Source organism: Lissotriton helveticus, chromosome 9 (genome assembly GCF_964261635.1).
Source record: "Lissotriton helveticus chromosome 9, aLisHel1.1, whole genome shotgun sequence".
Taxonomy (NCBI): Eukaryota; Metazoa; Chordata; class Amphibia; order Caudata; family Salamandridae; genus Lissotriton; species Lissotriton helveticus.
Window position 1 is genome coordinate 533,372,661 of NC_136070.1, and position 72,089 is coordinate 533,444,749.

A 72,089-nucleotide genomic window follows, 5' to 3' on the forward strand; every position below is an offset into this window, starting at 1 on the left:
CAGTATGGCACAGAAGGGTGCTGATTATACAATCCTGAGCATTGAGAAACTCGAGAGATTACCAGTGACAATGTCAGAACGACCTGTCAGTGAATGGATAATACATGGGATAATTAATATTCCAATATCTACTTTCAGGTTTCAATACTGCCAAAAATATATACAGGCTGACATGTACGAAAAATTGGGTAAAGGGTACATTAAGTCAACATGGAACTTGCCCTATTCACATGCATGTGTCAGTAATAAAGGCCAGAAAGTGTTTCTTAGTGGCAATAATTGTGCGATGTCACTAAGCGGTACACTTCTGTGTAATGGAATTAGTTTACACGGAGCCTGTGAAGGGTCCTCAAATAACCTTTCATGCCACCAGCTAGGCACACCTGCAACACAAATAGAACCATTCTTTAGGAGACTATCGAACGGGAGTTACATTGTAATTGTAGACCGCAGATGTTGTAGTTTGGTGCCCGGAATACCTTATCTCATAACTACGACTGCGAAGGTCATGTGCTGTGAACGTGTATTGTTCCCCAGCGCAATGCCAGACAGGGAGGCAGGGTTATGGCCGAACTTGAAAATTGCTTCTATTCGAATTGATACTTTAAGCAGAATGAAAACAGTGCTCCTTCAGACGCCGACCAGGCTCACGTCATCAAAAGAAACGTATGATATCCAAGTTGCAAGGACAACGGCAGAGATTCATTCATTGTTATCAACTAATTCCCCAATAAATTTCGCAGAAATCCTGAACGAAATCTTAAATATTTCTGATACCAGTGGAGTCTCAAATGTATTTAAGACAGTGTTTTCGGGGGCTTTAACACCATTTAAAGCCATTCTGGGTATTTTTCCGGACTTCGTCCATTCCATCTTTGGTGGACTTCCTCTCCTTTTGGGACTAGTGGCAGGAATCCTATTTTTGATCCTGTTATTTCGCTATGGCAGACCGTGCCACAGACAAAACACCTGCGACAAGGGAAGAAACAATCCTAGCCATTGGATACCGGGACCGGATATCTAAGATCCTTGGACTATCCCGGCTTAGAGACCTGAACATGACTTGGTTTCTTTCATTTAGACCAATGTGGCAAAGATGTGTTTTACCTGTATTAAGGTGCTTGCTATGCGGAGAAGAATGCGTGTTGGACACCTGTCTGACGCTACAATCGGATGCGCCAATGGATGCAGAAACTTTGTTGGGTCCGGTCACGGCTCATGCATTGTGCTGTCCCCAGCGGCTACCAATCCTGATGACGGCATTCGTGGAAACTTCACCACTACGATTGAGGGGTAGTGAGGTTCAAGATGAAAGCAGCATCGATCAGGTACGACCTTCTGTCAGCTATGCTGATCAAAACATCAATGGAGGCAATCATGCTCATGAATGCATGGTGACCACTTTTTCCGAGTTAGTGGAACTTTCACAGGAAGCTGTTGACAGCTTTTTCGACAGTCTAAATGATATGATGTTCTCACCAGAGCAGAAATAATGACTTTTGAGCAAGCTAGCACGCGGCGTTCCAACCATCGTGAATTTGGCCTTCAACTTTAATGATAAAGTAACGTGAACAATTTTTCTCCAGTCTACGAACAGCAGATTTTTTCACAACCCCCAAAATATTTTTATGTTTTTTTCAGGACACTTATCTTCTGCTTAAAGTAGAAACTATTCTTAGAGAACTAAATTTCTATTTTAGGAACTTTAGAGACATTAGCTGTCTTCTGGCATGTTCATGGATATTTTATTTTGTGATGAAATGGTCTCGCACTTTTTCTTCTGTATTAAGAGCCATTTCATGTGTTATTTTCATATCTTATTAATAATGATGTATACATATGCGTGATTAATTTAGCATTACTCTACTGCTTATGTGCATATAGTGCATATGATTATATTTTTCTCGTATATTACATACTTTCATAATTTCGAAATGCATATGGATGTATTTTGGGGTGGTACGGTATACACATACGTCACTGTATATTTACTATGCCTAGATTTGTAAACATGGACATAGTCTGCGTGGAGTGGGTGTGATGTATTCCTATAGGTTCTGTATTGATCCCCCTATTCCTGACCCTGTTCTGGTTAACAATTAACTAGCAGCCATCCCACGGTGCAAAAACCGTTATCTGATTAAGCCACACCACGGCACAGGAACGCGTTATCTGATTAGGTCATAACGCTTGCCATCTAATTAGGCAAGCATTATTCCTACAGCCCCTGATAAGGCATACGGAGTTCTCAAAACAAATCAAACCTATGACAACCTGGGAAAATCCCTGCGGCCATTGTTTTGATTTCACCAAGAACTTCAGTGAAGAATGTGCTAACGACTAGTTCGTATGACATCCTTATTGACGTATCTATGTCCATCCTTACGTCAATCTTGGCACCTTACAGGTATAAATATTACCGACATTGCCTTAAGCAAACACACGCGGTGGTGACGAGATCGGAGCAGCAAGACTTGCCGAAGAGGCCAGCACAGAGCGGACCCCGCTGGCGCTGCCCCGCCTTCCTGACGCGCTGAGAACGAGACGCTGCTTTCTCCTGCCGAGAAATCCAGCTCCGGCGCTTCCAAGCAGCCCTTGCAGGCAGCCTGGAATATCGAGACCAAAGACGAGAGATACCAGCCCTCAACCATTCTAGATCTCAGGTACAGAACTGAATAACCCCTTACAGAGAATTCTTGAGTCAGTCACTTGGCAAAACAAACTTAACTTAAACTGCTACTTATCTACTCCCGCCCACGTATTAGGCTTAGGTCAGGTACACTGGGGTAGGCGTAGTTAGAAGCACCAGTTGAGTACGATTAGTCAAATGTATATATATATGTATCTATTTTATCCATTTTAAATACCATATGGCTTAGAAACCATATCAATGTTTTTACAGTATTATTTTATACTTCTGCTTTTATTGTATGCACTTTACTTAACCATAAGTATTGCAATAATATCGATTCATTTCTCTTGTACGAGAAAAGAGACTGATCAATAAATAACATCTTTTATTGAACACGCCCGTCTCTTCCTTTTCTCTACAATCTGGTGAAACTAAGAATGCACTGAACTGACTGAGTAAAATAAGTTGTCTTTTGTTTTCACACGACTCTAGAGATACACTCTTGATTAGGGGAGAGCAAAGTTGTCATGTTCTATGGTTGTCAGAAACTAAATCCCTTCTTGTCTATCCAGGGAGGTTCAACTCCTCCTTGCCTATTCGAGAAAGTTTCTAGTGAACTCTGAGCTAGCTGGCAAACACAAAACTTTAAGTCTAATATCGTCAGTAGAAGACCTAGTTAACCTCCGTCCTAGGTCTATACTATTGAAGGTATTATTCCAATGCGCAGAGCCTATTGGGATAATAGGAACCACACTACAGGAGTTGACACGGACAGGTTATTAGATATATGACTCTGTCACTATTGAAATTGGTGTGCCTTGTTTGTATCCATGGTCTTGCAGTGCCTATATCTACTGTAGATGCATGTGCGGTTTGGGGACAGGCTGCACAAGAACCACGCGGATAATGCCCTTGAACTGCAGGCATATCCCACAGCGTATGAGGTCTGTTTTGTGGTTTAACTTTAGGTCTAGTGTGAACTAAGTTGTCACGTAGATTGGAACTCCTTTTGAAGGAGAATAATGGTAAAGGAATATTCTCATTTCCCACATTGAGAAACCGCCAGGGTTTACGCACACTCTTTTGTATGCCATTTGAGAGTGTGCTAAACATGTTGACACACGTAAGTCTTGTCATTGATGATTTAGGTACTGGTGGTTCTAGTAGGGCTTCCCGGTTGTTGTTGGAAGCCCGCTTGTATGCACGTCGTACAAGATTCTTGGGATAGTTTCTGTGCTGTAGTTGTTGAGACAGTTGCTTGGCTTGATGTTTGAATTTCTCTTTCTCAGAACATTTCCTACGAATACGGAGGAATTGTCCATAAGGTAAATTTTCGCGATGCGACTTGGGATGATAACTATTAAATGCCAGCAAATAATTCCTTGCCATTGGTTTTCTATATAGTTCACTTTCCAGTCCAGATATAGCCATAGCAATAGCCCCGGTATATACAATTGTGACTAAGGATAGAACAGAAGGTAGTGGTGTTGGGGCAGCCAGTATATATTTCAAGACAGGTTTCAATTGTAGCTCCTTTGATATGGACTCCCTCAAAGGAGCAGGAAGTCTAGGCTTCTGCCCAATGATATATTAAACAAAACAACTGCCAGTACTGCCTAATCTATTCGAACACCTGGATGGCATTCGGCTGTCCGGGTGGGACCCCGATGATGAAGCATGTCACCAACTAGGTTGGTGAGTGAGGGGTCTTCTTAAGGACAAAGGATGTCCTCATTTTGGATTGTGGCTAACACACAGACTCGCCTCTACTGAGGCTGAGTATACCTTCCCAGGTGTAACTCCCTTTTTGTTGTTTATTGATATATCTAAGGGGACAGGGAGTCCCTCTCCTGCCTTTTAGGCGAATACCCTTTCTCTCCTTACTGATTACCCTGTTTTGTTTGTTGGCCAATCATATTGCTATTTGTTGTATAATAATAATTTATGATGGCTTTGTTATATAGTAAAAGATAATTGTATTAGATCAACTATTTATTAGGTGTCCCCGTCCTACACATTGTTTCCCTTTTCATTCTTCCTTCCTTTTCTTTTTGATTTCATTCTACCACTATGTTGGGTATATATGAGACGCAGATTGTGAATGAATGTGAAACGAATGTCTGAGATTTTACTAAACAAATCTTCTTCTTATTCATTCAACTTCTCTTCACACTTCCTTGTATATAGTAGTACACTTAAATAGGAGCTCCCCTTGTAAATAAACTAAAACATGTTTCATAATTCAATGTGAAATCTATCCAAAAAAAATTGAAAAAGAAAAAGATTTCGACTTAATCTGAAGAACTAGTGCAGACTGAACGGCTAGTCTTTGCAGGACAGTATTTTGTTTATTGTCTGTTTGCCCTATGTTCGAATAGATTAGGCAGTACTGGCAGTTGTTTTGTTTAATATATGAGTGGCGCAGCCTTACTGCGCAAAAGCCAAACCCTCCTTGTTGGATAGTTCTGCCCCATGATAAGCACTTCTGAATCCTTTGCCAGCAGTCTACTTTATTGCCCTCCAGACCCCGCACTAGTTTTTTGTCCACAGTACTGGAAGCACTTACCCTTGTTGTAGTTTGCTATGCATATTTCACCATGTTAAGAGATTTCAATCTCCATTTTGATGATCTTGACGGCTCTGAGGCCAACTCCCTCCATGATATCTTAAAAATACTAGGCCTCCCCTAATCAAAATGCGCCGTGTCCCACTTATTTCCCAGTTTCTGTGACTTAAATTCCCTTGTAAACTTACATTTATAAATGAATTTACCTTGGTAAATAGGTTATGGTCAATATCAATACATTCAGGTTAACATAACAGCTATTGGTTTTTTTTAATTTCGCATCTCCCTATGATTTATCAATACATTTCGTATTGAGGGACGCACATCCAGTACCATTACATGCTGACTTTTTGTGATTTAAATATTTTAAAATCCCAGTGTTGTTCTGAGTATTGTGCCACTGCATCTACTTCAAACGAACAAATATTTTTTCATGTAAGATAAAAGGAAATTGGTTATGCTGCTTTGCATATTACGTCAGCAATCTAATGAAAATATAGATGCAAGCTAAAACAGACATTTATCTGTGTAGCTTTGTTATATTGATCATGCAATTATAATGGATGTTTAGCAAAGTTAGATACAGAGGTATTAGGGTTTGTTGAAGTCATGTGACATCACTTCCTGGGAAGATACAGGGTCCGAGGTCAAATGATCACACTTCCTGTGATGCCACTTTTTGCTAATCCTAGTATTTGGATAAATCAACGTTTAAGGACGTCCTTCTGTCACAGACTCACACCCACTCATCTTGTGTGTCTGGCAAACAGACAGTGACATTTTTGTCCCAGGCGAGATGCTGTCATAGGCGAGGGGATACTAATCTTTCACAGAAACTGACATTTGAGCACCTGGATGTGACCAACAGCAGAGCAGACAAGCGTGACTGGTTCATAAATGTCACTGAAGGTTGTGTTTTTTATCATCAGTGAGTTGTGCTCTTTCATCTGCAGAGCTGAGATATATAATTATGTAGTATTCTTCTGAGCCCCTCCCTCCTCCCTGTCATGGAAAGGCTCGTGCTGAGACTTATGGTCAAGATGCCCAAGCTGTAGTTTAGAAACACGGGCATTATGGACGAGAAGGTTTATTTTGGATTATTTATACAAAATTGTTTCATATATTTCCATTTCTGTCATTTATTTTTTACTAATCAGCTTTAATTCGCCTGCAAAATATCTCAGTGGGTAGTTCATCTTTTGCACAGATGTCGAAACTGAGAAGCCGTGTAAATGTTTACTGTGCCTGACTGTATTTAGCATAGTATTTTGATAGTTGTATCAGGCTTCATACCTTTGGCATGGCGGTGAAGCTGTTTGATTTGCATTACAATCTCGGCCCCCTTTAAGTCTCGATGGCTGATATGGAGTTGTATAGAGTACAGCAAAATTGTAGATGTTGGGGGAGGCGGGTGTGGTTCAAAGATCTATGAGTTTAAAACATGGTGTGGCCGTCACTGCGCATAGCCGAAAATGTGACACTAGACACATCACGCACACCTCCCATTTTTTATTTGATCATCTTTAGCATGTACTCATACGGATGAGCTACATTTCATTGTATTCCAATATTAGAGGTGAATTTCACTTCCTATTCTTGCGGCAATGAGTTCTTTAGCTTAGCTGTCAGAATAGACACTTGGGGCCACATGAACGTAGGTTTTATTTTGCAAGTTCCTAATATCAAATTTTTGCGATTTACTATTAGGAAATCGCAAACACCTATGTATGAATGATTCCTTGACACATTTAGCAATTCCTAACGGGGTTGCAATTGACCTTCCACATTATTGGCCAGATGTATGATTGTTATTTGCGGTTGCATATGGGAAATCAGCCTGTTTGTGACTGCAAAAAATGGTGGTGGTAGGTACAAATGCTATTTTGCAAGTTGGTGACTCTCAAAATAGTGTTTGCAGGTCGCTATTAAGAAGGGGCGTGCCAAGGGCGTCCCTTCCTGATAGTGAGTCACAATGGGATGTATTATTGTTTTTCCACTGCATTTGCAGTTGCAAAACACTTGCAGTTTACGGCTTACTTGAAGTAGGTGGTAAGACACTCGCAAACAGGAAGGGGTCCCCAGGAGCAGACAGTGGTCCCAGGAACGACTGCCTTCCCTTAAAAAATGAAAATATATTTTTTACTTTTTCTCTCTAAAAGCATCCCGTTTTCCTTTAAGGAAAATGGGCTGCATTTGAAATAAAAGTAGCTTCATTGAAAAATCAAACAAAGACATGGGGGTCTGCTGTCCCCAGCAGGCCACCATCCCTGTGTCTGTAGGCCATTTCCATTGAGTGCAAATTTCGACCTGCCTCATGAATATTAATGAGGCAGGTCCTTCGCAACCCATTGGAGAATCGCAAACAGTGTCTCAGACACAGTTGTACATTCCAGTTTGCTAGCCCCAAATTGCGAGGTGCAAAACATTGCAATTTGAGACTCACAAAATGGAATGGTGAGAAATCTGGCCCTAATTTTCATGAGGTAGGTCGCAATTTGTGACCCATTGGGAATCACTGAAAACACAGGGATGGTGGTGTGCTGGAGGCCGCAAACCACGACGTCTGTGTATGCTGTTAAATAAAGCAGCATTTTTGTTCTTTAAATGCAGCTCATTGTCCTTTAAGGCAAACAGGCTGCATTAAAAAAAAATTAAACGTTTCATGTTCATTTCTTAAAGAGATGGTAGTGGTTCCTGGGACCACTGCCTGCTTTTAAAAAAACGTTTTTGCAACCATTCACATAGGGGAAAAGGCCCTGGGGATCCCTTCCTATTTGCAAGTGGGTAAAATGCGAATGTTTTGTGACCTTATTTCAGTTGCAAAATGTTTGCACATGGCCCTGTGAGTTGCTATAAGGAAGGGACGCCCTTTCCATGCCCCTTCCGAATACAGAATCCCAAAACCCAAATTGCTACTAAGTAAAAAGTTACCGCTGTTTTGGCTTGGTACATGTCAAAAAGCCTTTTTGCGTTCGCAAATGGTCCGATTCTACTCATTGGCCCGTTTGCGAGTGGCAAAAAGGTTTGTACATGTGGCCCACAGCTTTTGTCGGTTTGTGACTTTTTGAAAGGAGTGATGGTCAAAAGAGGAGAATCTTAGAGTGCATAGTTTTATTTGGCAATAGGGAGTTTGTTTGTTTTGAAGGAAGAGTGCTCAGATTCCATGAGTTACACCACATGGGATGTTCTTTGTTTTAAAGGTGAGGTCCATAAGCAGCCAGTGCACAACTGCTTATGAACGGCTGCTGTGAGGCATCAAGCACTTTGCTTTCAAGGTGATGTGCGCGGCAAATGGCAGTTAGTGCAAGGAGATAAGTGCTGGTATGATGTGAATCCAAATGAACCAAGCATTTGCAATGCAGTAGGTCTCGAATTTGTGAAAGTTTCAGCTATTGGTATGTAAATGACAATGCCTTTTGTTTGTCTGTTCGATAATTGAGACATAAATATAAGGCAATGTCACTTACAATGCCGATAGCTCAAACTCCTGTAAGTGCAAGGCATATTTCATTTCAAAGAAGGGCTGCCATTTCCCCAGGCCTCTTGGAAAGGGAAAGTGCGCATGGCGCACTGAATGTTGCAGGAAAGGATCTCATGCCTGCAGGAGGAGAGACTAGTTAAAGAAAGTGGTACCTACAGACTAAATAAGACATACCGATTAACAAAAGAAGTAGAAGGGCCAGTCCTCATGGAAGGTTACAAATGAAGACAAGGTGGTACTATGAAGGACTAACAAGCTTATTAACGAATCAGATGCCAGCATTTACAAAGGACAATGACACAAGCCAAACTATGGGCGGAGAGTGGGCGGAGCTTCAAGTCCTTACACGAATACAGCATGTTTCTCAGAGCAGCGCATGTGCTGCCCAGGTTCGACCTAAAAATTAGGGAAATGTCTGGCAGCTGAAATCTAAATTTCCTGTAGTTTGCAAAGTGAGAAGAGAGGAGGTTCGAGGCATATTCCTTTTTTGAGACAACATGATCTCCAAAGTGTCTTAAACTTTTTAAGGGAAGCCTGGGTGTTGGAAAATTGGGCACAGAAATCAAAGATCAAGGAAGCCTTAAATCTAACCCTTTCAGTAAGAGGATAGGAGAGAAAACTTTGCATCAGGCCTAAAACGTATTTGAAATATGGGATGAAGGGATACATTTTAAGGCAGTTTTGTTTCTAAAAGTATTTGGTGAAAATCCCTAAGTTTCAGAGGATGTTTTGAAATGGAGTCCATGAAATTTTTGGACAGTTTAAGATCTGCCACAGTACCCGGAATAATTATTCCTTTGTTCTACAGGAAGAACAGTGCCTCGCAGCAAGCTTTTATTTGTGCAGTTTTGTAATTGTCTCATTTGTTTCCTAAAACAAAATGATGCACACAGTTTCCAATGTTTTAGATCTCGCCTACCAGACACAGCAACTTCAAATGGGCTTACAAAAAAATTGCAGTGGGCATACAGCCCACTCACTGCTTAGCATAGGTTGGCTTTATTTTCACTCTTCTTTGTGTGCATCTTGTTTGATGGCTTGCCTTTGTTTTCTTGCGTTTGTCCCTCAGCATACATCTTTAGTATTCTTTTGATTAGCTGATTTGTATCCTTCCACTGATCACTTTTAAGGAACTACTTGTTTGTTTAGGTTAAACAGAATTAAAGAATTTAAAACAAAAAAGTCTTTAAAAAAATTAAAGACTTTTTTGTTTTAAATTCTTTAATTCTGTTTTTATTTTTCAGCCACTGCTTGTTTTCTTCTCTAGTCTGTCCCTGGCGCCGGGAAACCCATTGCGGGTAGCTGTGCGCAATATAAGTTCAATAAAATAAATAAAATAAATAAAATAAACACACCACAAGGGTGCATGTGTTTTCCAGCTCTCTCCCTCATCTACTTCACCTCCTGCCAAAAATCCACCTTATGTTGCTCTCTCCCTTGTGTGCTGCTCTCTCTCATATGCTTGTACCTCATCAAACTCAGATGGCCTCGTGTGCTCTGTGTTGCTCTCTACCTCATGTGCTTCTCCCCTAACCTTCATGTTGCACTCTCTCCTGTGTGCTGCTATCCCCCTCCTCTCCACACTCATTTCTCATTTCTTCCCTCCCACTTGGTTCCACTACCCACTCCTTTGTTGCCCCCCATCCTTGCAGTCCTACTTATCTTTCATTTTAGCACCACCTTTAAAACGCTTACGCTCACTTAGCTATTTAAATTGTACCAATCTAAGTGGTGTTTGCCATTGTGTTTGTCAATGTAGATTGGTCAATTAAAAAAAGAAAATGTCGCCTGCGCCGCCCTGTAGGCGCGTTCATGCGCGACAACCCATGCACACACATACGTAGTAATAAAAGCACAGTCCTACAAAATGACATGACCAGCAACAGTGACACATCATCATGCCTTTTTTTGCAGATGGTGGCTTCTGGGAATAGAGAACTGAGAATAAGCATGGTTTGGTCAAAGTGAAGTAAGAGCCTGCTGTGCAGAGGGAAAACAGCCATTACATCGCATGCGAAAGAAAGCATGCGATTACAACACGTCATTACAACGACCACGTTGTTACATCGCAGGACCATTACAACTCAAGTCGTTACAACGACTTGCTGTAGGGGGCGCTCTAAGCTAAGGAATAGTATAATTTACTATTCCAACACCTTCCCTACTGTTGCACAAACTGGAGTTGGACTAGTAAATTATACTATTCCAACATCCAGCGCCCCCTACAGCAAGTCGTTGTAACAACTTGCGTTGTAATGTTACTGCGCTGTAATCGCATGCATTGTAAACGCATGTGATGTAAAGGTATATATTCATGCAGAGGGAGGAAAGTTGCCACTGCAGCAAAGTTCCCTATTTATTTATTATTTTTTTCCTCACTCCCAAAAAATTGCACAAGCTTCACCAATCTTGCAAACCTTTTCTGAACTGCACTATGTTGCAAGCTCTTCGGCTTTACTACTCTGCACATCCCTAGATCATATGAGGACGTCTCTAATTGTGCCGTGTGGCCTCGTGTTGTACCTCACTAAAGAGGTGCTAAACGTCTGTAACATGTCTGCTCGTGTTTGACTTCACAGAAGGGACAGTATAAAAGTTTGGGTTGTATAGTCTCCATTTTCACTAGACCAGTGCTAATTTGCATGTGGTTGATTAATGTCTGTAATGGTGCAGAGAGCTAAAATGATAGAATGGAGTGCTATCTAGGGAGAAATCCAAATGGCTAAGATTAATTCAAACATTCAAGTTCTTGTTTTTCTTGTTAAATGGAGCTGTTCAAAGTGGCTGAAGGTTGCACAATGGTGGGTCCTAATCTGTAGTCATAGACAGTTTTAGGGCCAGAAGCTGCTCGGGTGTCAGGGTGTTGTGATCTTTCTTGGCCTGGGCCCCTCAAAAGGGAGAGTCTATTTTATCACCACGGCTTGCTTCAGCTATTCAGTTCTAGATCCACCACTGGGCACCACATGAGCATGGTGCAGCTGATCACTAATGGAGAGACTAATGTGAATTACCCCATTTTTTTCACCAAATGGGATTTACTTCTTGTCAGGGCTCAATTTGTGCCGGTGTTCACCAGTGCTCTGCACCAGCACTTATTTCTGAAAACTGAGATTTATTTCTGACAGGCTACACATGGTACAGCAGTATATGTTTGAGAAGAGAACTCAACAATTATGAGAGAGATACCCTTCTAACAAAAATGGACAGGGCTTAATATGCATCAACAATAAAAATCCCTTTTGTGAGACACACCCATATTAATCCATCGCTATACTCATCTTGTTATGGGAGAACACTCATCCATCTATCATGCACACCATTATCCACACACTGAGTCCTGCATGATGCAAAAATGTCTCCTTTTATTACCAAAAATAGATCCTCAATTCATAAAAGTACAAGTGTTAAGAAGCCATTTTGTTTTAACACAATTAGAGAGGATTGTGTTTTTAATGTATTGTGATAATATACTGACTATGAATAATATTTTTTCTTAATGAGACTGTGGATTCTTTTGGATCATTATACCAAGTATTCTTTTATGATTGAGGATCTATTTTTATATTAACCCCTTGGCCGCGGGGGTAATTCCTCCGCAGTGCTGGGGGGCGCGCACTGTGCCCCGGTGCTCGTGACGAGCTCAGCTCAGCTCAGCTGTTAGGACGCTCAGCACAGCGGGGGAATTTGCCCCACGTGCGAGCATTGGAGCCGTTATGACGAGTTCAGCTCGTCATGAGCACACGGCAACCGTGGCTCATGGCGAGCTGAGCTCATCATGAGCATGGGAGGGGTTAAAAGGAGACATTTTTGCACCATACAGGACTCAGCGTGTAGATAATGGTGTGGATAATCGATGGATGAGTATTTTCCCCTAACGAAATGAGTATAGTGATGGATTAATACGGGTGTGTCTCACAAAAGGGATCTTTTATTGTTGACGTTTATTTTTAAAAAGAGCACATCAGCATTATTCAAACATTCAACACACACTGAAATTAAATAACAATAGGATGGTAGGGACTGCTGTCTTCTCTCTTTGGCTGACTTTTGGTCAGCCAATGAGGGGAGGTAGCAGTCTCTACCTCGTCAAAGAGTGGGATGGGGTCAGAGAGAGTTGCTGACCCCACCCCACTCTGTGACAAAGGTGGCAGTGATTGACACTCGGTCCTGAGCACTTCAGGGCTTAAAACTGAAGCACTCAAGTACGAGTCAATCAGTGATACTCCCCCTGGTCACGAGGCGTATGGCCTCGAGGTGCTTTGCCTGGCTGGAGAGGTCACGCCCACGAGAGTTGTGACATCTTCAGCAAGGCAAAGTGCAGCTCAGTCAGCCAGGAGCCTGCGCATTTAGCGCATGTCTACCTCTTTGCTGCCTGATCTGAAACTAAATAGTGTATGTCAGGCTGACCTTTCCCCAGCCTGACAGACACTCTTCTTGTTGGTTAAAAGGTGATGCCCCATTAGGAAGAACCCCGGCTCCCATCAAGGGTCGTAGGGCTATATAAATACATTGCATTGTGAAATAAAATGTTTGCCTGGAATCACACAATTTGTATAAGAAGGAAACCTGGTAATAATTCCAGGATATCTGGTTTCACATTTTGAAAATACAGCTACCAGATGTGTATCTCTAACTCTTGCTCTCTCTCATGTTTTACATCAGGGTTCAATGATTTATCTCTCGTTTTTGGCAGAAAACCAACATGACATAGTAGACCCGACTCAGGGACCCCAGATCCAACTACCAAGCCAAGAATGCATTTATTTGGGGGGTGTCACTCCCCTCCAAACCCCCTATCCCCGAAGATACGACCCAGGCCTTGTTCATCTGTTTCTGTGGGAATTCGATTATTTTACATATTTTTTTTAACATTTAGAGCCAAGTTAATGTGTTTTCAGGAAAGTTGATATAATTATTCTCATTGCAGAGAAATGTACAGTCTAAATCGTCTTCTGGGTGATTGTTACCCAGTGCCTCGATTCGAGGTTGTGGAAAGTGAGCAACTCAATATTTACTCATCAAATGTCCTGATTGTAACTAAGGCCGCGTGTTTTCTGTGATAGTTACCTCATGCTGCTGGCAACAAGGCCTGTTTGCAGCTCGGTTTTCACTGCCCCATCTCCCAGAGCACCGTATCCAAAGCTTACCTCGCGCATCTTCGGTTTTGAGGTGTCCCGGGCTGACTCACAGAGGCCTCAGACAATAGGCGGGATTCCCTCCCTGAGTGACTCACCACAGCGTGAATCAGACGAGGAGGGCAAACTTACCGCCCCACGGTCGTTCATCTTATGCATGAGCTGGGAAGACAGGTAGGTATGTGGCCTCATAAACCTACCTGTATTTACAAGTCTAGACTGAGCGATCCCGCCTGTGGCTGCACAAAATGCAACATGACAAAACATTTACTTTCTTTCATGGGTGGTGTTATTATATGCAGCTTAGATAGCTCAGTGAGTTTATCTCTGGCTGCTGAGATCAGTATGTGAACTGCATAGTCGCGGGTCCGATGGTCGGCAAGGTTGCCTCAGCCTTTCATTTAGGTCGATAAAATGAATACCAATTTTGAAGGTTAACAATAATTGTGTATAAAATGTTTTATGTAAGGTTCGTATAGAAGTAAGATTTTTTTCATCGCTTAGGGGATTTCTAAAATTAATTCCTATACACGTCTGAGGCATATGGGCCACATTGTGAGTAGCTTGTGATAAACACTTCACTCAGCCAACCACTGCTTGGGGTACTATAAAACTATAGACAACTAATGCAATAAAAAGTTAGCTGTAATCCTTAATGTGTTCCATGAAAATAATCTATTCATCATGGTACAAGGGTATACCAGCCTTTCATCTTTTCAGCGTCAATAAAAGGAGTACCAATCAGTAGGGCAATAGTTACACTTGTTTTTAATTTCATATCATTTAGCTTTATTTCGATTTGAGTCAAATCATAAAAGCATTACATTTAAATCTCCCCCATATGCTTTACAAAACACAATATCAAGTACATTACAGTAATTTAAGAAAAAGCTACCCCTCTAGTTTTACGTAGTCTCAATGCGGACTTTAGGAAACTTAAAGTACAACAAAGTGTAAAATTGTCAGAGGACATTTTTAAAAACAGCAGTGCGACCCTAGCGTGTTTGAACTTGAGTTTCCTAAGCAGATCTTTCAAATACAGTCTCCTAGGTCCCGCATATAATGAACATAGAAATATAAAATGTAGGGTGTCCTGCGGAGACTTATTGTCGCAGCCGCAGGGCCCTTTATCTCTAAGATTCAAAGTAAAACCTTCTGGCACTGATAATAAAAAATGAAAAAGATCAAATCTAAAACGGGTCATTAAAAACCTTTCATGTGAATTCACTACATATACCAAGTAGGGTTCTATGCCAACAGTGGTTTTCACCAAGATGTGTTCTCTTACAGTACCTTAGTGAACTCCGCCTCCTCACGCAGGACCATCATAGACTTGTGATGGAGGTTCTTTATAATCATCTTGTCACTGTTCCTGATTGTTTCTGGGTTGCTGGTTGCTGTATAAATCCTCGCGGCCTAATTTCAAATAGGAGGATTTAACGTACCGTAGCCATGGTATTTTGTGGCTATAATCCAATTTTAGCCAGTCCAGTAATACGGTTTTTGTCAGTCCCGACTCTTCATTTTACCAAATTTTTAACCAGCAAAGGAGAGGTCTCACAGCCACCAGATCTGAAATATAGCTAGACCCCAGCTCCTCATGCGTACAAAAGGGCGGTGAGCTGCGTGGCATTTTTCGTAGACCCTTCAAATAATTGTTCTCCTCCACTTGGAGTTTGCTTGTTTCCGAGAAACCCCATAGTTCACTGCCATATAGGACAGCTGAGCAACAAATAGAATTGTACAATTTTAAGATAAGACCAGGTGTCCAGTACCCCAGCTTCTTGATCGACCCTATGGCTCTTGACATTATGGTACACTTTTCATCAATTAAACTTTTAAAATTCAGCTCACCGTCAAAGGTTATGCCTAAATATGTAAACATTTGTACTTCTCCTAACACATGTGGACCTATTGTAAAATCAAACTGTCTTCATGCTTTTTTCCCTACAGTCATCACGTAGGATTTGGACAGATTGGTAGACATATCCAGAATAGCCATAAAGATTGTAAACCCGTTGATTAAAATTTGCATTGCAGAGGGAGTACGGGCCAGAAGTACCGCGTCGTCCGCGTATAACAACACCGGTACTTTACGTGTGCCAATCCTTGGAACGTCTGTTGCAATGTTACTTAAAATAGAATCCAAACCATTTATATATAAAACAAATAAAAAGGGTGCTAAAATACAGCCCTGCCGCACGCCACTGGTACATTGAAAACTTTTAGTTATGTTCCCAGTTGGGGTGTATCTTACTGCGGCTGTAGTATCAGTGTGAAGGGTATGAAGAATACCAATAAGAACAGGATCAACCCCCATGTCACCGAGCTAAGCCCACAATTTGCTGCGATTCACACGATCGAACGCGGCCGAGAGGTCCATAAAGGCCAGAAACAACGACCCCTTTTTAGCAATTGTATACTTAGCGCTAATTAGGTGTAGGTTTGAGGCACTGATCGACCGTGGACTTTCTCCACTGTTCACGTCATGTATATGGGTTTCCAGGTTAGTTAGTTAGTTATGGATCGTCACGTCTATTAATAATGTTAGACTATCCCCGGGTAGGAGTCCCCCACCAGATACTCTGTGGCACACTTTTAAGAACTGGGACGTGCTTTGTAACAGCATTATCAATCCGCAGTTTTTCTCCACGAAAATAAGTTTAGAAATCAGGATCGTTACGTTTTTTAATTAGTGGCACACAATTATTTTTAATGATATCCATTTCCCTTAACTGTAGTTTACTGGTGTTTATTACTGTCAGTTATATCTGGTTCTGAGACTTCAGTTCCCAGAGTCCTTTCTTCCTGCACGGGGCCCAAGGAACTCTTTATATTCTTGTATGGTATCCTTGCGCGGTAACACGGTTTCACCTTACGAGCACACACCTAGCCTGGGCACTGCTTCGAGCTTACAGGTAAACTATATTTGTAACGAGCAAGAATATTCATTTCTTGCAGGTTTCATTTTCGTTTGGATTATATTATTTGTCCGTTATTCACGCTATTCTGAAAAATTTTGAGACAAGTATACGTTTATGTCTCCATCAGATTTGGCGACGAAACTAATATACAACCACACACCGCAAGTGTCCTTAAACGTGCATTCACGCTGTGGGTTGACTGCTAGCAATTACTAAGGTACATTTCCTCTTTATTCATATAATTCACACAATTATTGAACCGTATTTCTGATATGTTTGGGCGCCCATGCTCAGCTCTTGAGTGATACACTTATATTTATCATTTTACAGACTAGTAGTCTGGACGAGACATTTCTTATGCCAACTGGCATTAACAGATCGTGATTGGTGAAACCTAGAGACTCACGAAGGTACGCAGTATTTCGTAAACTCTAAGCACAGGGTAGGGAATAGGGTTCACTAAACAAGCGCGACTTTTATCCTAATTATGATATTGTTTTCATTTCTTTAGTTTTTTCCTGAAAGGCTTCACCACTTTTCGCAGTGGACCATTTTGGGCACTCTCCAATAACCTACCATTATCTGTAGGTTTATTATGATTCAGGTGAACTATATATTATCAATACCTAATTGTGTATTACTCTTATGATAAACACTTCAACTACAATAGCACTGCTCATGTTTATTTTATATCTTTAGATTTGCAGTTAGCACGCTTCTAGATAAACTCAGGTTTATACTCCAGAGCATAGGATATCATTCCACAGCAACATAACACCATAGAGGTATGTGATGTTAGAATTTACATAACGAGCTAACATGAGAGGGACACCAACTGCATTGTGTTCTGTATTGGGTACAGTGACACCTATTCCTTTAATTTAATTTTGATTCTATGGTATTTTTTTCGTATGTTAAAGATGTTTTTGTACCGATAGCAATGTATCAGAAGTAGTCGCATATTGATGAGTACTTGATAAATATGTCTATTCATAGCGTCGGTATGTTCAAGTAACATTGGGTCCATCACACGCATTGATGAATGTCATGTTTTTTTCTTGTATTATCTCCTGCTTCATTCCATGTATTATAAGATAGACAGGGACCATCACATGCATTGATGAAATTCTAGGTTATTCCTCTGTTCCCCCTGAAGTGTCTGTAAATAATTGTTTGATTGTTAACTCTTGTGATATTATTCTGAACTTTAATATTTCATTGATCGATTGTTTGTATATATTTTAGGATTTGCCCCTGACAAAGGGTACCTTCAGGTCCCGAAATGCATTGGGCACCATGTCGTGAGAAAATTGAACCAACAATTCTATGAGTGATTATTAATCTTGTTTCCATATCTGATTAAGAGACGAGTCAGCAAAACATATGGTCCTCAACTCATGAACTGTGAAAACACTAATTTACATTTATTTCCTCAAATACTCAATTTGATGTACAAAAAGATTAACAGTAATGATGTATTCTGAGAAAAAATAGATATGTCATACATATATGTTAGAATAAAACACTAAATATGTACGTGAACATTGTTTTATAGTATTGATTACTTGTAATTTGTTGTTGAAATATTGGAAAAGGGTTTCTTTTCCCTACAAGAACAGTGCACTCTACAAGCAGGTTTTCCAGCTTCTCTGTCTTTAGTATAGCCTTAGATTGTGTCAGCCAAACACAACTCCATAGAGTAGCACCTTTGGATTAAATCAGATTACCTTCTGTTCATATAGATGAGTGCTCCTCAATTCTTGTTTTCTAGATTTTCACTTTTTGGCCTCTTGAGGTAGCACCACTTATAATATTTCCAAGTTTGATTAGTATAATGGCCTCTTTTGACAGTATAACTCACATCACAGAAAACAGAGCTAGTACTCTTGCATATACAGCAGATGAAGCAACAGATATATATGCACTGATCAATGAAATTAAATTGGTAGACACCAAAGGGGGTTCAACCATACAACGCCTAAAACAACTAGAATATGTAACCAGAAGACAACTTAATCAGCGTCTTCATGCATCAACGCTTGTTCAATACCATCGAGCCAAAAGAATTCCGAGGGGACTGAGAATAGCACTGAGAGCTATGCTATTTAGATTCCATTTAAATCCACAATTTATGGACAAATGGTTCTCTATCCTCAATAAATGCTCTTTAGATCTGATTCTTTTAATTATAGAAGAATTATCGCGTACCATCAAAGATTTAGATGAAGAAATCTTCAATTTGAAACAGGACTTATCAGTAGTTATTGACCCAACTATCTGGCAGACAACATTGGAAGAACTTAATGCAAAATTAGATCGTTATAATCTCGAATTGCAGGAAGGCAAGATCAGGAAATACCGTAGAGACACCATTGATTATAAATTAAATGAGGTCTACACATGGGCAGAGATATACGCCAAGAGACGCTTTATTCCGCGCAAAAACATGACTTCCAGGGAAGAGAGTATCACGACCGATCAGGATGTCTCAGCATCACGACAACCACTGGCAAAAACTGGTATACCGTCCACATCAGTAACTAGTTCTGCACAAGCAGGACCTGCCATGATGACACAGTGACTTGACAAAACCACACCGGCTCCTTTTTTAGTACAGGCCATGACGGAAGGGCAACCACCTCCACCGAATGTAGGAGTCTCGTCAGGACCAGTAAGCGTCCCACCAGGAGAGGCAGAGGGAAAAACACTATGCAGTGGGAAAAATCTACCCTCGTCATAAACATTTCTTCTTGTGAACTATCCAAAAAACAAATGATGATTCTGAACAAAGGAATGTCCTTTGTTCCAACCACTGACACCACATCATTGGAAACTAATGTAGCATTTTTCAAATTTATGCGCAAACTTAGATTGTGTCACTATTTCAAGAATGTATCCCCAGAGTAATGTAGCCTAGGTAACAGATGCATGGATAGGTCTCAGCGCCACGATACCCTTTGGGTGACAGCCGCGCTCAACAAGAAATAAATACATACATACATACAATGTTATGGAATGCCAGTCTCAAACAGATCAATCACTGGAAGAGTCCAAATTTAAACCCAAAAGCAAATACATGGCTCCTACATCCCACAAGATCCTTGATTATTTTGAGGACACAGTCAAGAAAGACCTGTCTAAAATCAGGTATAAATCAATGAGACAAAAATTTTTCACAGTTCATGATTACCATACGGTTCAATCTATTACGCAACAGTCTCATCTTACCCTTAAACCAGCCGATAAGGGAGGCGCACTGGTGATCATGGATACTGAATATTACAATAAAAAAGTCAACGAGCATGTACAAGATCTGCAAACCTATCTACCAATTGCAAGTGATCCCACCATTTTGCTTCAAAATGCTTTATCTGAACTACTAAATGAAGCTTGTCAAGAAGGGATCATCACTGAGGCACAAAAAATGTTTCTCACCACACAAAATCCACGAAGACCATCCCTTTACATGACACCCAAGATACATAAACACCCCACAGATCCACCATTCCGCCCAATTGTATCTGGGTGTAGCTCCATTTTCGACCCTATTGGAAAATATTTGGATTATTTTTTGCAACAATTTGTCCAATCGTGGTGTTCGTACATTAAGGATACGACACATTTTCTGACTAAACTAGAATCTATCCAAGAATATTGGCACAAGGATTGGATATTATGCACGATAGACGTGACAGCATTATACACATCTATCAATCATCATCAAGGGATGGAAGCAGCTGAATGGGCCTTATTGCAAATGAATCTTCCTCAAGCCAAAAGTGTATTCATTTTAAAATTGTTATCCTTTTGTCTGCATAACAGCTACTTTCGATGGCAAGAGCAATTTTTTGGGCAGATGACAGGGACAAGCATGGGATTCTCAGGGGCCCCATCGTATGCTAATATCTTCAGGTCGCAGTTTGAGCATGAGCATATTTTTATGAAACATCAATGGAATGAAGGATTAGTCATCTATGGGCGATATATTGATGACATCTTCCTGGTATGGTCCAAGACTCAGTCAGAACTTGTAGACCTTATTGATGATCTCAACACTAAGAACCCAAGAATCCAGTTCACTCATTCTATCAGTTCATCATCAGTACATTACTTGGATGTCCTTGTTACCAATGACCAAACTAACAAGAAACTCATAACTGATATCTATACTACACCTACTGATAGGAACAACACTTTGATGTTCACAAGCTTTCATCCCAGAAGTTTGATTACGAATCTGCCATATTCTCATCTCCTGAGAATCAAAAGAATCTGTACCACACAGTCTTTATTTGAGAATCAGATTCAGAAGCAATGTAAGAAATTTGAACAACGAGGATATCCCACTGATATCCTAAACCAAAGTATAGACAGACTTACAATAATTGATCGTCAAACATTGTTGAACCCCAAAACTAGATCCAGCAAAAATAAATTTACATTTGTGTCGAAATACTCTACAGCGACCAGACAAATTAAACAAAGCATTTTAAGGAGATGGGAACTTCTCCAAAATGAGAGTGAATTCAATGGTATATTTCAAGAAAAACCTATATTTGCCCATACTAGGGAACGTAATCTGATGGATTTATTATGCTCACCCCAAGGTTCGCAAATCTCACCTGAATATAAAGGCACCATGAAATGTAAAAACTGTATACATTGTTATAACATTATTGCTGGCAATAGTATTACCCACCCTATGACAGGTAAAAAGATCAATCTTGAGCATACATCAGACTGTAATAGCACTAATCTAGTTTATTGTTTCAAATGCCCTTGCGGCAAACTTTACGTGGGAAAAACAGAACGTAAACTAAAAATCAGACTTACAGAGCACAAGAGCAACATCAGGACCAAAAAAAAAAGTTCCCCTTCAGCTACGCATTGGGATGAAAATCATCACAATATATCGCAATTACGTGCACAGATTTTAGAAATAGTACCCAAGAAAGAAGGCCAAGACAACTCAGCTAGATTATTGCAGCGAGAAACATACTGGATAGATTTTTTATGCACAGGAATCCCCAACGGTCTGAATGATAGGCTAAATCTAGGGTGCTTCTTATGAACATACAGTAACACCTAACAGTACAAATGATCTATCTATGTCTAGGAAGCCCTACTCTTTGCCCTACTTATGATGCATTGTTAAATAATGTGCTCATTTTTTCTGTTTTCATTTCATTAAGAGGTTGTTATCACCACTGTTTATGTCATCACCACTGTTCACGTCATGTATATGGGTTTCCAGGTTAGTTACTTAGTTATGGATCATCACGTCTATTAATAATGTTAGACTATCCCCGGGTAGGAGTCCCCCACCAGATACTCTGTGGCACACTTTTAAGAACTGGGACGTACTTTGTAACAGCATTATCAATCCGCAGTTTTTCTCCACGAAAATAAGTTTAGAAATCAGGATCGTTACGTTTTTTAATTAGTGGCACACAATTATTTTTAATGATATCCATTTCCCTTAACTGTAGTTTACTGGTGTTTATTACTGTCAGTTATATCTGGTTCTGAGACTTCAGTTCCCAGAGTCCTTTCTTCCTGCACGGGGCCCAAGGAACTCTTTATATTCTTGTATGGTATCCTTGCGCGGTAACACGGTTTCACCTTACGAGCACACACCTAGCCTGGGCACTGCTTCGAGCTTACAGGTAAACTATATTTGTAACGAGCAAGAATATTCATTTCTTGCAGGTTTCATTTTCGTTTGGATTATATTATTTGTCCGTTATTCACGCTATTCTGAAAAATTTTGAGACAAGTATACGTTTATGTCTCCATCAGATTTGGCGACGAAACTAATATACAACCACACACCGCAAGTGTCCTTAAACGTGCATTCACGCTGTGGGTTGACTGCTAGCAATTACTAAGGTACATTTCCTCTTTATTCATATAATTCACACAATTATTGACCCGTATTTCTGATATGTTTGGGCGCCCATGCTCAGCTCTTGAGTGATACACTTATATTTATCATTTTACAGACTAGTAGTCTGGACGAGACATTTCTTATGCCAACTGGCATTAACAGATCGTGATTGGTGAAACCTAGAGACTCACGAAGGTACGCAGTATTTCGTAAACTCTAAGCACAGGGTAGGGAATAGGGTTCACTAAACAAGCGCGACTTTTATCCTAATTATGATATTGTTTTCATTTCTTTAGTTTTTTCCTGAAAGGCTTCACCACTTTTCGCAGTGGACCATTTTGGGCACTCTCCAATAACCTACCATTATCTGTAGGTTTATTATGATTCAGGTGAACTATATATTATCAATACCTAATTGTGTATTACTCTTATGATAAACACTTCAACTACAATAGCACTGCTCATGTTTATTTTATATCTTTAGATTTGCAGTTAGCACGCTTCTAGATAAACTCAGGTTTATACTCCAGAGCATAGGATATCATTCCACAGCAACATAACACCATAGAGGTATGTGATGTTAGAATTTACATAACGAGCTAACATGAGAGGGACACCAACTGCATTGTGTTCTGTATTGGGTACAGTGACACCTATTCCTTTAATTTAATTTTGATTCTATGGTATTTTTTTCGTATGTTAAAGATGTTTTTGTACCGATAGCAATGTATCAGAAGTAGTCGCATATTGATGAGTACTTGATAAATATGTCTATTCATAGCGTCGGTATGTTCAAGTAACATTGGGTCCATCACACGCATTGATGAATGTCATGTTTTTTTCTTGTATTATCTCCTGCTTCATTCCATGTATTATAAGATAGACAGGGACCATCACATGCATTGATGAAATTCTAGGTTATTCCTCTGTTCCCTCTGAAGTGTCTGTAAATAATTGTTTGATTGTTAACTCTTGTGATATTATTCTGAACTTTAATATTTCATTGATCGATTGTTTGTATATATTTTAGGATTTGCCCCTGACAAAGGGTACCTTCAGGTCCCGAAATGCATTGGGCACCATGTCGTGAGAAAATTGAACCAACAATTCTATGAGTGATTATTAGTTGGTCGACCGGAACAACCCTTTTATACTCATAACCAGTTCAACTGTTTGTATGGACTAGAGGGGGTCGACTGACATACAGATAACACCCCCCATGGCTGTATTAAAAAGGGCGACCTGGTAGAAACATGGGAGGAGCTAAGTTTAAAGGCTGTACAAACTTCGGCGATTGGGGTGGGGGATTCAATGTGTGTTGAACCTAAGGCAATAGTTAAAAACAACATAGGAGGGGTACCTGAACAGGCAATTCAAGGGCCATTGTTGGAATTAAGATCAAGGGATCAGGAGGGAGTGGAATGGAGGGGAGAGGGGGTGAGATTTATCTCATGGAACATAGCCGGTATAGCGGGTAAATTTTACAACAAGGAATGGGCTGAGTACATTAGGAAATTTAATATCATATGTGTACAGGAGACATGGGCTGTGGAGAATAACTATCACTTGCAGGGTTACAAGTGTTTTTTTTTGTTCCCGCCCGAAAGTCTAGTTCTGGGAGAGCTATGGGTGGCCTGTCCCTCTATGTAGATCTAGATCTTCCAGGCACTTGGTCCTTCCCAGATTGGTCCTCATACGGGATCCAGGCAGTTCGGTTTCATGGAAAGGGGCTACGGTTTTCTGTTTTTAATTTGTATAATACCGAGTCAGCAAATAACCTCATCCCGGTATTGACTGAACTCGAACAAAGGCTGGGACAAGAAATCGCATTTCAGAACAAGGGCCCATCCCATGGGTTGGTGGTGGTGGGGGATTTTAATTGTCATCTCTGTCCTGCATTAGTTAAAGTAAATACAGATTGGGAGCAATGCCCAATCCAGAAGGGGCCTCATTTTTCTCACTCATCTACCGGAGACGCTCTTAGGTTGCTTCGGCTGAAGTACGACCTAGAGCATACCATCAATATGATAGGCCCACAGCCGGACGGCACACTCCCACCAACCTTTAAAGGCAGGGGCTGTTCATCTATTATAGATTATATTTTGGTCTCGAGATCCCTGGTCAACAAAGTAATTAGTGTAGGGATAGACTGGAACAGCTTCAGTGATCATAACCCGCTTGTTTTAACGCTCACATATAGGGCGGGCCGAGGACCTAATGTCCACCACTTAATAGGGGAGAGGGTCACTGACCAAGGCAGGAGACTGAAGTGGTCTAGAATAGATGGGGCAAAATTTTATAAAAACTTGAGCAACATGGGTCTGCGGGCCATAAATGACTGCTTGGATCTGGAAGTACAGGGCGCAAGATTATTAGAAAAGTTTGACCACATTGCAAATCTGATAGATGGGCTACTGAGGACCAATGTGCCCATACGTAACCTGGTCAATCCCCGGTGGTTTGACCAGAATTGCTCTAAAGCACTGAGGGAACTGAAATGCTCTCTTAAGTTAAAACCACGGGACCCACAAAAAATCAGGGCAAGCAGAGATAAATACAGAAAAGAGACCAAAAGGAGGAAACTCGCCTTGCAGGCAGAAGCCTGGGCAGATCTGAGAGAGGCTGGGGAAAGAAGGGACCTAGCGGGGTTCTGGAGAATCATCAACAATCCGACCTTTTTAGAAAATGATTCTCCGGAAATAGGGGCCAATATCCTACCGGAGCAGTGGGTTACCCACTTTAGGAGTCTGTACAACCACGATCCGGGTAACTTTGTAGAACTACCAGCAACTCAAAGCCATGCTCCACCGGTAGCGTTTACTCTCAAAGAGATCACTGTAGGGATGGAAAGCCTAACCAAGAATAAAGCCCCGGGTCCGGATGGAATTCCCCCTGACCTCTTTCTTAGTAATATAGACTTATGGGCCCCCTTGATGACTAGGGTCTTAAATGCTGCTATCTCCTGTGGTCTCCCCCCATCATGGTCCAAAGCGATTATTGTGCCAATTTTTAAAAAGGGCAACAAGGACGAGCCTAGATGTTATCGGCCTATCTCCCTGATTGACGTTTCAGCCAAACTTTTGGGAAGGGCAATTTTGAACAGATTGTCAGAGTGGACCGAAGAGAATAACATCTTTTCGGATACCCAATATGGGTTCAGGGCAGGGAGGTCCACCAGCGATCAATGCCTGAACCTATATATGCTGACTGCCAAATACACTCTGGCCAGTGATGAGCCCATTTATATGGGATTCATGGACCTGGCAGCAGCATTCGATCACGTCAATAGAGGGAAGTTGTGGGACATGATGGCAGGTCTGGGGATCGAGAGTGGTCTAATTACTATTTTAAGAGAGCTACACACTGACACCACGGCTACAGTAAGATTTAACAGGGAGGGGGGATTGTCTGAGTCCTTTCCATGTAAAAGTGGAGTCAGACAGGGTTGTATCCTTGCCCCTTTTTTGTTCTCCCTTTACATTAATAATTTAGAACAGTCTCTCTTGGGTCTAAAAGCAGATTCTCCAAGGGTCGGGTCGCGGCATATCCCTGTCCTGCTTTATGCAGATGACGCGGTTTTGCTTGCGCGTACACCCCGAAGTTTGCAAATTTTGATAGATGGGTTCGTCAAGTTTATGAGTGATTTGGACCTATCTGTCAACTTAAGCAAGTCTTATGTGCTCCTGGCAGGCAAAAAACCCTCCTCTAAATCAGTTTACACAATAGGTACCCACCGCTTAGAGGAGGTTAAAACGTTCTCCTATCTCGGAGTAACCTTCGATGGTGCTCTCCAATTTAAGCCCCTGGTGGAAGAACGCTGCAATAAAATGATTGCCTCCAATGGGGCTATAGCTGGTTATGGCAGGAGGCTGGGCAGGTGGAGCCCGGAACAGATGATGATCCTGTACGGCTCTGTAACATGTTCCAAAGTAAGCTACGGGGCAGAAGTCTGGGGCTTTGTGAACACTGCTAGAATTGAACAGGAAGAGAACAGACACATGAAATCTATTCTGAGGGTACCACCCAGTACTGTTGGATATATAGCTCATAGGGAGCTAGGGAGGCCACACCTGGTGGACTCACTAAAATTGAGGCCAATTGTGGCATGGCTAAAAATTTGGGCAAATCCAGACGCATATTTAACCAGAGAAATTCTACTGGACTGCTTGAGTAGGACTCATTGTATGCGCATCCCCTGGCTCAAATATGTGAGAAACACTCTTGAAGAGTTAGGGTTCGGAAATTTTTTCAGGAACCCCACAACCATCTTAGCACAGCACAAGAAACAAGTAGGGGAAATTTTCCTAGAGCGGAAAACCCAACGTCGTGCGGAGGTTGAAGGAGAGAAAAAGTCCGTGAGGGCTTACAACTTGGTCAAGAGTGTGGAGGGTATGGAGCCCTATCTGTATCTTGTACATAATGCACAGGATAGATTTCTTATGTGTCGTTTCAGACTGAACTTACTTCCTTTTATGTTGGCCTTCCCATCAGGTTTTACTATGTCGATTGAGCAGAAGGGACCCTGCGGCTGCGACAATCGGTCTCCGCAGGACTCCCTTCATTTTATTTTGCTTTGCCCCTATTTTTCTATGCCCAGGCGTAGATTTTTAGTAGACATATTAAAAAAAGCCCAATTGGAACATGCCAGGGATGCTTTAGTTTATTTGCAACAAGCTTCCGATCCGCTAACCTTATGTTGTGTTATGAATTTTATTAAGGTGGCGGTTCGTTTAAGGATGACGAAGGGAGAGGAATGAACGACCTGGGATTTTATGTCTTAAATTTACGGCCCTGTATGTTGGGATTTTTACTGTATTATTCATGTACAAGGATCTTGACAAAGATTTAATGCTTCTTTTAGCTATGTATATATTTGTGTGTTTTTATGGTGTCATGATCTTGATTAAGATTTAATGTTTTTCTCATCTATGTATATATATGTGTGCTTTTATGGTGTTTTTTAATCACCGAATAAAGATTCTTGAAGTGAAGTGAAGAGTGATTATTAATCTTGTTTCCATATCTGATTAAGAGACGAGTCAGCAAAACATATGGTCCTCAACTCATGAACTGTGAAAACACTAATTTACATTTATTTCCTCAAATACTCAATTTGATGTACAAAAAGATTAACAGTAATGATGTATTCTGAGAAAAAATAGATATGTCATACATATATGTTAGAATAAAACACTAAATATGTACGTGAACATTGTTTTATAGTATTGATTACTTGTAATTTGTTGTTGAAATATTGGAAAAGGGTTTCTTTTCCCTACAGGAACAGTGCACTCTACAAGCAGGTTTTCCAGCTTCTCTGTCTTTAGTATAGCCTTAGATTGTGTCAGCCAAACACAACTCCATAGAGTAGCACCTTTGGATTAAATCCGATTACCTTCTGTTCATATAGATGAGTGCTCCTCAATTCTTGTTTTCTAGATTTTCACTTTTTGGCCTCTTGAGGTAGCACCACTTATAATATTTCCAAGTTTGATTAGTATAATGGCCTCTTTTGACAGTATAACTCACATCACAGAAAACAGAGCTAGTACTCTTGCATATACAGCAGATGAAGCAACAGATATATATGCACTGATCAATGAAATTAAATTGGTAGACACCAAAGGGGGTTCAACCATACAACGCCTAAAACAACTAGAATATGTAACCAGAAGACAACTTAATCAGCGTCTTCATGCATCAACGCTTGTTCAATACCATCGAGCCAAAAGAATTCCGAGGGGACTGAGAATAGCACTGAGAGCTATGCTATTTAGATTCCATTTAAATCCACAATTTATGGACAAATGGTTCTCTATCCTCAATAAATGCTCTTTAGATCTGATTCTTTTAATTATAGAAGAATTATCGCGTACCATCAAAGATTTAGATGAAGAAATCTTCAATTTGAAACAGGACTTATCAGTAGTTATTGACCCAACTATCTGGCAGACAACATTGGAAGAACTTAATGCAAAATTAGATCGTTATAATCTCGAATTGCAGGAAGGCAAGATCAGGAAATACCGTAGAGACACCATTGATTATAAATTAAATGAGGTCTACACATGGGCAGAGATATACGCCAAGAGACGCTTTATTCCGCGCAAAAACATGACTTCCAGGGAAGAGAGTATCACGACCGATCAGGATGTCTCAGCATCACGACAACCACTGGCAAAAACTGGTATACCGTCCACATCAGTAACTAGTTCTGCACAAGCAGGACCTGCCATGATGACACAGTGACTTGACAAAACCACACCGGCTCCTTTTTTAGTACAGGCCATGACGGAAGGGCAACCACCTCCACCGAATGTAGGAGTCTCGTCAGGACCAGTAAGCGTCCCACCTGGAGAGGCAGAGGGAAAAACACTATGCAGTGGGAAAAATCTACCCTCGTCATAAACATTTCTTCTTGTGAACTATCCAAAAAACAAATGATGATTCTGAACAAAGGAATGTCCTTTGTTCCAACCACTGACACCACATCATTGGAAACTAATGTAGCATTTTTCAAATTTATGCGCAAACTTAGATTGTGTCACTATTTCAAGAATGTATCCCCAGAGTAATGTAGCCTAGGTAACAGATGCATGGATAGGTCTCAGCGCCAGGATACCCTTTGGGTGACAGCCGCGCTCAACAAGAAATAAATACATACATACATACAATGTTATGGAATGCCAGTCTCAAACAGATCAATCACTGGAAGAGTCCAAATTTAAACCCAAAAGCAAATACATGGCTCCTACATCCCACAAGATCCTTGATTATTTTGAGGACACAGTCAAGAAAGACCTGTCTAAAATCAGGTATAAATCAATGAGACAAAAAAATTTCACAGTTCATGATTACCATACGGTTCAATCTATTACGCAACAGTCTCATCTTACCCTTAAACCAGCCGATAAGGGAGGCGCACTGGTGATCATGGATACTGAATATTACAATAAAAAAGTCAACGAGCATGTACAAGATCTGCAAACCTATCTACCAATTGCAAGTGATCCCACCATTTTGCTTCAAAATGCTTTATCTGAACTACTAAATGAAGCTTGTCAAGAAGGGATCATCACTGAGGCACAAAAAATGTTTCTCACCACACAAAATCCACGAAGACCATCCCTTTACATGACACCCAAGATACATAAACACCCCACAGATCCACCATTCCGCCCAATTGTATCTGGGTGTAGCTCCATTTTCGACCCTATTGGAAAATATTTGGATTATTTTTTGCAACAACTTGTCCAATCGTGGTGTTCGTACATTAAGGATACGACACATTTTCTGACTAAACTAGAATCTATCCAAGAATATTGGCACAAGGATTGGATATTATGCACGATAGACGTGACAGCATTATACACATCTATCAATCATCATCAAGGGATGGAAGCAGCTGAATGGGCCTTATTGCAAATGAATCTTCCTCAAGCCAAAAGTGTATTCATTTTAAAATTGTTATCCTTTTGTCTGCATAACAGCTACTTTCGATGGCAAGAGCAATTTTTTGGGCAGATGACAGGGACAAGCATGGGATTCTCAGGGGCCCCATCGTATGCTAATATCTTCAGGTCGCAGTTTGAGCATGAGCATATTTTTATGAAACATCAATGGAATGAAGGATTAGTCATCTATGGGCGATATATTGATGACATCTTCCTGGTATGGTCCAAGACTCAGTCAGAACTTGTAGACCTTATTGATGATCTCAACACTAAGAACCCAAGAATCCAGTTCACTCATTCTATCAGTTCATCATCAGTACATTACTTGGATGTCCTTGTTACCAATGACCAAACTAACAAGAAACTCATAACTGATATCTATACTACACCTACTGATAGGAACAACACTTTGATGTTCACAAGCTTTCATCCCAGAAGTTTGATTACGAATCTGCCATATTCTCATCTCCTGAGAATCAAAAGAATCTGTACCACACAGTCTTTATTTGAGAATCAGATTCAGAAGCAATGTAAGAAATTTGAACAACGAGAATATCCCACTGATATCCTAAACCAAAGTATAGACAGACTTACAATAATTGATCGTCAAACATTGTTGAACCCCAAAACTAGATCCAGCAAAAATACATTTACATTTGTGTCGAAATACTCTACAGCGACCAGACAAATTAAACAAAGCATTTTAAGGAGATGGGAACTTCTCCAAAATGAGAGTGAATTCAATGGTATATTTCAAGAAAAACCTATATTTGCCCATACTAGGGAACGTAATCTGATGGATTTATTATGCTCACCCCAAGGTTCGCAAATCTCACCTGAATATAAAGGCACCATGAAATGTAAAATCTGTATACATTGTTATAACATTATTGCTGGCAATAGTATTACCCACCCTATGACAGGTAAAAAGATCAATCTTAAGCATACATCAGACTGTAATAGCACTAATCTAGTTTATTGTTTGAAATGCCCTTGCGGCAAACTTTACGTGGGAAAAACAGAACGTAAACTAAAAATCAGACTTACAGAGCACAAGAGCAACATCAGGACCAAAAAAAAAAGTTCCCCTTTAGCTACGCATTGGGATGAAAATCATCACAATATATCGCAATTACGTGCACAGATTTTAGAAATAGTACCCAAGAAAGAAGGCCAAGACAACTCAGCTAGATTATTGCAGCGAGAAACATACTGGATAGATTTTTTATGCACAGGAATCCCCAACGGTCTGAATGATAGGCTAAATCTAGGGTGCTTCTTATGAACATACAGTAACACCTAACAGTACAAATGATCTATCTATGTCTAGGAAGCCCTACTCTTTGCCCTACTTATGATGCATTGTTAAATAATGTGCTCATTTTTTCTGTTTTCATTTCATTAAGAGGTTGTTATCACCACTGTTTATGTCATCACCACTGTTCACGTCATGTATATGGGTTTCCAGGTTAGTTACTTAGTTATGGATCATCACGTCTATTAATAATGTTAGACTATCCCCGGGTAGGAGTCCCCCACCAGATACTCTGTGGCACACTTTTAAGAACTGGGACGTACTTTGTAACAGCATTATCAATCCGCAGTTTTTCTCCACGAAAATAAGTTTAGAAATCAGGATCGTTACGTTTTTTAATTAGTGGCACACAATTATTTTTAATGATATCCATTTCCCTTAACTGTAGTTTACTGGTGTTTATTACTGTCAGTTATATCTGGTTCTGAGACTTCAGTTCCCAGAGTCCTTTCTTCCTGCACGGGGCCCAAGGAACTCTTTATATTCTTGTATGGTATCCTTGCGCGGTAACACGGTTTCACCTTACGAGCACACACCTAGCCTGGGCACTGCTTCGAGCTTACAGGTAAACTATATTTGTAACGAGCAAGAATATTCATTTCTTTCAGGTTTCATTTTCGTTTGGATTATATTATTTGTCCGTTATTCACGCTATTCTGGTAAATTGTGAGACAAGTATACGTTTATGTCTCCATCAGATTTGGCGACGAAACTAATATACAACCACACACCGCAAGTGTCCTTAAACGTGCATTCATGCTGTGGGTTGACTGCTAGCAATTACTAAGGTACATTTCCTCTTTATTCATATAATTCACACAATTATTGAACCGTATTTCTGATATGTTTGGGCGCCCATGCTCAGCTCTTGAGTGATACACTTATATTTATCATTTTACAGACTAGTAGTCTGGACGAGACATTTCTTATGCCAACTGGCATTAACAGATCGTGATTGGTGAAACCTAGAGACTCACGAAGGTACGCAGTATTTTGTAAACTCTAAGCACAGGGTAGGGAATAGGGTCCACTAAACAAGCGCGATTTTTATCCTAATTATGATATTGTTTTCATTTTTTTAGTTTTTTCCTGAAAGGCTTCACCACTTTTCGCAGTGGACCATTTTGGGCACTCTCCAATAACCTACCATTATCTGTAGGTTTATTATGATTCAGGTGAACTATATATTATCAATACCTAATTGTGTATTACTCTTATGATAAACACTTCAACTACAATAGCACTGCTCATGTTTATTTTATATCTTTAGATTTGCAGTTAGCACGCTTCTAGATAAACTCAGGTTTATACTCCAGAGCATAGGATATCATTCCACAGCAACATAACACCATAGAGGTATGTGATGTTAGAATTTACATAACGAGCTAACATGAGAGGGACACCAACTGCATTGTGTTCTGTATTGGGTACAGTGACACCTATTCCTTTAATTTAATTTTGATTCTATGGTATTTTTTTCGTATGTTAAAGATGTTTTTGTACCAATAGCAATGTATCAGAAGTAGTCGCATATTGATGAGTACTTGATAAATATGTCTATTCATAGCGTCGGTATGTTCAAGTAACATTGGGTCCATCACACGCATTGATGAATGTCATGTTTTTTTCTTGTATTATCTCCTGCTTCATTCCATGTATTATAAGATAGACAGGGACCATCACATGCATTGATGAAATTCTAGGTTATTCCTCTGTTCCCCCTGAAGTGTCTGTAAATAATTGTTTGATTGTTAACTCTTGTGATATTATTCTGAACTTTAATATTTCATTGATCGATTGTTTGTATATATTTTAGGATTTGCCCCTGACGAAGGGTACCTTCAGGTCCCGAATTGCATTGGGCACCATGTCGTGAGAAAATTGAACCAACAATTCTATGAGTGATTATTAATCTTGTTTCCATATCTGACTAAGAGACGAGTCAGCAAAACATATGGTCCTCAACTCATGAACTGTGAAAACACTAATTTACATTTATTTCCTCAAATACTCAATTTTATGTACAAAAAGATTAACAGTAATGATGTATTCTGAGAAAAAATAGATATGTCATACATATATGTTAGAATAAAACACTAAATATGTACGTGAACATTGTTTTATAGTATTGATTACTTGAAATTTGTTGTTGAAATATTGGAAAAGGGTTTCTTTTCCCTACAGGAACAGTGCACTCTACAAGCAGGTTTTCCTGCTTCTCTGTCATTAGTATAGCCTTAGATTGTGTCAGCCAAACACAACTCCGTAGAGTAGCACCTTTAGATTAAATCAGATTACCTTCTGTTCATATAGATGAGTGCTCCTCAATTCTTGTTTTCTAGACTTTCCTTTACGGAACCCATATTGCGTATCCGTAACCACCCCATTAGTTTCTGCCCAGTCCTTCAACCTGTTTAAAATCACCCCACCCAAGACCTTCATTGTTGCATCTATTAATGAGATGGGGCGAAAACAGTGAGGACTGTCCCTGTCCCCTTTTATAAAAATCGGCACGATGATTGCCGATGACCATGATGCTGGCATATCTATTCGGATGGCAGTGTTTAAAATTCTAGTCAAAAGGGGGGGTTCAGACCTCTAAATTACTCCGATAAAGATCTGGTGGAATTCCGTCTGGGCCCGGGGCTTTGTTGCAAGATAAGGCAACAATACCAGCTCTGACCTCTTCCATGGAGAAATACAGAGGATGATGAGATTCTATAGAGACTGCCAGTTCCCGAAACGCCACCTGTGTCGTCGGGGTGATTATAAAGTCCTTGAAAATACTCTTGCCATTCATCTGGTAAGATGACTGTGGAAATATTGGGCTTATTAGGGTCAACAAAACGTGGACTATTTATCACCCGCCAAAAACGTGTTGTGTCACGCTGCTCGGCAGCCTCTATTAAATTTTCCCATGCAAGTTACACTTTTTATTACTGTAACTGGGGATCTCATTGGACTTTAAGTGCTACCTGGAAACCAAGTTGTCCCTGTGATGATCATTATTATTACTTTTATTACACAAGTGCTAAATTTGTATGAGGATTTCGCAAAACACGTTGTATAAAATGAAATTATGTAATAAACACTAAATACTGTAATATGCATCGTGTCTCATGAATCAATTAAAAAACAAGAACACCTTTGTTTAAAGTGTAATTTAATTTTTAGGTCGAGCCTGAGCAGCTCATGAGCTGCTCTGCGAGGCATGCTGTATTCGAGTATGGACTTGAAGCCCGGCCCACTCTCTGCCCATATTGGTCATTGGCTTGTGTCGTTGTCCTTTGTAAATGTTGGCTTCTGATTCGTTAATATGCTTATTAGTACCTCCTTAGTACCACCTTGTCTTCATTTGCAACCTCCCATGAGGACTGGCCCTTTTACTTCGGTTGTTACACTGCTTTCTTATTTATCCTGTAAGCTCCATTTTCCTTAATGAGTTTCTTCTACTGCAGGCACGACATGCTTTCCTGCAACATTCAGCGTGCCATGCACGCTTTCACTTTCCACGCAGCCCGGGACAATGACGGACGCTTCTTTAAAATGCATTGGTCTCGCATTATCACTTGCAATGCCAATAGCTTAAACTCTCACAAATGTGATACCTATTGCATTGCAAATGCTTGTTTATTTAGGCCAAAGCAATTCCACCAACTAGGTTTCTGACCTGACGAGAGTGGGTAGTATAATTCTTAGTTAAAGAATTGTGGTATATCCTTATAATAAAGAGAGTGATTATACAAGGAGTGCATGGCAAAACCCTGAAAAATGTTCTTTTTACAGGTTAGAAATGGCTTCAGTACTTGCTTATAATGTCTAGGACAGACAAGCTGTAAAAAATCAAAATATAATTTGCAAAAAATTAAATTCAATTAAAAAATAACATTTCCAATTGCAATTATGTATACACATACACATGCTAACAATATAATAGAACAAGAAGCATTATGTAGCTCTTTTATACTTTTGATGATTTTTTAGGCTAAACCAAGCCACCAAGGCGTTCAGTGACATCTTACACTAGGATGCGGTCAAGGCAGCGGACAGACAGACAGAGAACATCATTCCCTATTTGTATGAATGTGCTTTTCGGTAAAAGAACACACAATAACCCAACACCCCCAAAAGGCAAGGCAAGACTCAGCACTTCCTCAAAGCGGGGTAAGAAAACATACCCAAATGTAGGTAAAATAACACATACACGTTTATTAATACAATATTTTGGAAAGGCAGGCCGAATATATCAGTCAAGGCAGACTCCCATATATCAAGTAAGTAATTAAAATAAATGAATGAAATAGAATGCAATATGTACACAGGTAGCAAAGAATAGACATTATATATATATATATACAGGAGAGAGAGAAAGAGAGTGTGGTTAGGAACACCTTAGCGATTGAATTTGCATCATTCTTGCAAGCTCAAGCTGTAGGAAGTCCGTCAACAGCCCAGTAAGGAGTTTCAATCAGGACTCAAGTTCCATCACCAAGCCACAGCAATACGTCTATTCTGTGGTGAACTTCCACCTGGCCCCCGAAAGCTCCCAGCTTTAATACTATTATTCCAAGTAGGACGAAGCTTCAGTAAAACCCTGCCCCTTTCTCATTGGTACCAGTCAGTGTCAAGGCCAAGACAGTGGCTGGCACAGCCTCTGTATTTTAACTTTGGGGCAGAGTTGCACATTTCACAGATAATATCCAGTTCACTGTGGTCAGTGAGGAGCGAAAAACGAGTGAGAGCAGAAAAACATGCCCTCCCCACTTTACAGCTACGTGCGAGCACAGAGCATGGCGTCAGTTATGAAAATGGAGTCAGTTATGCAAACGCTGCCATGCAAACAGAGAAGCTTAGAGCAAGGTAGAGTTAGGAAGCAAGATGACATGAGGCCATGTCAAAGCCAATAGTAAGCACTGCCGTGAAGCAAAGTAAAGTCAAAGAGTAAGTTGACATGAGGCCATGTCAAAGCCAATAGTAAGAACTCATAATATAATGTACTGTTCTACTCCATGATGGCTAACACTGATACAAGGACGTCCTACATTAAGGCTAGGATAAAAAAACACACTAAAGTCAGTCTAAGATGGTGGTAGTCGACGGTCATCACGGGGTGCTCAACCACAAGAGTGGCTCTTTTACTACACCATTTTGGTGTAAAAACACATAATGGCCGGACTTTGCAATGGAGATACAGGCAGGTAAATTTCATTTTGACCCTCCGGTATCTCCACTGCAAAGTCCAGCCAACTCGTAAAGAGGTGGACAGGGACATTTTAAGGATTTTGGGGGTCCTGGGCCAAGCATAATTAGGGGGCGCCTATTCGGAAGAGCTTTGAATTTAGAATCGAATTTCAGCTTTCCTACCCTCTTTAGCCCAGGTCAATTCTAAATGTGTTTACATCTAATATTCAGAGAGAGAGTGATGTGTGTTTTCAATATTTTAACCCAGTAGCAGCTCACTAATATTACTGCAAGTAATCTCTGTGACATCCCATTTCTCATATCTGAGGTTCTGCTTTGATCTAAAATAAACTCTTTATGGAGTTGCATGAAACACAAACACACTTTCTCTGCAAAATGTCTGTAATAGACTCTCACACATCACTGACATAAAAGATAAATTACAATATTTAAAACAATCTAATGAATAATTATTAAAGTTCATCAGGGCAAGACTCAATCAGTCAATCAATCAGGAGTTTATAAAGTGCGCTACTCACCCATGAGGGCCTCAAGGCACGGGGGGGGGGGGGCTGTAGCTCCGGATCAGTCGACGAGCCAGGTCTTGAGACACTTCCTGAATATGTGCGGGGGAGCGTCTGATGTTGACTGGTAGCTTGTTAGAGGTCTTTGCTATGACGTAGGAGAAGGCTCTTCCGCCTGCTCTGGTTCTACAGATGCATGGGGTCTCTGCCAGGGCGAGGTTGGCGGAGTGGAGGTTCCATTTGGGTACGTGGAAGGAGACTCTTTCGTTGAGGTATTTTATTCTGATGTTGTGGAGGGATGGGAGAGCAGCTTTAAGGTCACTCTCTTCTCACTGGGGAGCCAGTGGAGGTCTCGTAGGTGCTGGGTCATGTGCTTGTGTCTTGTGGCTCTGAGGACGAGTCTGGCTGTGGTGGTCTGTATGATTTTGAGCTTATGTAGTAGGGTTTTGTTGGTTCCAGCGTAGAGGGTGTAGCTGTAGTCCAATCTGCTGGTTATGAGTGCATGGGTGACGGTCTTTCTGCATTCGGGGGGATCCACTTGAAAGTCTTGCAGAGGATGCGGAGAAAGTTGAAACAGGTGGAGGCGACGGCGTTGATCTGGTGGGTCAAGGAGAGGGAGGAGTCTAGAATGATGCTGAGGTTCCGGGCGTGGTCCATCGGGGTGGGAGGGTTTCGAGGGCAGCGGGCCACCAGGATCTGTCCCATGCAGTGGGGGAGGGCCTGAGGACAAAGACCTCTGTCTTCTCTGAGTTCAGTTTTAGGCAGCTGTTGCTCATCCAGGCTGCAACATCTTTCCTTCCTTATTGGAAGCTGAGTCTGGTGTCTTCAGGGTTCTTCGTGAGAGTGAGGATGAGCTGGGTGTCGTCGGCGTAGGATACTATGCTGAGCCCATGCTGTCTGACGATGGCGGTGAGGGGGGCCATGTAGATGTTGACGAGTGTGGGGCTGAGCGAGGATCCTTGGGGTGCTCCGCAGTTGATCGCAGTAGGTTCAGAGAGGAAGGGAGTAACTCTCTGCAGAACAGATCTGGCTCTATCAAGGGGCCCCCTAAAAGGCTGGGCCACTGTGCCCATGCTTTAAAACGAATCTTGAGGTGGAAATACACTGTGACTTGTTTGCCCAGCCCACCAGCTCAGACGACGGGTAAGGACAGTCATCTAATCATCTAAATACAAAGAGTATCGTGAGGCCTATAGGTTATGTAACAAAAAGAGCATTGTGATGTTACAACCAAATATATCACTCTCCCACTGATGTCATTACAGTAGTGATAACAGAGTTTATTACCTTCAAAATCAATATAGTCAGGTACACTTTTACAAGCAACTTTTGGCATGACAATACTTGCTCCCAGCAGAGAGGTGTCTGTCTTCTCTTAGTACTTGATTAATGGAAGTCCAGGAATCTGAGCTCTCTGTCTGCAAAGGAGGACCATTCCTTGTCTTAGTGATTAGAAGAAAGGAAAAAAAACTGTCAAAGAATAGGGACACTGCGAGGTTAAAAGGTAAATTAAGATAGGCAGAACGGGAAGAAAGACCACACGGACAAAGATGAAAAAACTGCAGAAAAAATAAGATGAGACATTGGTGCTGGGGGTTGGATCCCTCCCACTTTTATAACCCTTTCATTGTCCTCGGATATATAACCAGCAGTCCCTGTATAAAAGGTCGCTTGTTATTAAAGGTGACTTGTGACGCCCCTAGTCATGTTTAAAAAAGAAATGACATAGCCACACAATTGTAATAAATTATTACAATTGGGTTCTGATGACACAATGCCTGCTGCCAGAGCCGTACAAAAGGGGGTGGTGATGGACGGAGCATCTGAACCAATCAAACACTCACACCCAGTCAACAGATCTGGGTTTAATCCATCACCGTTCTTTAGCCCACTCTGCCACCCCAGTTCAGACATGGCCATATACAAATCAGTCTGACCTTGTGCCTCATGGGAACAGTCCAGCTCGAACTGCCAAGCTGTCAGGATTCAAGCCAATTTCCACGGGAACGAAGAGGAATCCCCAACACCTCCAGAAAACAGAAACAAGAATGTGACAGTAAACACACTCCTGACTACTGTTCCCTAAAAGTATGGGGGAAAACCCAAGGAGTGTCCACCACTCTCCCCATACGAGGGGTTGGGTAACAGGGCAGGTGCAGTTCTGGTTGGTGTAGTCCAGGCTGTAAGGAAACAGGACATGTACTAATACACTAGACAATTATTCTAGAGAGCGACTATATTACATTGACATGCGTTATTATACCACAAGGTCACTTACCCCAGTGAAGTCCACGGGTTGTCTTAACGCAAGTTCTTGCTGAGGAAATATGGCTTGAGGAATGTGATACCAAGCCTAAAGGAGCAGAACTCGAGAAAGGACACACACACACCAAACACACAGGAAATATATATAAACAAAAAGGGTAAGGACTTGAGGTGCACTGGCCGGCTCTCTCGGGGAGAAAGAGCGGAGCAGCTACACTCTCAAGAGGAGAGACACCCGGCCCGGTTAACTATGCCGAGCGGAGTGCTCTCTCTCAGCTGGGAAAAATGAAACAACGAGGCCAGACTGTGGTTTGTGAGCAGGGGCTCCGAACGAAGAAAAAGGACATTCAGGAATCACTGCCTGGAAGAGCTTCCTCCAAGCACAGGGAGTGGAGAGAATGGGCTTAAATCCCCGACAAGGGAAAAAAACACCCTCCGTATGCATGAGAAATCACAGGGCGGGAAAGGGAATCCGGCCGGCCCAGAGAGAAGCTCTCCGGAATGGAGGACCTCGGCAAAGACGGGGAATTACCCATTCTCAGGAAGGATGGCAGAGCAGTACCGGAAAGTTAGACCTTGCAGACACAGCGAGGAGTCAGGAACAAAACAGCGCCAGCTGAGGGAAGGAGCTGCTCGGAACCAGGAAGTAGGAAGGGGGCGTGGATACCGGAACAGTAAGCCAAGCAATGGCTACGTTCCGACGTGCCTCTTTACTTGCGCAAGGGAGCGTCTGAAATTCTCTGTTCTGGAATGGTAGTCTCGCCGTAGGGAGCGTGCAAAAAGGACATACGGGAAACCTGAGGCTAAGAACACATGTCAAGGTCTTCTAGTGTGCCCAAGCCTCAGTTCGATTCCTAACACAAGCCATGCCTTCCCTGGACCAGAAACAAGCTTCCTAGGACCGGTTTCTGGCAATACAATCATCTTCAGCCAGGCTTGCTTTAATCCAGTGGCAAAGTGAGCAAGGGACTCACATCTGAGCATACCCTGTCAACTTATGACGAACAAAGCGGTACAAAAGGGGGTGGTGATGGATGGAGCATCTGAACCAATCAAACACTCACACCCAGTCAACAGATCTGGGTTTAATCCATTACCGTTCTTTAGCCCACTCTGCCACCCCAGTTCAGACATGGCCATATGCAAATCAGTCTGACCCTGTGCCACATGGGAACAGTCCAGCCCGAACTGCCAAGCCCTGGACCGGAAACAAGCTTCCTAGGACCGGTTTATGGCATTACTGCCGTCTTCAGCCAGGCTTGCTTGAATCCAGTGGCAAAGTGAGCAAGGGACTCACGTCTGAGCATACCATGGCAACTTATGGCGAACAAAGCGGTACAAAAGGGGGTAATCTTGTACAATTGCTGCTGTGCTCTGTAAAGCACCATGTATTTATGTGTACTGTAACTACCTCAAAATTGTACTGCCAACTTTTCTTAATGTCCTAGTACACCATGTATCTATATTTACTCCAAATGCCTCTTACATAGTTGCTGCTTGTGCTATTTCTCATACACCTCGTCACTTTCTGGAACTCTGTATCTGCTTTTACTCCAAATTTATCTCAAGTATTTGCTGCTTGTGCAAACTCTGTGAACTGCTCTGATGCCCTCGGATCAAGTTTGCTCCATATAAAACTCAATAAACAAGCAAAATAAATAAATAAACTTTCACATATCCATGCAAGGAGTGGGCTCCCACCATTTACTGATTTCACTTTGGTAAAGTCGTTCCAAATTATGTAATTTCTTATTTGCATTCACATTAAAGCTTACATTCACTCCTGATTCATCTCTGAGTAATAATGGTTTCTGTTTCATTAAACAGCTAACTAGTTTCTTATAGGTGTCATGTACGACATAGATCCTTTGCCAAATTATTCTAAAAAAACCTTTACACTGGCAAACTCACTCAGACACCTGGAGAAGACTCAGCTCAAATTCTGCACTATATAAAAGTTACATATTGATTAAAAAATAAACTAAAGAAACACAAGAGCTTGGAAATGCCTATGCTCTCATGTAATACAAGATCAAGTAATACACGTAAACAGGGACAGAATCGCCGACACAGAATATCTTAAGGGTTTTTAGGGTAATTGTTGAGAAACCAGTTCGTGCTTTTGACAGTACAGTTAAAAAGATGAATATGGAGCTTGATAGGGATCTGCTTCAAAGTGTTTTTTAATTACTGTTGGACCGGCAGGACCCGCCCCATTTAAAGACCTGGTCATAGGTCACAGAAAGGTTGGAAGACAGTGCTTCATTATATTGTATTCATGACAGAGTCGCAGTAGAACAAATTGTCAGATCCTGCCAAGCTTTCCACTTTGTGGTTTCTGCACCCTCTAGGGATGACCAATCAAGAGATAAATTACTCAGGTAAGAGTGCTTATGCACTTTATTGATTAGAGGGCGTTCAAACTTTTGCTTCGCTGGACAAGGCTGAAGCTAACTAATGATGCATAGAGGAGTGTTTAGCTATACTGAGAATTTACTGTTTCTATGAAAGAAGACAAAAAAATGAAATTATAATTGGATAACTGTAGGCTCATTCTTGACAGAGGGTTTCCCATTCTCATCAAATAGACCCTGAGAGTGATGCTTGAGATATCTGTGATGCCACTCTACACTTTCATGGTTTATCTGATGTCATTCAAAACCCGTTGGTGAAATACACCTCTGTGATTCACGGTTACCAAATAACTATGTAATGTCATGTGTACCCTCCCCCAAATCCTCATTGTCTGCTCAGACCAGCACTGCAGGGATTGAGGATCCCTCACCTCCCCTGCCTTAGACCCACATCATATGATCAAGGGTATATAAAACATACTGATTCTTCATATATCCTGTCACACACCATGTCCCCTTCTGGCCATCGTTCCCCAACTCCAATTGAAAACAAAATACCCTCCATCATTCCACCCTCCACACCTACCCAGTATTATCCTCCCCTCCCAGATATTCCAAAACAAAATTCCTGGTTTGCTGTCAACCGCTTTGCCCTCCCCTAAACAAATTTCAAAGTATCGGGTGTCTAGCCAATCACCCTCTCTTCCCTACCCCTACCCCCACACAAACATAAAAACATGCTGCCTGCCATCCTGCCACTCCCCACCACACAACCATTTGCACATGCTAGAATGGGTGCCATGCTGAAAGTAGCCCTTCCGTTGGTCTGAGTCACTGCAGACCTGAGGGCTTTCAGGGAAGACAACAGCTTCGGGCAGCAAAGTTCCACCAGCCTTCCGCCATCTTTGGACCTGCATAGTCTGGAGAGAAGCAGGAGAAGGAAGATGAGACAGAACACCAATATATGCCATTCTGCCACTTTGCTTGTACCACTGGAGACAAAAGAAGACATGATAAGTGAGTGTGTACCTTGGTGATGTAACGACAGCGGAAAACTGTGAAAAATAACTGGATTTAGAATCCGGTACTCACACTAATGAATCTCAAAGGAATTCATACAAAACAAATTGCTCTTTGGTACAGAACTGAATGTAAATCCTGACATTTGCTTAAGATATTCGTAACTCCCTCTTTGCTAGCTTAGTTTGATAACTGTCTATGGCATAACATTTTAGTCGCACCATAGAGTCTTCCCACCCACTGGCTGCAGAAATGAGCTATTTGCAGGCAAGGTGATGTTTAACTCAAGATGGCCATGACATCCTGAGAATTGAAAGGGTGGTTGACCAAACGCTATGGGGTGTATGGGTTGGGAATGTCTGGATTTCGTTAAACATGGTGACCCCAACTGGGAAGGAGAAGACATGCATAATGTGACAAGGGACAAAGAAAGTGGTGGGGGTGGTGGACGTGTCGGCGTTAAGAGCACTGATAGGGGAAGGCTGCCTATCAAACTACTTTCACCCGCTACCATATGTGGTCCCTTGTGGCAAGGGCACAAGTCAGGGGAACAAGCAGGTACACGGCGTCCACCCCTCTTTTCACTTTTCTTTTCTATGCTGAACTTGTCCCAGTGTAATTTTCAGACACCAGGACACGCTCAGCAGTGCTTGTACATTGTCTACTTTCCATTCCCAGCAGCAACGTGCAGGCATGGAGGGGGCTTTTTTCACCTCCAGTTGGGCCGAAGTTAAAGGGCCCTCAGGCATCCTTTTGTTTGAATATCCTTAATGGAGTGGCCTAGAACCTCACATGTTGATGCCACAGAGGGAAACAAAGGCACACAGCTTGCCTTCTCTTCACAGGTACTCAAGAGAGGCATGATTTTGCCTTTCTTCAGTCCCTGTATATAAGCAATACAAGAGTGTCACATGTGTTGGTCTGTTCCAACGTTTACACAAATAGCAATTTCAATAGGACTATTTTATTTCTTTTATAGCGCTACACAATCCAATGCAGGATGTCAGAGCTCTTTACGTATCATACACATTATACATTGACAATAAATCATGTACAAATCAATATACAAGATGGGTTACATGAGACAGGCTTACAAGGTGTAGGAGTCACATGTCCTTCATAACTCACTGTGCTATATGATAAGGATTCACTGTATGAACTGCAGGTAACAAAGCATCTCTGTGTTCAAAGCAGTAGTGCCACTTACCTATCTACATAAAATAAGAATTTGTCATCTGCATGTTACATGAAGTGCTTTGCAGGAGACACATTAACCTTCTATACTACTTTGATTAAACTCTGAGACTACACAAAACACAGATCTCTCCAACAACTGTGTTAACCTCCAGTGTTATCTCAGCATTATTATTGTTCCCTGCAATTTCCTGGGCACCTCTGCAGCAGGTGCCTTAACCCCATAAAATATTTCAAGATGCAGACTTTTCAGGCAATTAGGCATAACAGATCTACTGACATGCTTCTCTTTGTTGGCAATTTCTTTGTGGCAGGGTTAAAAAAAATAATGTATTAGTTGAGGTCCAGATTTTGTGTCGGGATTGCGCCACCTTTTTTGGTACAATCCGGACACCAAATCTCATTTGTTAAATCTCATAATGCACCTAAATGTATTCATGATATACCTGATAAATATATGTGTGAGGTCTTAATATCTGATGCCACTTCTTGTGATGTCACTTCCTGTGATGTCACGTGCAATGTTGCACGTCGTGACATCATGCACTGTGATGGCACGCGTCATGATTTCACTTGCATACTGCCTAATCTGGTTAGACCCCTACTTTTTTTTTAGGACTTTTAGGGCACTTGTGGCAGTGGAAATAGTCACGGAATTTCTCTCAAGCTACTACTATTTTAAAAAAAAGCATTGACAGCTGTGCACTTTGAGCACCTCTCAAAGTCTTAAAAATCATATGTAATGTTGGGAGTCATCAGACCTTTCATGATCACACATCTCTAATATTTTATGTTCAGCAGTACACAAACAAATGCACCAGAATGTTCTGTTTTTAGCAATGCCGGGAGCAGGCCCCCTGCATGGGACGAAACCTGTTGGATCCTTTTTGTGTCAATAAATGGCTTTCATTGGCTACAGTAAACTGCTTCTTTTTTCCCTCATCAATGGATTGTTGTATGCATTTTAGTGGCATACCGAAACAGAGAAGTGCACACCTGAACCCGATGTACTAATCAAGCAGGACCCCCCCCCCCCTCCCCCAACCAGAGACGTTTTAAGGCATTGGCAAAGTGGGCCCCAGCTATCCAGGGGGCCACCAGATAGAGCCAGCTCTGTTCTGCAGAGAGTCTTGCCCTGATGACCTTGGATAATTCCTAAACAGATTGTTTTAAATGCTGTTTTCTTCTTATTTACTTTTAATGTGGGTGATCTGTGACAGTCTATCATAGACATTTTGCAGAGAAATGTTGCATTTATGTTTCATCCAGCATCCATAAAAAAAGTTTATTGTAGATCAAAACAGCACCTCACATATGAGAAATGGGAGGGGGTCACAGAGGTTGTTTGCAGTAGTATTAGTTAGCTGCTGCTGTGTTACAATATTGAAAATACACATCACATTCCCTGAATATTACATATATTAACACATTTAGAATGTGGTGTCTCTGTGCACTGTGAGTGACCTGGACAAAGAGGGCATGAAAGCAATGAAATTGGATCATGAATTCAAATTTGTCCTGAACAGGCGCCCCCAAAATAGATTGGCCCAGGGCCTCCCAAATCCTTAAGATGTCGCTTCACCCAGCTTGGAACTGGGCAACATGCATTATTCATTGAGGTGTTTGATATATCCCAGACTTTGTTCCAAGGAGCAGCAGACCAAGTACAAAAGGATTAAAATGCTGTGAAGTATCCTAATAGCATAATGAATCATCAATTGTGGTAAGGTTTCCTAGGAAAAAGATAAAACAATGGATAAAAGATATTATGAGATACGATGAGATAAAAGCATTATTTTATAATGTAAGTGAATAAATTACATAAAATGTTCCAGTTACTTTGCAACAGTAGAATTAAACCGTAGTTGTTCATTTTTTTAACACCTCTTAAAAATAAATCCTGAAGGAAGGGGGGGCAATTGATTAATCAATGCCATGTGAGGGGCACTGATTATTAGGTATTGCCTAAGACAGCGTGCATGCGCTGTCCCTTGCAAGATTTTGTCTACTAAAATTTGTTTGGAGCCTGCCCACTGGTTACCAATGATTGGCTTCTTTGTCACTCGTCTTATTTGGCCAATGCATGCCAGTTTCATTTCCTCTTCTTTCATGTGGTAACTGGGCCAAGCATTAATTGCTTCATTTTGATTAGTGTCCTTCCATTGCTTGCACTGTGATTGAGGTATACTGTTTTTCTTTTTACTTCCCCTGTTGTTTAACACTTTCAATACAGCTTCCACCAGGTTGCTTCTTCCTCCCAGCCTCCCATTTACTGTGTTGTTCCTTCCCTCCTAACTGCATTGTCCATGTTGCTTTCTTCCCCCCTATCCCAGTGCTGATTCTTCCCTCCCATCCCCCTTTGTCCGTGTTGCATATTCCCTCCCACTCTCTTGTTGTCTATGTTGATTCTTCCCTCCGACCCTCCCATTAGCTGTGTTGCTTCTTCCCTCCAACCTCTCTCCCTTCTGTTAGTCTGTGTTGCCATAGGAATAAAAAGTGATATGATGCAGCCAGCGCTGACCGCGCCATTGGGCACGTTGTCTGTGTTGCTTCTTTATTCCCACCCACCTTGTTTTCTGTGCTGCTTTATTATCCTTCCATTGTCCATGTTGCATTTTCCTTCCTGCCTCCCATTCCCCGGTTGTCTTCCCTCCCACCCTCCCATTTTCTGTATATCTTGCCCAACTGGCATTAACCCCTTCGACGCTCATGACGAGTTCAGCTCGTCATGGAGTTTCCATTGATTTCAATGGAAATTAAATGGGAGAATATCAGGTACCTTAGCATCCAAGTGGTTAAAAAAAAGTGATATGAGGAGGTCACCGCTAGCCACGTCATAACACTATTGCTTCTTCCCTCCCACCCTTTGTCTGTGTGGCTTCTTCCCTCCCACCTCCCAACTCCCCCTTGTCCGTGTTGCTTCTTTCCCCCACCTCCCACCCTCCAGTTGTCCTTGTTGCTTCTTCCATCCCATCTCGCACCCTCCCTTAACTGTGCTGCCCGCCCACCTGCCATAAGAAAAAAAAAGCCCTATGACGAGGCCAGCATTAGCCACGTCATAGTGTTTTTTGTACTCTCCCATTGTCTGTGTTGCTTGCTCCCTTCCTCCTGTTGTCCATGTTGCCCGTTAACTCCAATCCTACCTCACGTTGTTCATGTTGCTCACAGGCCATAAGAAAAAATTGTCATGCCCCGGCAAGCACTGGCCGCATCATAGTGATTATTTACTAACGTTCACGCAAGCTGCTACAGCAGCCGCGCAGTTGCACACTATGTCTAAAAGACACTAGCAAAGCAAGCCACACATGCAAGACCTATTGGCATTTTCAAAGTGTTTTTTTGTGCCCTAGTCTGTCAAACGTTGCAAGGCAGACCCAGACTGGGGAATATACTATGGAAGCTTGTCTTTGATAGGGCAGGGCTTCTACCACAGCGACCAAGAGGCTGCACTGTGTATTCGCCATTGGTTCACAGGTTTCTGAGGCTTGATTGTAGTTCCCCCGCTTCCAACTGAGGCTCAAAATTCATTCGTTTGCTGAGGTGGGAGGTATGGGCATCCGCGGGGGGGCAATGTGGAGCGCTTGGTGGGGAAAGAGAGACCGAGAAGTATGGAAGAAGGAAGATGAGAGAGCAAGTGCAGGAGGTGTGGGGGTCTGGGCGAGGGAGAGCAGCTTCAGAAAAGTGAGACCTGTGTCCTAACTCTGCCGGTGAAGACAGCGGGTCCAAAGGAGAAAGAACCAGGTCAGACATAGTAGGACCAGGCAGTGTGCACGGAGGCAGGCTCGGTGGGTCCAAAAGAGGGACAGGGCAGGCAGAACAGCTCCAGAGAAGGGCAACCAGAACCGGACCAGGGCGAGCAGATCCGGACCTGCAGATCCTCCTGAGCAGGGAGACGGCGCAATACACAATCAGAATGTAGTGTTCAGCTTTTGGGGTTGCCAGGGGGTAACTTTAGGGTTCAGAGTGGGTGTGGGTTTTAAGGTACCAGTGAATAATTTTAAGGTTCAGGGTGGGTTAGGGATTGGGGTGCCAGAGGGATATTTTAGGGTTCAGGGTGGGTATGGGTTTTGGGGTGCAAGGGGGAACATTTTAGGGTTCAGGGCGGGGTATGGATTTTGGTGTGCCAGGGGGACAATTCTAGGGGTCAGGGCTGGTATGGGTTATGGGTTCCAGGGGATAAGTTGAGGGTTTATTTATTTATTTGAGTTTTGAGGGGGCAGGGGTAATTTTAGGGTTCAGGGTGGGTATGGGTTTTGGGGTGCTAGGGGGTAATTTTAGGGTTCAGGGTAGGTATAGGTTTTGGGGTGCAAGGGGCGTAATTTTAGGGTTCAGGACGGGTATGAGTTTTGGGGGGCAGGGGTAATTTTAGGGTTCAGTGTGGGTATGGGTTTTGGGGCACTATGAGGCAATTTTAAGGACCAGGGCGGGTGTGGATTTTGGGTGCCACAAAAGAAAGAGGTGGCTATAGCACAACAACCCTATGGTGTATGAGATCATATGCGGCCTGCTTCCTGCCCCACATGGCTCCTCCTGCACCCCAGTGGTTCTTGTGCCCCACCTGGCACACATCATGTCAGAGGATGGTGATGATGTTAACATTTTGCTCCCCCTTGGAAAAATTTCTGCAGACGCCCATGGTGGGAGCACCACCGGTTTATGGATGAACACCCATTCTGCCAAACCTTAAATGACCTCCTTAACCACATCTCCCTTATCCCGACTAAAGCAATCCCTACCATTCCTAAAAAATGATTTTATTAGGCATTTTATGGCCTTAACCCCTTCGCTGCGGGGATTATTCACCTTGTGTGCAGTGGGGGGGGGGCGCGTACAGCGCCCGCCTGCTCTTGACGAGCTCAGCTCGTCACGAGGCACGGCGCTCCTGTGCTCATGACGAGCTCAGCTCGTCACAGGTGCATTGGCTCCCGTGGAACGTTCAGCACAGGAGGGGAATTCTCCCCGCACCTGAGCGTTCCACGGGCCATGACGAGCTCGTCATGAGCACCGGAGCGCCGTGCCTCGTGACGAGCTGAGCTCATCAAGAGCATGGGAGGGGTTAATATGAACTCAGCTTTTAATTGGTCATAGAACTCCCTGTTGTTTTGTTTACAAATCTTCCTCTTGCATGAGCCTAAATAAAGTTATAAGTGAGCTGAAAAAGAGTAAAGAGTTACATTTCCTTGGAAATGCTATATTTTAATGAACACTTAAAACTTAATTTGCGCACTTACAAGATGCTTCCAGACACTAAATAGGTTTGTAAGTATTCTAGCACTTTGTTCAATGTAATGGTCGGTATTCACCTTTGTGAATGGAAGAGACAGGTATTTTTGTCAATGAGATGCTCGTGAAACCGCAGTAACATACCAGCAGGTAGAATGCAGGCAATGCCGTGCAGTAGCCGTCTCAGCACATAGACCATGGGTAGTGCAAAAAATGCCACTCACAAGTGGTAGCACACACCAGGATTCAAGAGGCAATTAATACTTTTCGCACATTCTTGTCTTGGTCTCTCTGCTGAGAATAATGGTTTAATGTAAAGGACACCTTTTAAGACCAGTTAGAGGCTTGACAGTCTGCACTATAACTCTTCCTGAGTGAACAATGTTTATAACATGCCGTTGCTATGGTTCATAATGGCATCTGAGCATATCTGAATTTCCGTCTGATTTATGTCTCAGGTGCCTGACGTTTTGACCCGTCTGTAGCCCCTAAGGCAGTCTACCTGCGAGTTGGGCTTGCAGAAGCATGGTTTTGTAACAACGCTGTACTACAATGGAGAAAATAGTTGTAAAACATTGACGCACTCGTTTTTCCAGAGGCTGACGCCATTCCTGTGTAGCTATCAATTTTGTATATTTGAAAAACGTTTACACTTATTCACCATGGCTAGGTGTCAGCAGTGTTGCATTGTTGCTGCCCATTGATAGTCAAGTTCACTTGCATAATAACTTATAGGCTTAGAATAAGTGTATACGATTGGGAAGGAAAAGGTGCCCTGCATGACTCTTGAAAGTGCGCACCACTGCATCGAGGTCTCCATAGAAAGTTCTGAAGGATTTTAGGTCAAGCCTGGACAGCGCATGCGCTGCTCTATGAGGCATGCTGGATTCAGGCAGGGACTGGAAGCTCCGCCCATGTCCCACCATCTTTTCAATTGGCTCCTCTTACTCAGTGGCGTAACGAACCTTGAGGGGGCCCCCCTGCAGGGCACGTTAAGGGGCCCCCTCCGGACTCATTCTAGAGCTCCCCAGCAGAAGTGCGGTGCTGACGGGGGCCCCTGGAGGGTCAGGGCCCCCCCGCACCGCGGGGGCTGCAGGGGCCTGTGTTACGCCCCTGCTCTTACTGTTCTTTCTAAATTGCAGCTTTTCATTCATGAACAGGCTTAGTAGTCCCTCCTTTGTACCGCCTTGTCTGCATTTGTAACTTCCCATAACGACTGGACTTTTTACTTGTGTTATTACACAGTCTGCTTTATCTAGGCGGCGTGCACGATTTTCTACAATGATTTGCCCCATTCCATCCATTACGTGCTTTTCTTTCTTTCTTTACTTTAGAAGTGTGGTCCGCTTTACATATAGCGGCTGCGCTTATTCATTTATTTAATTTGGCAGCGCGGTCCGCCTTAACTTTAGTGACTGCACTACAAAACATTTTTTGTTAAGTGAAAGCCCCCATACCATGCTTTCACTTACATAGTATCCACACCCCTTTCTTTAGACTCTTTAGCCATAATTAGGTTACAGCGAGCCGCGACTAAAAGCGAGGGGCGTGCACACCATTAAATTGAAAGCACAGCATGGGGCGCTTTTACCCCCAAAAAACATTTGTGAACAAATGTTTTTTTTTCAATAAAAGCACCCTATGACGTGCTTTCATTTATAGGTGGCCAAGCCCCTTTCTTTAGACGGGGCTCGCTGTAACCTGAATACGGCGAGCAGCATCTAAAGAAAGGGGTGCGGCTACTATGAAAGTAGTTTCGCATTTGCGAGAGTTTGAGCTATTGGCATTAGAAATGACAATGGCTTTTATATATGTGTTGGTTTTGAAAACATAAATAAAAGGCATTGTCATTTACAATGTGACTAGCTTAAACTCTCGGAAATGCGATACCTATTGCATTGCAAATGCTTGTTTAACATTGTCACCTCAGCACACATGGCATTCATGTCTATGCTGAGGGCTTTCTGTGGGATAGAATATAACCCAAAGTGGGTACTGTTGTGGAAAGCTCACACCATGTGCTCCTTTCATTCATGAGCATGGCTACTGTCAGCTCATTGGGCTGTAGCGCACTAACACTGAAGGCAGCAACAAATTATAGTGGCAGGACAGACCGTCTTACCTGTCACCTGCCAGGGACAGTTGCATACTGACCTCTTTTGTATATTTAAGTTGGTTTGCTAGTCCCCTTTAACTTGGCCCTTTGCTTTATCCATGATAGACTTGGATGGCATATTTGTGTGTGTAACCCATGTGTGTACAGTAGGCTGAGTGTGGAGTGTGTCTGCCAAACGTGGCTGTGGGCAGAAAAGAATCCATTGTAATTTCTTGCATTTGAGTAGAACCTAAAGGTGGATGGTCAGAGGGAGCCCCAGACAGGGCTTTAAGTGGGCTGGGCCCTGCCGGTGCTGAGCACCGGCAGTTCTAAAAAGTTCTAAAAAGTTCTAAAAAGCAGGTGTCGAGACGGGTCCATATCAGGCTCTCCATTTTTGCCATCACTCTCCGCGTGAAAAAAAATCTTAACACTGCAACAGTGCCACCCTTCACTGCTTTTGGGGAAACTTCGAAGAGACTCGTTAAAGTTCTTTCACAGTTTCATCATTTCAGAACTGAAGGATTGTTATATTATATTCAGCGAAGTCATAGTTGTTGCTTATTTATCTTATGCAACTAACAACTATTGACAAAGCCAATAGTCCCGGCTGGTTAAAGGTGTAATGTTACGTGTTGCATTATATATCTGGATGCAATAACATAAGCAGCAAAATACCAGTCCGATTGCACACTATGCTAAGCACAGACTTTTAAGCTACACCCTTAATTACATTGGCCATGCCCCTTTGAGAGACCCCAGTTTTTCATCTCACTCAAAGCCCCAGATAACAGTGTATGATGAGTTATGGGTTTCTCCCCGGTACTTCTGAAGTACATTGAAATAGACCAGACAGGAGATTTTGAAGATATTAAATTGAGGGTCCCCCAGCAGTGTAGAGCATATCACAGCTCTCTTCCTGATTCCTTCTTTCCCAGAAGTGTTACTCACACCAGGTTATGGGGGGGGCATATTATCAAGCACTGCGATAAAATTATCGCCGGTTCAGCGGCAGAAAACTGCAGCTAATGGGCTTGATAATATGCCCTGGAGTATTCCAATAGAAGCCCAGGTTCACACCAGAACATGGACTTCTATTGGAATTCTCAAGAGCATATATCAAGCCCATTATCACCGCTTTAGCTGCAGTTTTCTGCCGCTAAACCGGCAATAATTTTTAATGGTTTTGTCCACGCAATACCCATGGATTCTCATGCATCCCCAGATTTACAAGACCATGTAAACCCAGGGATGTGTAAAAACTTTACGCCTCCCCTGGGGAGGCGCAACGAGGTGAAATAACTAAGAAAGAGGGAAATGCCTTCCAGGATTGTTTTTGTGCAGGATGTTGGCCCTTCTTGCAAAAAAACAATCCTGCATGCAACGCAGACACCCTTGCACCTGAGTGCAAGGGTGCCTGTGTTGGTGCTGGCTGCTGAAACAGCGCCAGCACATGAATGCACCATATTCCATAGATACTTTGCATTCCTGCCAATTTCACTTTGACGCAGGGCAGTGCAGCAAGGTGACATACTGAGCTGCCATGTGCCAAATCCCCATAAGTATGCCTCTTAGTGTCAGTATGAGGAAGAAACCACCAGCCAGTGCCACAAGAATTCTATAGTAGAATCCAGGCATCGCCCATCAGTGGAACCAAGAAATAGCTTTGGGCTCCAGGTCTGGGGTATTCACTGCAAACTCCCCTTTGCCAATTTTGAAACTGAACCCTGGAGAGTTTGACAGTCGGCCAGGAGCAGCTACCTTGGTGCCTGCCTTGAAGGAAGGAGCTACCTGGATTCCTAGTTGGGGCACTGGACCTAAATTTGCCTGAGGAAGACACTGCCTAGAAGAGGAGGACTCTTAGGAGCTGAGGCAAGATGAACTGATACTTCCCACTGTGACTCAGAAAGGAACTGCACCCCGTAGCCATAGGGTGATGCCTGGAGGTCCAGGGATTCCTGCAGCATGTGTAGAAACTAAAGTGCCTATATTTCAGGAATTAAATGAAACTGCTGCTGTACCCCATAGGCTTACTGCATAAAAACACTAAGAAACCGTATCCCCCACCCCTTACCTCAAGAACTGAGAAGTTGGAACAGGTGTACATCAAGACAGAGAATCACTCCCCTCAGTCAGGATGTCAGGAAAGCACTTAAGACCATTACCAATAATTCCCCCAGGAGGGCAAATGTTTGACCTCCATTGTACTACCATGTAGATGCCTGTCCTAGTGGAGCAGTCTAGATTTAAGATTAATAACAGGCATAGTCCTCGTCATTAGTGGTAAATAGCTCTGATAGTACCGGTTTGAGCCCAATAATCCCTGTCTTCCCTGGAGTCCCTGACAATCTCCCACATCTACAAAGTCACGGTCAAGCTGACTGTCCGTAGTGGGCACTGGGCGTTTTCTTGGTGGGCCGAAAGGGTGGAGGCCGGCTTTTGATCCAAGGGGACCGGTTTTGTTACGGGAGCTTTTTTTGCAGCAGTGCTGCAATATTGGTGCCTTGTAACAAAAGCGCCAGCAGTGCTTGACACTAGCACCCCCCGCGCTTCTGAGTAGTACCCCCCACACTCCCTGAGGGCCAGTTGAGAGGATTTGCCAGGGCTGGTTTCTGTTCCTAGTTCGGCCGTGGTCACAGACTCCTCAATTTAGGTTTTGAGTAAACGGTTGTGGTCAATTAGGTCAGAGTGTAGCGTACCACACCTTGGGTGCACTGGCTGAACCTGGATTAGGTAGTGCTAAAAGGGGAGAGGGCAGGGTTCCTTGACATATCGTTATAAACTATCATCCTGGATTATCAAGGGCAACTATAGGTCAAGGGTGAGGTGCATTGACAGAACATGAATTAGATGGGGCAGTAGGCATGTGGCTGGGGTTCATCGGCAGACGTCTCTGTACTAAAGACCGAGGTTAGCATGGGATACTATTGGACACACCTGGGATACATTGACCCGTGCTTTAAATGAACAGGTACTGTCTGGTACGGAGTACCTGCACTTCTTTAATTTGAACATCTCTAGAGTTATGATATCATCGCGGTCCAGGAAACCTGGGATTTGTCCTCAACACCATGGCTGGATTACACTGTCTATGAATCACACGCCATAGCATCACAAGTAGGTGGCCAGGCCTCGGGTGGGGTAGCCATTTACGTTAAAAACAATCTGGGGTACAGGTATCACTGATGGTAAGCAGACATAATATCGACATTTTTATATCGACATGACAGAATATCGAAGTTTTTATATCGATGGTAAAGTATATCGAATGATAAAATATCGATAACAAAAATATCGTTTAAAGTATGTATATTTTTATATCGAAAGCAAAAATATAGTAAGACAAAATATCGTTGTATTAAAATATCGATAAATAGTAATAATTAGTACAAAAATATTATTTTTTAGCAATGTTAATTGTTTATTAATAATTATTAATTTCAATGTGTTAATTTTTATTATTTTATATATAATTTTAAAAATCATATATAATTTTAGGAGCGGGATGTTGGGTTCATAGGGGATAAGGGTGGGGAGTGTTTTAAAAATTTAAATATTAGAAATAAATAATTTTAGAAATTTAAAAATATATATATATATATTTTAAAAAATCATATACAATTTTAGGAATGGGATGTTGGGTTAATAGGGGATAAGGGTGGGGAGTGTTTTAAAAAAGTAAATATTAGAATTAATATTTGTTAGTTATTTATGTAAGAGAAAAATGTTAAATTAAAAAAATTAAAAGAAATAATTTTTTTTAATTCTTTTGTTTTTTAATTTTTTTAATTAATATTTGAAATTGTTTAGAAATTTTGGGAAAATTTATTTTATAAAAATTTAGTAGCGGGATGTTGGGTTCATAGGGGATAAGTGTGGGGATTGTGTAAATATTTAGAGAATTTGAAGTAATATTTGCTAATAAATTAAAAAATAAAAAATTTAAAAAAAATTAAATTTAAAAAAGATCATATATAATTTTAGGAACGGGAATGTTGGGTTTATAGGGGATAAGGGTGGCAAGTGTTTTAAAAAAGTAAATATTAGAATTAATATTTGTAAAAAATTAATTTAAGAAACAATTTTAAAATTTACAAAAATTAAATAATTTTTTTAAAATTTTAATACATTTTTTAAATTAATATTTGAAAAAATATATAATATGTTTTTGAACATTTATAAAAAAAATTAAAAATTTTGTAGCGGGATGTTGGGTGTATAGGGGATAAGTGTGGGGATTGTATAAATAATTAGAGAAATTGGAGTCATATTTGTTAATAAATTTAAAAAAAATAAAAAAAATAATTTTTTAATTTTAATATTTACATATTTGTAGCATGATGTTGGGTTTATAGGGGATAAAGTTGTGGAGTGTTTTACAATTTAAAATATTTTAATGAATATTTTAAAAATTTTGTAATAAAATATATACATTTTTATAATTTTAAAAAATATAAAATAATTTTTTTAATATTATAATGTAAAAATTCGGAGTGTGATGTTGGGTTTGTAGGGGATAATGTTGGTTAGTGTTTCTTAAAAATATCTAAATTTATCAATATTGTTTCAAAATTTTAAAAATAAATTTTTAAACATAAAAGAAATATTTTAATTTAAATAACATTTTAAAATGTTTTATACATTTTTAAAAATCATTAAATGGTATATATTTACATTTTTTAAGTGTGCAGAAACAACCCCAATTTAATCTAGATTGGAGTGGGAATAGTAAATTATAATTAATGAGGGGTCGATTCCGATTCGGGAAAAACCGCTCCGAATAGCCGTTCGTAGCGTTTTTCCCGTAATAATCGTACCCTGCAACGTCCCCCGTACGTACGACGAAGTACAATTCGTACCAGGAGCCGTACTCCGTACGAGTCGTACAAGACACCGTACGACTCTAATCTCCGTACGATTCTCCCTCGGAACCCGCTGTACGCGACATCTGTATGGTTCTCGGCTGGTTTTTATGACCCAGCAAGTACGATACGTGTCGGGTACGCACCGTACGACCCTTTTTCTACGGGAGCTAAAAACAGCCGTAAAAGCAGAGTTCGCGCCGAAACAGGTACCGAACGGCCCCCGGGTACGGTGCGTACCCCCCATGATCGCAGGGGTAAGCACTGTACCCCTGCGATCATGGGGTGTACGAGCCGTACCCCCATTGTACGATCGGTGTACGAGCCGTACCCCCATTGTACGATCGGTGTACGAGCCGTACCCCCATTGTACGATCGGTGTACGAGCCGTACCCCATGTACGATCGGTGTACAAGCCGTACCCCATGTACAATGGGGGTACGGCTCGTACACCGATCGTACAATGGGGGTACGGCTCGTACACCGATCGTACAATGGGGTAGGGCTCGTACACCCCATGATCGCAGGGGTACGGTGCGTACCCCTGCGATCATGGGGTGTACGGACCGTACGGTGTGTATTTGTTTGTGTGCTTTTCCGTACGACTCGCCCTTACCTGACGTGGACCGTATGAATCGCGTCCTCATACCCCGGTCCGGATCGTACTCGTCGGGTCGTACGGCATGTGTACGAGTCGTACGGTATGTGTACGAGTCGTACGGTTCACGGTTTCAGCCTTGCAATACGTACGGATCGGGATGATTCGGAAGGATTCACGGAATACGGATCGTACTTCGCGACTCGGACGGACGGGTACGATTCGTACGGAGAGGGCTCCGGATACAAATCGTACGGATGTTTTTTTTCCCGATTCGGAATCGACCCCTTAGTGTCAAGCACCTACCCCAATTTAATGTGGACTGGAGTGGGAATAGTAAATTATAATTCATTAGTGTCCAGCACCTACCACTATTTAATGTAGACTGGAGTGGGAATAGTAAAATATATTTAATTAGTGTCCAGCATCTACTCCAATGTAATGTAGACTGGAGTGGGAATAGTAAAATATATTTAATTAGTGTCCAGCACCTAGCTCAATTTAATGGAGACTGGAGTGGGAATAGTAAATTATAATCAATTAGTGTCCAGCACCTACCCCAATTTAATGTAGACTGGAGTGGGAATAGTAATATATATTTAATTAGTGTCCAGCACCTACCCCAATTTAATGGAGACTGGAGTGGGAATAGTAAATTAAAAATATTTAGTGTCCAGCACCTACCCCAATTTAATGTAGACTGGAGTGGGAATAGTAAATTATATTTAATTAGTGTCCAGCACCTACCCCAATTTAATGTAGACTGGAGTGGGAATAGTAAATTATATTTAATTAGTGTCCAGCACCTACCCCAATTTTATGTAGACTGGAGTGGGAATAGTAAATTAAAATTAATTAGTGTCCAGCACCTAACTCAATTTAATGTAGACTGGAGTGGGAATAGTAAATTATATTTAATTAGTGTCCAGCACCTACCCCAATTTAATGTAGACTGGAGTGGGAATAGTAAATTATTTTTAATTGGTGTCCACCACCTACCCCAATTTAATGTAGACTGGAGTGGGAATAGTACATTATAATTATTTAGTGTCCAGCACCTACCCCAATTTAATGTAGTCTGGAGTGGGAATAGTAAATTATATTTAATTAGAGCCCAGCACCTACCCCAATTTAATGGAGACTGGAGTGGGAATAGTAAATTATATTTATTTAGTGTCCAGCACCTACCCCAATTTCATGTAGACTGGAGTGGGAATAGTAAATTAAATGTAATTAGTGTCCAGCACCTACCCCAATTTTAGAATAGTTAATTTATTTTAATTAGTGTCCGGCACCTACCCCAATTTAATGTAGACTGGAGTGGGAATAGTAAATTATAATTATTTAGTGTCCAGCACCTACGCCAATTTAATGTAGCCTGGAGTGGGAATAGTAAAATATATTTAATTAGTGTCCAGCACCTACCCCAATTTAATGGAGACTGGAGTGGGAATAGTAAAATAAATGTATTTAGTGTCCAGCACCTACCCCAATTTAATGTAGACTGGAGTGGGAGAAGTAAATTATATTTAATGAGTGTCCAGCACCTACCCTAATTTAATGGAGACGGGAGTGGGAATAGTAAATAAAAATTATTTAGTGTTGAGCACCTACCCCAATTTAATTTAGACTGTTGTGGGAATAGTAAATTATAATTAATTATTGTCCAGTGCCTACCCCAATTTGATGTAGACTGGAGTGGGAATAGTAAATTATAATTACATAGTGTCCAGCACCTACTCCAATTTAATGTAGAATGGAGTGGGAATAGTAAAATATATTTAATTAGTGTCCAGCACCTACTCCAATTTAATGGAGACTGGAGTGGGAATAGTAAATTAAAAATATTTAGTGTCCAGCACCTACCCCAATTTAATGTAGACTGGAGTGGGAATAGTAAATTATATTTAATGAGTGTCCAGCACCTACCCTAATTTAATAGAGACGGGAGTGGGAATAGTAAATAAAAATTATTTAGTGTCCCGCACCTACCCCAATTTAATTTAGACTGTTGTGGGAATAGTAAATTATAATTAATTATTGTCCAGCGCCTACCCCAATTTGATGTAGACTGGAGTGGGAATAGTAAATTATAATTACATAGTGTCCAGCACTTATATATATTTAATTAGTGTCCAGCACCTACTCCAATTTAATGGAGACTGGAGTGGGAATAGTAAATTAAAAATATTTAGTGTCCAGCACCTACCCCAATTTAATGTAGACTGGAGTGGGAATAGTAAATTATATTTAATTAGTGCCCAGCACCTACCCCAAGTTAATGTAGACTGGAGTGGGAATAGTAAATTATATTTAATTAGTGTCCAGCACCTACCCCAATTTAATGTAGAGTGGAGTGGGAATAGTAAATTATATTTAATTAGTGTCCAGCACCTACCCCAATTTAATGTAGACTGGAGTGGGAATAGTAAATTATAATTAATGAGTGTCCAGCACCTACCCCATTTTTATGTAGATTGGAGTGGGAATAGTAAATTATAATTAATTAGTGTCCAGCACCTACCTCAATTTAATGTAGACTGGAGTGGGAATATTAAATTATATTTAATTAGTGTCCAGCACCTACCACAATTTAATGTAGACTGGAGTGGGAATAGTAAATTATATTTATTTAGTGGTCGATTCCGATTCGGGAAAAACCGTTCCGAATAGCCGTTCGGAGCGTTTTTCCCGTACGAATCGTACCCTGCAACGTCCCCCGTACGTACGACGAAGTACGATTCGTACCAGGAGCCGTACTCCGTACGAGTCGTACAAGACACCGTACGACTCTAATCTCCGTACGATTCTCCCTCGGAACCCGCTGTACGTGACATCTGTACGGTTCGTGACTGGTTTTTACGACCCAGAAAGTACGATACATGTCGGGTATGCACCGTACGACCCTTTTTCTACGGGAGCTGAAAACAGCCGTAAAAGCAGAGTTTGCGCCGAAACAGGTACGGAACGGCCCCCTGGGTACGGTGCGTACCCCCCATGATCGCCGGGGTACGCACCCTACCCCTGCGATCATGGGGTGTACGAGCCGTACCCCCATTGTACGATCGGTGTATGAGCCGTACCCTCATTGTACGATCGGTGTACGAGCCGTACCCCCATTGTACGTTCGGTGTACAAGCCGTACCCCCATCGTACATGGGGTACGAGCCGTACTCCCATTGTACGATCGGTGTACGAGCCGTACCCCCATGTACGATCGGTGTACGAGCCGTACCCCATGTACGATCGGTGAACGAGGATCGGTGTACGAGCCGTACCCCCATTGTACGATCGGTGTACGAGCCGTACCCCCATGTACGATCGGTGTACGAGCCATACCCCATGTACGATTGGTGTACGAGGATCGGTGTACGAGCCGTACCCCCATTGTACGTTCGGTGTACAAGCCGTACCCCCATCGTACATGGGGTATGAGCCGTACCCCCATTGTATGATCGGTGTACGAGCCGTACCCCCATGTACGATCGGTGTACGAGCCGTACCCCATGTACGATCGGTGTACGAGGATCAGTGTACGAGCCGTACCCCATGTACGATCGGTGTACGAGCCATACCCCCATTGTACGAGCCGTACCCCATGTACGATCGTGTACGAGGATCGATGTACGAGCTGTACCCCCATTGTATGTTCGGTGTACAAGCCGTACCCCCATCGTACATGGGGTACGAGCCGTACCCCCATTGTACAATCGGTGTACGAGCCGTACCCCCATTGTACGATCGGTGTACGAGCCGTACCCCCATGTACGATCGGTGTACGAGCCATACCCCATGTACGATCGGTGTACGAGGATCGGTGTACGAGCCGTACCCCATGTACGATCGGTGTACGAGCCGTACCCCCATTGTACAATCGTGTACGAGCCGTACCCCATGTACGATGGGGGTACGGCTCGTACACTGATCGTACAATGGGGGTACAGCTCGTACCCCATGTACGATGGGGGTACGGCTTGTACACCGAACGTACAATGGGGGTACGGCTCGTACACCGATCGTACAATGAGGGTATGGCTCGTACACCGAACGTACAATGGGGGTACGGCTCGTACACCGATCGTACAATGAGGGTACGGCTCGTACACCAATCGTACAATGGGGGTACGGCTCATACACCGATCGTACATGGGGTACAGCTCGTACACCGATCGTACAATGGGGGTACGGCTCGTACACCCCATGATCGCAGGGGTACGTTGTGTACCCCTGCGATCATGGGGTGTACGGACCGTACCGTGTGTATGTATTTGTGTGCTTTTCCGTACGACTCGCCCTTACCTGACGTGGACCGTACGAATCACGTCCCCATACCCCGGTCCGGATCGTACTCGCCGGGTCGTACGGCATGTGTACGAGTCGTACGGTATGTGTACGAGTCGTACGGTTCACGGTTTCAGCCTTGCAATACATATGGATCGCGACAATTCGGACGGATTCACGGAATACGGATCGTACTTCGTGACTCGGACTGACGGGTACGATTCGTACGGAGAGGGCTCCGGATACAAATCGTAGGAACGTTTTTTTTTCCCGAATCGGAATCAACCCCTTAGTGTCCACCACCTACCACAATTTAATGTAGACTGGAGTGGGAATAGTAAATTAAAATGAATTAATGTCCAGCACCTACCTCAATTTAATGTAGATTGGAGTGGGAATAGTAAATTAAAAATAATTAGTGTCCAGCACCTACCCCATTTTAATGTAGAGTGGAGTGGGAATAGTAAATTTTAATTCATGAGTGTCCAGCACCTACCCCAATTGTATGTAGAGTGGTGTGGGAATAGTATATTATTTATTACTATAAATAAATGTATACAATTTTTGTGTAGTTAGAATGTTTTTATTTTTTAATAACATGGAAAAACAATTAGGAAACATTAGTATTGCATTTTTATTTCATACTAATTACTTTTGTTACATATGTTTGAGAAAAAATGTAATGTTTATTTAACATTGTTATACTTTTTTAAATTTGTACATTTTATTACAATAAAAAAATAACCAGGCCTGTTTGTATAGTTAGTATTTCGTTGTTAAAAGTACATTTAGGTGAAATATAATGTTACTAGTGGTGTTTGTATGTGTTTATGTGTTGTTTTATGTGGGTGGGAATGTATGTTTTATATATTTTTGTTGCAGGTGTTCGTGATATCGGAAGCAGCGTTTTTCTTTTTTAAAGAAGTGTTTGTTAGTTTTATTAACTAATGGATTTCGAACACTTCTTTAAATTTGTCGGGTTTCCTGGAGCGTTTGTTTTATATTTTTAACATTTTCGGGATTTTTATTGTTATTCGAAGGATATTCGTTCTATGGATTATTTACTTTTGGGACAGTTGTACTTTTTCATTTTTTTTTGGGCAAATTTTTTCCGAACTGGATTGTTTTGGTCAAAATGGATTCTACAGTACTTCGAATATTATGGTAAGTTTTTTAACTTTTATTTATTGTGGGTGGGTAATGTTATTATTATAATTGTTATGTTTTATTTATTTCATATTTTATTAATGTGTGTATATATTTAAAATTAATTAACATATATTGCACACATTAATTTTGTATGAAATAAAATATAATATTTTGATTGATATTGTATTGGTTTTATTTTTTAGGACTGGTTTGTTCTTTATAGTCATTTAGAGTAGTGTTTTGGCTATTATGTTGAGGTATTCAATGCCTTTTGTGCTAGGATACAACTTTACTTGTTGTTCTAGGTATTTGTGCATTTGTTTTGTTTGTTTAGATGTTTTGGGAGTTAGTTCAGTAATGGATTGTTCCATTCTAAATTCTTGATAGCTTTGTTCTTTTTGTAGGCATTTTATACATTTTTCTAAACTTGGTTTAGTTTGGCCAGTTGATTGTAGGAAAGCATTGTGCCAGCCTTCTACAGCGTTGTTTGTTTTTGATTCACCATTTATGGTGCTTCGGTAAACGTTCCACCAGGGTATTAGGAATTTTGGATTTCTTCTGTGGCCAGATCTGTGGAGTCTGCCTACCCAGGTATCTTCAAAGTAGTCTAAAAGTGGACTTAATTTAGCTTCATTTTGTTTATAATAGGTGCTATCAATTAAAAGGTTGTAGTGTTCCTACTACGTCAGTTTCTGGAACGTAAGCCAGTGCTGTGAGTTTTTTTATTTGATATGCAAAAGATGAGTTTGTCGCATATTCGATACTTAAAGTTGTCTTTTGTAAATGTCTCCATAGACATTGGTTAAAATGATAATAGCAGCCTTGAATACAGGTATGGGGGTGTATTTTTAAATTCCTTGAAAGCATTGCTTGCTCAAAATCAAGTATTATTTTTTTCTGGGGAATAGTCATTAGTTTTTTGTTTGATTGTGGTTAATAATTCCATATATGTGGAATTAGTTTTATTTGGTAGTAGTGCATAAAGTAGAGGTATGTTGCAGTTTTGGTATACGCCATGTATTGTATATAATTGGAAAAAAGGTTTGGGACAGATGTTAAAAGTCCCATCCATCATCCAATATTGGCTTTGCTGAAGTTTGATGAGGTTTATATTTGTGCCAAAAATTATGAGTCTTTTATCATTGCTTTCATTGTCGTAAAGAACAAATGATCGTTTGTTTAAAGTTATAGTTTGATTAGGATTTAAATTTATACCGCTATATGTTCGAGGAGGTGGAGTGGTAGTAGTAGTTGTTCTTTTTGTTCGGCTATTGTTCTTTTTAGGGAAATAATATTTGGCATTTGAGTAGTTGCAGTTTTTGGTATTTTGGGAATTTGTTCTTTTAAGATGGCGGTTGTTCCTTTTTGGGAACCTGTGCTTGCCTCTTTTATGTTTTCTAATGCTGTTCTAACTTCTATTTCTGTTATGTTTGGTGGGTGATTGTGTTCCCTAGTATAAAGTACTGTTGCTTCTCTAGTTGTTGCCCTTCCGTAACATTTGTTGGAGTAATATTTGCTACATTTCCAATTAACTTTCATCCCAATTTGTTTTTCTTGGGTATAAGTGTAACCCATATAGCAGAGTAATAGTTTTCCTTTCTGGCTGGTAACAAATTCAGCTCCTTCAGTCATTTTGTTGTTTGTTGTTCTACAAGAAATATATGTTGTAGTTATTCAAAATATAGTATTTGTGTTTTAAGTTAATTAAAAAAAACAATCTATAGTATATACTTACGTTTTTAGAAAATCTGTCTTTGAATTTGATGTACTTCACTATTTAGGTGTGGCCTTTATTTTCTGAGTTTTCTTTATCTGTTTAGAAAAAATGCATTTATTTGTGTTAATTGTTTAGAGATATTTTGTAGGTAGCAATTACATTTTTTGTGAAACATTTAGCTTAAACTCAATTTATGTGTTGCAGAAAATGTTAGAATATACTTACTTAGTTAGTTTTATCTTGGTTTTCAGATTTTTGATCTCTGTTATTTGTCAGTGGAGTATTCTGTAGTGTTAGGAGAAAATAAAAAGTAGATATGTGTTAGTAATTTTAGCACGTTTGTAATTTTGAACATTTTAGCAGTCATTTCAAAGTTTGAATATACTTACTTTGTTAGTTGTATTTTGGTTTTTTAGAATTCTGTTCTCTGTTCTTTGTTAGTAGAGTATTCTGCAGTGGTAGGAGAAAATAAAAAGTAGATATGTTTTAGTAATTTGAGCATGTTAGTAATTTTAAACATTTTAGCAGTTAGTCAAAGGTTTGAATATACTTACTTTGTTAGCTGTATCTTGGTTTTCAGATTGTTGTTGTCTGTTCTTTGTCAGTAGAGTATTCTGTAGTGGTAGGAGAACGTTAAAAGTAGATATGTTTTAGTAATTTGAACATGATAGTCATTTTAAACATTTTAGCAGTTAGTTTAAGGTTTGAATATACTTACTTTGTTAGTTGTATTTTGGATTTCAGAATTTTGTTGTCTGTTCTTTGTCAGTATAGTATTCTGTAGTGGTAGGAGAAAGTTAAAGGTAGATATGTTTTAATAATTTGAGCATGTTTTTAAGTTTTAACATTTTAGCAGTTACTATAATGTTTGAATATACTGACTTCGTTATTTATATCTTGTTTTTCAGATTTTTGTTCTCTGTTCTTTGTTAGTAAAGTATTCTGTACTGGTAGTAGAAAATAAAAAGTAGATATGCATTAGTAAATTTATCATGTTTGGAATTAATCCCAATTTAGTAGTTACTTTTATTTAGTTTAATTTAGTTACTTACTTTTAATCAATAGAATTTTCGGTTCAATCTTGGTGTTCTTGTAGGTTTAGTCGAATTTCTCCAATGTGTTTTCTCCTGTTTTTGTTTTCCAGGTGCTTTGTGTTTAGAGTGTAATTGTTTATATAGTGGTTTGGAGTTAGTAATTAGTTTGCCATTGGTTAATTTATATTTTAAGCGTTTTCATTGGTCAGTTTGTATTTTTGAATATCTGTTAGGTATTTTTTTATATATAATGCAAATGTAAAATAATAATTTAGCGTTTTAAAATATTTTAATTTAATTTAAAACATTTAAAAATATTTCTACATTTATTGGATGTTTAATACATTTGAAATGTTTATATATATTTTTTTTTATTAGAGATGTGTTTTTCTTGGTGAATTTAATTATAATATGTTGCTAAATAATTATATATATATATATAAAAATAATTTCGATATATATAAAATAACGAAAATATTGTTGTCGATAAATGTGTTTCCGATATTTTTGACTTAGTTTATACATTTTAATGTATTCGATATTTAAAACCTTCCATTTGTTTGTTGTCGATTTTATTGAGATCGATGTTTGTTTTTGTAGCTCGATATTGTGTATCCGATATTTGTGTATGTTTTTAGTTATGTATAGGATGTCGATATTATTGTAATCGATATTTTTGTGCCGATATTTATGTAGGTCGATATTGTGTCTATCGATAATATGTCAGTGATTCATCATTGATAAGTGAGGGAAGTGGTGACTATGTTTTTGTTTAGGCAAAGTGGCTCAAACGAGACTTGCCAGCCCAGATTGATCAAATCATGATTCTAGGTTGCATCTACCTTCATCCATTCAAAATAAAACAAGAGGCAACCCTAAGCAGAAAGCTACCAACAATAAGTGATCTCCATTTTCAGTGCCCAGATGGCCTATCGATGATAATGGCTGACTTTAATGCCAATTTAATGGCCTCAGATCTAACCTCCCCCCTGGTAGCCCTGGACGACTCTGCATGGTATATTCCAGCAGCTTATACCCACCTTTCAAATGTCAGACTGGCTACATTGGACTACATCGGGATATTGATTGCCCATTTCCTTATTTCCGTACAATTCAGGTATTCTCAGTAACATCTACCGTGGCAAGTGACCACGCAATCATCACCTGTAATATCATAGCCCTGCAATGTCACCGCCCTAGAATAAAATTCATCGGTGAGGAGGAAAAACTGGAACCAATAAACAAAATAAGGTGGGCGATAGAGCACCATGAAAACATCAATTCAGAAGTGGAATCTCTATTGAACAAAGTAACCTAGGGTAACAATGAATTGCCCTTAATTAACTCATGGGAACTCCTCTTGGAAGAAACAAGGGACAAACTAACAATGCTGACGAATCCAAGACCAAACCAGCTTCTCCCAAAAAATTATCGTCTCACAAAACAAAAGCTACTAATAGGGTAATAAAAAGCAAATTAAATAACCTTTTGCTCAAAACCACTGAGGAGGTGCCGGAACATAGATCTCTAAAGGCAAAATGTGAAGATATCCGCCGAGAATATAGAAAAGAAAGATTTTCCTACACAAGAATGATGAGTAAAGCACACGATATTGTAAAATCACGAGACCAGAAGCGTTTCTGGAATTGGATGAATAAGTGCTGTAGATCCACTCATCGCCATGCAATCACAAATATTTTGTCTACAGCATGGGAAAATTGCATCGAAGTTCTCTATGTGGAGACATCCAGTTACAATGGCACAATTCCCCTTATGAGGAACATTAACGATGTATTTCGGAGTATGGAGTCGCATGACCACTGCGATGACCTAAAAGAAATCACATCCCTTGAAGTCTCGCACCTCGTTATAAAAAGGCACTCTGGTGGGGCACCAGGTCCCAATGGTATTCCGTCCATGGTTTTTAAAGGGATGGCACGTATGTGGGCAACAATCATGGCGCCTTTATTCTGGGAGCACAGGCTGGGAAGAAGTATCTCCGACTCATGGAGAGGATCCCTTCTTGTCCCAAAACACAAAAAGGCTCAAGAGCTATCCCAGAAAACAATCAAATGATTGCGCTCCTAGATGTGGATGGGAAATGCTACGCTACTATACTGCTGCAAGAGCTGACGGCTTGGGCTGAAACGCGCAAATTGATCCCTCACATGCAAACAGGGTTCCAAAAGGGATCACACATTGAAGACAACCTGATCTGTATTTCCAACCTGATCGAAACAACATTGGCAGAAAAAGCAGGTCCCTGTATCTTGCATACATCGATTTCCAAACTGTCTTTGACAGTGTGTCCCGCCAGCGACTCTGGATTAAACCAAAAAAATTGGGGCTTTGATAATACGCTCTTAACAGCACTGATCGCTTTATACTCGGACACCTGGGTCAAGATTATAGTCACAACAGTCTGGTCCACCACCAAAAAATACAAACCAACAAAGGCTTAAAGCAAGGATGCCTATTGGCCCCAGTGCTTTTTAATCTATACTTGGCTGATTTACCCGAATGGTTGGCTGAAGCACTAGCGTTTCCTCCCAAACTAGCTGAATCCAAAATTCAATTACTCCAATATGTGGACTACACAATATTGCTCGACCAAACCCAGATTGGTATACAGCGGCCGTTAACGGCACTGTCTCTATACTGTAGAGAGAACAATTTAAAAATAAACACGGCAAAAACAAAGGCAATGATAATTTTGCGACAAACAAAAAGGAAATGTGCATGGAACATTGAAGGTAAACCCATTGAGATAGTGACCACCTACAAGTACTTCGGAGTGATGATCAACTCTAAAGGACCGCCCTCCGTTCACATCACTGCAATGCAAGGAACAGCTCAATCTTTGGAAGGCATTTTTTGTAGAGTAAGGAAAGCCATAAGTTCACCTGATTTCACTCCCTTAATCCGAATAATGGGGGCAACATTTTTAACATCTGTAGCCCATGGTGCAATAGCCTTCAAAGACAAGATGACAACATGGCTGGACAGAGCACAGTCTGCCTGTTTTGGTAAAGTCTTTTTCCTACCGACCGCTACCTCTCATGCGCAAAAGGGAATTCAACCTTTCATCCCAAAAGTGGATCGTGAAGCTAGATTTATAGCGTATTGTCTAAAAGCTAAACAAGCCTGGGAAAACACACTAAAGAAACACATCTGGACAATGATAAACACCCGAGGGTCCACATGGTGCGAATTTCTAGCCCACAAAGGCAATATGGTCAGCCCCTCTACCCATAGCAGCAGCCGCAAGACTTTTAACAAAAGAGGCTAAGTTACTGTCTGCCGACATTGATAGGCAAACATTGAAAAACTTAAGTCATGGAAGCTGGGCATCAAACCTTTATAATAGTGGGACCTTGCCACATTACCTGTTCTCCCCTGTAAAACCAATTATGAAGCATCAATTAATGAAATTGCGGTTCGGATTGATCCCACTGTTGGCATATAAATATGGTTGAGGGTATAAAGAGTCTGTAGCTACTAAGGGCTGAGCATGCAGAGCAGTAGAGGAATCACTAACTCACATACTGTGCATCTGCGAGACACTGCGAATCAGTGCAGCTGGCGGCACGCTTCTTGAAATATCTGATGGCAGTAAAGGCAGTTCTGGACTCCGACCATCGCACAGAACTACAATTCATAATGCTGTGTCAAGTTTTTTCTTTTCTATTTTTTAGGCGTCATGTTTATAGATGCTTAAGCGGTGTTTTAAACTTTTTAAAATTTGTGTGCAACCGACAGAAATAACTCTTATTAAACGCTTTCATATTATTGGAATAAATGCACTTTATATTGCCTTCTTATATGTGGCCTCATTGCAATGATTTTCATTAATTGTGCGATAAATAGTTATCTATATCTATCTTTAATTTGAAAGGGAGAGTACCTGTACTTCTCAGCATTGGTGCAATACATTTAATGGGAGAGTACCAGCGCTCCATAGGAGCGAACAGGACTCTGAAGTGAGTACTTGCACTTCTATAGTCCCATGTAACGTACTGGCATTCACAGATCCTTACCTAGATGGTGTTGTACGCAGACTCTGTTGCTTACTAATTTCCACCGGTCATTCCCAATGCCTACAACGCACCACAGCCTAAAGCTTAGCAGCGGGTGCATGAAGGGAAATAATAAGTGAGAGGCAGGACATAGGAGGTTGTGACAGTGGAATGTGGGGCACATCCTTCTGCCCGTGAAGCAAATCAAGCACTGGAAAACCCAATAGGTCTCACCTATGCTGGAGCAATGTTTTAGCCATGTTGTTCACCAGAGTAGCTGCTGTTCAGCATGGCTAAAAGTTAGAGACGTAGAGGAGAGTAGCATGGAGTAGAGGGTTGTGAAGTGGCATCGCACAGAGTGGAGTGCCGTAGAGTTGAGTGTCATACAGTGGAGTGGAGTGTTTTGGAGTAAAATGGAGTAAAATGGAGTAGAAAGGATTAGAGTGTAGAAGAGTGGTGTAGAAGTGTAGTAGAGTGGAGTGGTGTAGAGTGGACGGGGTAGAGTGGAAGGGTGTTGAGTGGAGTACAGTAGAGTGTTGTGTAGTGAAGAGGCATTGAGTGTGGTGCTTAGAGTGGCATGGAGTAGAATAGTGGAGTATTGTGCTGTAGGGTAGAGTGGAGTGGAGTGAAGTGCTGAGGAGTGGCATAGAGGGGGTTGCAAAGAGTGAAGTAGGGTGAAGTACAATGTCGTAGAGTTTGAGGGGCATAGAGTGTAGGGGAGTAACGTGGAGTAGTGTTCGAGAGTGAGTGGAGTGGGATAGAGTGGAGTAGAATGTCGTAGAGTGGAGTGGCATAGAGTGGAGAAGAGTGTTGTAGAGTGGAGTAGAGTGATGTAGAGCAGAGTGTTGTAGAGTGTAGTTTTGTAGAATTGAGTGTCAGAGAAGAGTGTCATAGAGTGGAACGGAGTAGAGTGGAGGGTTATAGAGCATAAGGGAATGAAGAAGAGTAGTATTGAATATAGTGGAGTAGAGTGGCGTAGAATGGTGTCCGGTAGCATTGAGTGTAGTAGAGTGTAGTAGTAGGGCACAGAGTGGAGTATAGTAGGGTGGCATAGAGGGTAGTAGAGTGGTGTGGCGAATTGTAAAATGGAGTGCTGTAGAGTGGAAGAGCATAGAGGAAGGGCATAGATTGTCGTGGAATGTCATGACTTAGAGTGGAGTATAGTGTCGCAGAGAGGAGAGGAGTACAGTGTTGTAGAGTGGAGTGCCGTAGAGTGTCATAAAGTGGAGTGTGATGGAGTGGAGTCAGGTAGAGGAGAGTGGAGTAGAGTGGAGTGACGTATAGTGGAGTGGGATCGAGTGGAGTGTCGTGGAGTTGAATAGAGTGGAGTGTCATAGAGCAGAGTGACATAGAGTGGAGTAGGGTGGAGGGTAGTAACTCAATGTGAAGTAAGGTTTTGTAGGCTGGAGTAAAATACCATAGAGTAGAGTTCAGTGGCATATATGCATAGAGTGTAGTGGTATTGAGCATCGTGGAGTGTTGTAGAGTGGAAGAAAGGGTGTAAAGTGGAGTACAATGTTTTAGAGTGGGATATTGTAGAGTGTTGTAGAATGGAGTGGAGTGTCGTAGAATGGAGTGGAATCTCGAGAGTAGAGTGGCGAAGAGTGAAGTGGGACATAGTGGAGTGGAATAGAGTGCAGTGTTGTGGAGTGTCGTAGAGTAGAGTGTTGTAGAGTGAGTTTCATAGCATAGAGTAATGTGTTATAGAGAAGAGTGGCATAAAGTGGCATAGAGTGGAGTATAATGGCGCAAAAGGATGAAGAGTGGAGTGATGTAGAATGGAGTGGCGTAGAGTGCCTTAACAATGCGGGCACTACATTTAAAGCATCATCCCCACACATTCCTTTAGTATGCAATTGTTACAACAACTTGCTTAAGGGAACATGGTGTTGGACTGGTGTTGGATTTAAAGTCCAACACCTTGCCTACTGATACACCAACTGGAGTTGGAATAGCAAATTCTACTATTCTAACACCCAGCGCACTCCGAAGGCAAGTCATCATAATGTAAAAAATGTAACTTAGTGGTACTTGTATAGCGCACGAATCACCATGAGGCATCTCGGCGCTTGTACAAATACCGCTGAGGAACCCTTCCTGGCCTTTCCCTATAAGGTGCCCACTCCTGGGCACCCCCAAGGTGAAGCCAGGCATCCTAGCGTTGTTGGGGCCGTTTTGGAGATTAAGCAAGCTATTGCCCAGAGTTGCAGAGTGGGACCCATGATTAGAATAGGCACGAGGCGAGAATTATCAGGTCTGGGGAAATTGAGCCCAAGAGCCACCGAGGCGGGAATTGAACCCTGGTCCCGGGCCAGACCTCTGCCTCAGGGTCTGCCGCTCTAACCATTGAGCCACACTTCTCCACAATGAATAATGACTAGAATGCTAAAGAGAAGCATGGCAATGACCCAGTCGTGGTAGTAACTGCGTTGCTAAGCCATGAGTAGATTAATCATGTGTGTTTCCATCATACAACGGGCATAAAGCGGAGTAGAGCAGAGTGGCGTAAAAGTGAGTAGAGTGGCATATAGTGGAGTGGAGTGGAGTAGAATTTTGTGGAGTGGCATGGAGTGACATGGAGTTGAAGGAACCAAAATTATAACTAATGGACTAAACTCACCAATAGCCCATACACCTTACTTACAATAATAACTCAGTCGGCAATGGAGAAGGTACAATCGTTTATTCTGCAAAATACAAACCCTGACAGGGGAGCCTCAGTCTACATGACCCTCAGAGGTGCGCAGAGGAGACTGACTACATGCAAGTGGTACAAAGCATATATACGTTTCACACATAGCACGATGACACCTTACTAGGAAAGATACAACTTGTCAGTGAGCCAGCAGGAAGACCCATATAAGGCACAATTGATTGCTAGTAGCTAGGCCTAAGCTATTCCGGGGGCAGGTCAGTAAGGTGTCTCCCTTTCTATATGTGGCTCGGTGAGTACAAGAACGGGATCTGCTAGAATGTGCGCATCCCACAAGAAGGGCAGGTGTGACCGTGGGTTTCCCTGTGCTACAGAATAACGAGTGGAGCAGACAGCTAAGTCGTCCATCGTGGTTTCGTGCAGAAAGCATAATCACGTGATTTCAGGGAAAACAGGCTTAACACAGAGAAACGAAACAACCAGGCTCCGGTCACACCAATAGGTTCAAGCAGCGTTACAGTGAATCATTTCT

General features: G+C 41.4%; 1 long non-coding RNA gene across 2 annotated transcripts; it reads left to right on the forward strand.

The window, feature by feature from the left end:
• Window positions 1-16,544: 16,544 nt before the first annotated feature.
• LOC144782822 (uncharacterized) lies at window positions 16,545-34,502 on the forward strand. Of its 2 annotated transcripts, XR_013601276.1 has the most exons (14): window positions 16,547-16,732; window positions 16,866-16,955; window positions 17,069-17,148; window positions 17,250-17,342; window positions 17,438-17,523; window positions 22,538-22,627; window positions 22,741-22,820; window positions 22,922-23,014; window positions 23,110-23,195; window positions 32,093-32,182; window positions 32,296-32,375; window positions 32,477-32,569; window positions 32,665-32,750; window positions 33,211-34,502. It is a non-coding gene; the product is annotated as an uncharacterized LOC144782822 (long non-coding RNA). The 2 variants fall into 2 exon arrangements; XR_013601277.1 differs by lacking the exon at window positions 32,665-32,750 and having other exon boundaries at window positions 16,545-16,732.
• The last annotated feature ends 37,587 nt before the right edge of the window (window positions 34,503-72,089 follow it).